Source organism: Prionailurus bengalensis, chromosome A2, assembly GCF_016509475.1.
Source record: "Prionailurus bengalensis isolate Pbe53 chromosome A2, Fcat_Pben_1.1_paternal_pri, whole genome shotgun sequence".
Taxonomy (NCBI): Eukaryota; Metazoa; Chordata; class Mammalia; order Carnivora; family Felidae; genus Prionailurus; species Prionailurus bengalensis.
In genome coordinates, this window is record NC_057348.1 from 268,806 (window position 1) to 329,753 (window position 60,948).

The 60,948-nt window shown below is 64.2% G+C and overlaps 5 protein-coding genes and 2 long non-coding RNA genes across 19 annotated transcripts in view; 4 read left to right on the forward strand and 3 right to left on the reverse strand.

Annotated features, from left to right (window-relative positions):
* The window catches only part of RNF126 (ring finger protein 126), an 11,250-nt gene extending 11,117 nt beyond the window's left edge, over nucleotides 1–133 (reverse strand). For 2 of the 4 annotated variants that reach the window (XM_043585976.1, XM_043585974.1), the window contains exon 1: nucleotides 1–133. This exon is cut by the window's left edge and continues 29 nt beyond it. In XM_043585976.1, the coding sequence (XP_043441911.1) occupies nucleotides 1–46 (46 nt within the window). In that variant the 5' untranslated portion in view covers nucleotides 47–133. The other 2 variants (XM_043585977.1, XM_043585975.1) reach the window with 2 other exon arrangements.
* A 3,590-nt stretch (nucleotides 134–3,723) lies between these two features.
* Nucleotides 3,724–7,880, forward strand: LOC122486612. The gene is made up of 3 exons (XR_006298192.1): nucleotides 3,724–4,961; nucleotides 6,373–6,499; nucleotides 7,518–7,880. It is a non-coding gene; the product is annotated as an uncharacterized LOC122486612 (long non-coding RNA).
* A 683-nt stretch (nucleotides 7,881–8,563) lies between these two features.
* Nucleotides 8,564–14,573, forward strand: FSTL3 (follistatin like 3). 5 transcript variants are annotated; one of them, XM_043585983.1, is made up of 6 exons: nucleotides 8,577–8,786; nucleotides 10,140–10,325; nucleotides 12,512–12,727; nucleotides 13,089–13,316; nucleotides 13,407–13,458; nucleotides 13,784–14,573. In XM_043585983.1, the coding sequence occupies exons 1-6, from the start codon at nucleotides 8,684–8,686 to the stop codon at nucleotides 13,833–13,835; spliced, it is 837 nt and encodes a 278-aa protein (XP_043441918.1). In that variant the 5' UTR covers nucleotides 8,577–8,683; the 3' UTR covers nucleotides 13,836–14,573. The 5 variants fall into 5 exon arrangements, with proteins under 5 accessions (XP_043441919.1, XP_043441918.1, XP_043441917.1 ...); XM_043585980.1 differs by having other exon boundaries at nucleotides 8,592–8,786; nucleotides 13,089–13,458; nucleotides 13,784–13,859; nucleotides 13,946–14,573; XM_043585984.1 differs by having other exon boundaries at nucleotides 8,564–8,786; nucleotides 13,407–14,573.
* Nucleotides 14,574–15,405: 832 nt separating this feature from the next.
* On the reverse strand, nucleotides 15,406–20,586 carry PRSS57 (serine protease 57). The gene is given in 6 exon segments (XM_043585985.1): nucleotides 15,406–15,659; nucleotides 15,661–15,810; nucleotides 16,875–17,138; nucleotides 18,759–18,903; nucleotides 19,324–19,477; nucleotides 19,708–20,586. Coding segments are annotated over 6 exon segments (879 nt in total). The 5' UTR covers nucleotides 19,787–20,586; the 3' UTR covers nucleotides 15,406–15,572.
* A 5,909-nt stretch (nucleotides 20,587–26,495) lies between these two features.
* Nucleotides 26,496–51,004, forward strand: PALM (paralemmin). Of its 5 annotated transcripts, none has more exons than XM_043585988.1 (10): nucleotides 26,496–26,756; nucleotides 37,276–37,327; nucleotides 37,732–37,812; nucleotides 38,399–38,526; nucleotides 39,811–39,934; nucleotides 41,318–41,339; nucleotides 41,863–41,925; nucleotides 42,455–42,514; nucleotides 44,962–45,093; nucleotides 49,012–51,004. In XM_043585988.1, the coding sequence occupies exons 1-10, from the start codon at nucleotides 26,752–26,754 to the stop codon at nucleotides 49,542–49,544; spliced, it is 1,200 nt and encodes a 399-aa protein (XP_043441923.1). In that variant the 5' UTR covers nucleotides 26,496–26,751; the 3' UTR covers nucleotides 49,545–51,004. The 5 variants fall into 5 exon arrangements, with proteins under 5 accessions (XP_043441923.1, XP_043441921.1, XP_043441924.1 ...); XM_043585986.1 differs by lacking the exon at nucleotides 26,496–26,756 and adding an exon at nucleotides 34,663–34,912; XM_043585989.1 differs by lacking the exons at nucleotides 26,496–26,756; nucleotides 44,962–45,093 and adding an exon at nucleotides 34,663–34,912.
* On the reverse strand, nucleotides 31,018–34,522 carry LOC122486616. Its single transcript, XR_006298193.1, has 2 exons — nucleotides 34,180–34,522; nucleotides 31,018–31,352 (listed from the first exon to the last, which is right to left on the reverse strand). It is a non-coding gene; the product is annotated as an uncharacterized LOC122486616 (long non-coding RNA).
* A 686-nt stretch (nucleotides 51,005–51,690) lies between the features above and the next one.
* LOC122486617 (mitotic spindle positioning) lies at nucleotides 51,691–59,557 on the forward strand. 2 transcript variants are annotated; one of them, XM_043585992.1, is made up of 5 exons: nucleotides 51,691–52,553; nucleotides 55,706–57,453; nucleotides 57,758–57,861; nucleotides 58,770–58,808; nucleotides 59,266–59,557. In XM_043585992.1, exons 2-5 carry the CDS (start codon nucleotides 55,758–55,760, stop codon nucleotides 59,353–59,355), a joined length of 1,929 nt encoding a protein of 642 aa, XP_043441927.1. In that variant the 5' UTR covers nucleotides 51,691–52,553; nucleotides 55,706–55,757; the 3' UTR covers nucleotides 59,356–59,557. The 2 variants fall into 2 exon arrangements, with proteins under 2 accessions (XP_043441927.1, XP_043441928.1); XM_043585993.1 differs by lacking the exon at nucleotides 51,691–52,553 and having other exon boundaries at nucleotides 55,009–57,453.
* The last annotated feature ends 1,391 nt before the right edge of the window (nucleotides 59,558–60,948 follow it).

Consider the following 60,948-nt stretch of genomic DNA (forward strand, 5'->3'; position numbering starts at 1 on the left):
AGCAGTGGCAGAAGTACCGTCCGGGCTGCGGCGACGCCTCGGCCATGGCCACTGCCGCCTCCTCCGCGCCGCCCGCCCCCAGCGCGGCGCCCGCCGCCCGCCGCCGGCCGTTTGCTGCTCCCTTGCCGGCCGACGCGCCCGCGCACGCTCACGCAAGGCACGCAAGGCACGCACGGCGTGGGGTGGAGGAGCGCGCGGGAGCGAGGCGGGCGGCGCGCGCGGCAGGCGCCTGCCCGGGCGACGGTGGTCGCGGAGGGACAAACTCAGTGCGGGCGCCTCTCTCGCAGGGCTCCGAGTAAGGGGACGGAGCCGGGCCTGGAAGCCCGAAGACGGGGCTGGGAGGGGCGGGGCCGAGTCTCCTTGGCAACCCGGAGCAGGGAGCGGGGGTGTGGCTGGGGGCGAGGCCCGGCTCCGAGGAGGCCGAGGGGAGCGGCCTGCGCGGGGTGGGGTCGAGCCGGTCCTCTTCTCCGAAAGAGGCCAGGCTTCCACTTCCCTCGTCGGGTCTTCTATCCCAAGTGCCGCCTTTCTGTCCCCCCCCCCCGCCGTCCTCACTGGTTCTGGGCACCGGGCGCACTCTCACCTCCGGGCCTTTGCACTTGCTGTGCCCCCGCCGGGTGCACCCCAGACACCTGCGTGGCTTGCTTTCTCATTTTCTCAAGCCTTTGCCCTTCTCAATGGCACTTATTCCCGCCTGACGAACCATAGAGTCGGCTCCACCGTGGAAGGGGTGTTTATATCTTGTTCCCAGCTGGACTCCTAATAGCGCCTGGTACACAGGTATTCCACGAACACTCGTTGAATAAATGCAGGGAGGCCCGTTCCTGGGTCGAAGAGGACTGCCCTCTGTGCCTCAGTGTGACCCACGGGATAAGACAGTGCAAGGCCTGCGGGGTGTGGCCTTGTTTTTGAGAGCAAAGAGAACCTAACCACTCCCCTCTCCAAAAAATTAATCAGCAAAAACTGCACTATCACCTGGCACAGGCCCGGAACATTTCTGAGGTTAATTCCAGCCCAGTCATGAACTTATTTCCCTCATCGACTCAACAGAACGTTCATGGGTCACCTGCCACATGCCACACTTTGTGATGGGTGGTACAAGGACACAACACAGAACGCAACGCAACAGGCACTGAAAGTGGCTCGGTGGCTCAGGGAGACAGAGCTGGACGCAGGCACCCCAGCCCCGTGAGGCTGAGCCAGAGGATGGGTCCCTAAGGTCGTACTGGCTCTGCCTGGGGAGACAGACAGGGTTTCCTAGGGGAGGGGGCATTTGAGCCAGGGCTTTGAGGAATGAATAGGAGTAGGTTGGAGTTGGGCCTCCCGCAAAAGGGGGCACAGGAACCAGACTGTCAAGGCATTAAAAATTGCAGCCTGTGTACAAAGGATCTTGAACGTCAGGGTAGGGACAGGGACTTCTCTGACAGTCAGTCTTGTCCCCCTCAAGGTTCAGGGGTGATTCCAAGCCATTCCTGGTCTGGCCACTAGAGAGTATGCGGGTCCCATCACTGGGAATCCAGGAAACCCCAGATCCAGGGAGGGCAGTTCATTTCAGGCCACTCGAGCCCAGCCCCTAGCTCATTTCATACCACCAACATTCATTCATTCATTCATTCATTCATTCATTCATCCATTCATTCATCCATCCATCCATCCTGTAGAAGTTTATGAAGTATTGAGAAAGAGGCCTTACAACCATCAGGCCTGTGTTCAAATCCCACCAAGTCATGCTGGCTGTGTGACCCTGGGTAGGTCACTTAACTCCTCTGTGCAAATGGCAGAACCCACCTCCCGGGTTTTGGGATTGGATGAGGCTGGGAGCGCACATGGGCACACACGGCACTTCCTTGGTCCTCGCTGGTCCCCTTGGGTGGGCCAAGCTGCATCCCACCTCGCGACCCCTGTCTGGTCATGCCCTCTGCTGGGCACGCCCTTCCCACTGTCCCTTCTGTTTCCTTGCTTCTGTTTCCAATCCCTTCCTGAGGGAGCCCCATCCCATACTGCACCCCGCTGCCTGGCACCCTCTTTCCTTCTCCTACAGCTATCCCCAAATCCAGGAGTTTTCAATGGCGTCTCCCAATACATGAGGCCAGTACTCAGCATATAGTAGATGCCCCATAGATTCTTGAATAAACGAATAATTAGTGAGTGCCTGCTGCGTGCCAGGCCCAGGCAGGGTTTGTGTACTATAAATCTAAGGGCTAAGTATGTGCTGGGCCTGAAGTTTAATCTTCATGCAAGCACCATGATGTGAGGAAAATGAAGACCCCCATTTTATAGTTGGGGAGACCGAGGGCTCAAACATGGTCATGCGGCAGGGCCAGGACTTAGGCACAGGCCATTGGGTCTCTGTGCCCTCTGCATGGGCTCTTGCCTGCTGGCTACCCTGGGACTGTGGCATTGGAATACAAGCACGCAGGCCGTGTCTGCAAATGACCCGGTGTCTCTGCAGTTCTGGGGCCCTCAGGTACCCACTTCCTGCCCTGTGGCTACCTTGCTGCTGTTGCTGCTGCTGGGACAGACCTGGGAGGGCACTCTGATTGCCAGGCACAGTGAAACACAACTTGAGGGTTGCCCAGCACTTCCCGAGAAAGGCTCCGAAAGTGGGTTGAGGAGGTAGGCGGCACCTGGGCCCTACACATACCCCCCAGGACAGGGCCATGCCTCCCTCCTCAGACTTCCCACAACACGGTTGTGCTTCCCCTAGACACTGCAAGACAAGGACCAACAGCCCCTCCAAGGCTCAGTCTTTCATCTGTAAAGTGGGTCTGCCTCCCACCTCCCGGGGAGGCTGCCTCTGCAAGAGGCGGCTGTGATTATAGTCTCCCAGCTCTCTCTAGTTGCTAGACCTTTCACGTGCCTTCCCCTTTGCCGGGAGCACCCTTTCCTTCCGCCGCGGCCGCCGCCACGCTGAGCCAGGGGCCTCAGGGGCAGAGGGGAAGTTGCCCTGACACCGTGCACCCTTGAGTCTCCGCCTCGGGCGGGTGACTTCTGCTCTTGCTAGGTTTCCTCGCCTGTCACCCAGGGACACAGTGGCTTTGTCCTCTGTGTGGGGAGATTTCAGGAGGTGGAGCCTGTACAAGGGCAGGGCCCCCCCCCTCTCCTAATCCTCTCCCAGGTTCACTCCGTTCCTTTTCTTGTGGCTTTGTAGTGTGTTTGGATCTTGATTTGGGGCAAGTGACCATGTTTGAACTTCTTTTCTTTCTCATTTATTTTTCCAGATGAGAGTTAGAACGGTCTTGGTTCGTTCTCAGGAGGGACCAAGCCATGGAGATTCCGATTGGAGCCACATTCAACCACCAGAGAGCTGGTGGCATTAAGTGGCTTGTCCTGGGCCAGGGGGCAGGTGTGCCCTCATGTATTCACCTGCTTAGTTCAAATCAAGCCTCAGGGAGGAGCCTTCGGGGACTTCGGGGATGGAGAAAGCGAGTTCCCATGTTGCAGGCAAGAGACCGAGGCACCAAGCAGGTAGGGCCACTGGCCCACCAGCCAGTATTCCTACAGGTGTGAATATGCCACCGTCTGAGTATGCAGTTTTTGTCTTTGAAAAATTTTATTTGTGTATTTTGAGTTATGTCTTTTCTCCCCCATTTTAAAATTTTTATTTGAGAGAGAAAGAGAGACAGAGAGACAATGAATCCCAAGCAGGCTCCACACTCAGCCTGACTCTGGGCTCCATCTCATGACCCTGGGATCACCACCTGAGCAGAAATCAACAGTCAGACACTCAACCGACTGAGCCACTCAGGCATCCCTTCCCTTTTTATTCGTGTTTGTTGGCTTGTACTTTTTATTTCTATTTTCATTTTATTCATACACACCCAGGTGTATCTCCAAAAGCAAGCTACTTGCTTACCTGAACCGAAGGCACATTTACCAAAGACACAAAGTCAGGGCTAATCCGCAGCCTCATCCAAGCTGGCTGCTCATCTCCATGGTTTTGTCTCGTTCCGCATCCTGTGGTTGTCAGTTCTCCCACATGGGACATTTTTGGCCGTGACCTTACACACGGCATAGGCTTGGATCAGGGCAAGCGAGTTCTGGTGCTTTCTCTTCCCGTTCACAGGCCCAACCCCAGAACACTGGACACCTGAGCAAACAGACGACGGGCCAAGGTGGATGACAGGACAAGGACGTGCCCAGGTCGCCCCTGTGCCGGGTGGTGAGGACGTGCCCTGGGGGCGAGAATGCTGCAGGATAGAGGACGCGCCCTGGGGGCGAGGACGCAGAGGCCACCGGCCGGACAGCGGCGAGCGCTGCGACCCCCGGACACATCTGATTTAATCTTGGCCGCTGAGACCCGCCTCAGACCCCTGACCCCCAGCACCGCGAGGCGTCGGGTTTGTGCAGCTAGAATCGCGGTCATCTGTTAGAGCAGCAGACGGGAACCGAATCCATCAAAGCTCTCACGGGTCACGTGCACACACGCTCGGCCGCGCCGTCTTCCAGTCCCCGCCCGGGCAGGTTGTCTCTCCTACCATTGGCCAGATCTGGGTCACATGGTCACGCCTAAACCAATGGCTAGCAAGAGGAGGGCGGGCCCTACCTTTGGTTACAAACCATACTGCCGGCTCCCTGCCCAAGATCTGGTCACTTTGCGGGGACGGGGGTGCGGTGGGGGCGCTTGGGGGTGGCGTGGAAGCGTTGCAGCGGGGATTGCATGGATTGAGCAGGAAGGGCCTGGAACCCAGGCTGAGAAGCCTGGACTTCGTCCGGGGGCCATGGGGAGCCACGGTGGCGTTTGAGAGGGGAGGGCACATCCGATGAAGGCGTCATGAAGCCCAGCTCTGACCAGAGTTCTCCCGTAGCATCCACCATGCCCGAGTCTTCAGGTGCTGCCTTGGTTATCAACATCACATACCCTATCGGAGAACCCACAGGCCTTGAAGTTTTCAGGTCCTAGTGCAAGGGCTGTGGACATTGAGTGTGGAGTCCATCACAAGCCTTCTTCCGGCTTGAGGAAGGTGGGAGCTGGGCGGGGGGGGGGGGGGGGGGGAGGGGGGGAGGGGAGGGGGGCGGGGGCGACCCTGACCGTTCTGGACCAAGCTAAGACCCATATCCTGGAGGCAAAGGTCTGCACTTCAGGGTGTGTGTGATTCCTATAGCCCCTGCAGACCCACTGCTCTGGGTCCTAAAGGCTCCACTTGAATAAAATGTAAATGGGCTTATTGAAAGCTGGTTTTGTCCACTACGAGCGACAGAAACTCAGCTTAAATGGACTTCGTCTTATTGGGGTGGAGGAGTTCAGGTGCAGCTGGATCCAGGACTCCCAATAGCGGCACAGGGAATTTCTGCTGCCCCCTCTTGGCTCAGCATCCCACTGGATTGGCCTCTCCCTGGCCATTGGTAGGAGCCACCTGCAGCTCTAGGCTCACACCCATCTAGCTCAGGCAGGAAGTTGGTGTCTCTGGATCCCAGAAAAAAATCTCAGAGCTTACTCCTCCCGGCTTGCTGAATGTCAGATGATTCTAATTGTTTGAGCCTGGGTTGGTGTCCATTCCTGGGGTCATTTGGACTGGAAGCACAGGAGGTGATTTCTCAAAGGAAAATCCAGTGCTGGAACCAGAACGGGATGCCAGCCACAACCTGGGGGCTGGCCCCCAATGTCCGATCCAGAATGGGGAGGGACCTGCCCCACAGTTCAGCACATGGGGCCTGGGATCTTGCTTCTCTGGTACTGTCCCGACACTGTGGGGCTTTGTGACTGCCGGAAAGTCACTTTCCTTCCTCCAGCTTCAGATACCCCCTCTGTAAAACGGATGCCTGTCTCACAGCATTGTGGTGAGTGGCAGAGAAGACTCGTCACGCATCTTCCCTGGGCAAACAGTTATCTGCTGGTTAATAAGAACCTGGGCACACATGTCGTGCCCCTACTGTGCACCAGGCACTGTCCCTCGCGTCCTTCCTAGAATCTGCAGGCCCATTTTACAGGTGAGAAAATGGGCACACACGTGGCCTAGCCAAGGCGGCACATCCTCCTTCCCCCAGAAGGCCCCTTCTCGCTCCAGGCCCCAGGGTCACCCTCCTGCTCCTGGGGGCGTCTATACCGCCACCTGCCTTCATACCTGTGATCACTCTCGTCTGTCTCCAGCCAAAGGGGACCCTCTCACTGTGGCACCAAACCCAGTCTGTAGCATTCGTTGCCCGTTGCTGCTCCAAGGAACTGCCACGAACGTGGTGGCTTGAAACAAGACACATTCTTCTCTTCCAGTTCTGGGGGTCAGAAGTCCACCCCTGAACCAAAATCGAGGTATTGGTAGAGCTGTGTTCCTTCTGGAGTCTCGGGGGGGGGGGGGGGGGGGAGGGTCTGTTCCTTGATTTTCCGACTTCTAGAGGCTATGCACTGGCTCAAGGCCCCTTCCTCTGCCTTCACAGACAGCAATGGCAGGTCACGTACGTCACTGTGACCACAGAGGGAAGTGGTCTCCGCTTTTGACGATCCTCTGATTCCACTGGGCCCACCTGCGAAGCCCGGACCGTTTCCCTGATCCAAACCTTTGAGGTGGGTTTTCTCTTACCTGTAGCACAAACATCCTATCACTTCTGTCCCCACACCCCCTTCCTCACCATTGTTCAGTCCAATGCGATTTAAATGTCCTCCTCCTCTGGGAAGTCTGCCTGGGCCTCCCCAGTCTGCACTGGGTATAACATCCTCCATCACAGTCCTGATCACTTTGGATTGTCACTGCCTGTTTTCTGTGGGGTCTGGAGGAGTGAAGCCTGGGGCCACGGGGAGTCATGGTGGATGTCTGAGCTGGGGGAGGAGCCTTATGGTAGACAGCCAAGGTAGGAAGCGGGCTGCAGGGGATGAGGCTGAGACCAGTTCAGGGTGGACAGGAGGGCATGAAACGGAGAGACCAAAAAGGGGGGGGGGAGGGCTCCCCAGAGAGGGCCAGTGTCTTGCTTAAGGTCACCCAGCACATGGCCTCTGGGTCGGAGAGATAGGCCAGGATGGGAGGCAGGAGGCTGCTGGCAACTGGTCTCAGTTTCGAACCCACGCCAGGCCAACAATGACCCTTTGGTTTGCACAAACCCAGGCTGGGGCGGCTGAGCCACAGCAGGGTCAGCCCTCGGCCAAGGCCACAATGTCCAGCTCTTGCACACCCCTGGTGAGGACATAGGGTCCCATCCCCGCCCCATCCCCAACCGGGGGAGAATCCCCTCACAAACTCAGAGGCCAAGGACAGGCCAAGAAGCTGGGTGTCCTCCCTCAGTGCCACTGGGCAGGGACGTGGCCCTTGGCCACGGGTGGGGGCACATGGGTCAGGCTGAGCAGCTGAGATGGGGCAGAGGTCTAGGCGTGGTGTATGCTGCTGACAGATCTCGTGTACACGGAAGGCGTCTGCTGTGTGGCTGCAGGGATCTTTGGCTTCCATACCTGGGGAAGGAGTGGGGGGAGATGCGGGAATGGGGGGGTGACGAGGCACCCCCCCCACGATACACCATACTGCTCGCAAGCGTTTTTATTTTCCCGAAAGCATTTCCCCTCTTCGAAGTCATATATTAATTTGTCCGTGTAGGTATTTCATTTCCACGGCCCCTGCAAGCCATGGGCTTGGTGATGACAAGACAGGGCGTTCCTTGGTCACTCGGGAACCCAGCACCCTGAACAAGCCCTGCCATGAGGAGATCGTCAAGAATTATTTCTTGGAAACTCAGAGAGGGGCTGTACAGGACCCCCGAGCCTTTGGAGGATGCCCTGACAATTTGGGGGGGGGGCTCCCAAACAGGAAGAGTGTCCACTGCACTAAGGCCCCAGTGGTCACTACTTTCCAGGGCCACGCTGATGTCTGAGGTCACTGTCACAAACTGGAAAGTCTGGGATTCCAGGTGGCCAGGGGCTGCAGACACAGCACTGAACCTGGGGAGAGGAGAAAACCCTAGCCAGTGAGTTCTCTTTGATGCGGCCTGGGAGGACCGTTTGCAGGGGTCTGGGGGGCGGGCGCGCCCGGCACACTGTGGCAGTCGTGCGGTAGGATCGCTGCTGTCCACGACGCCGGGAGGGACCGTTGGTGGCTCTGGGTCTCCCGCTGTCGCCCTTGCGCCCCTCCGCCTCTGCTGCCGCCCGGCCCTCACCCACCCGCACTTGCTCACGCCCAGCTGTGCCCACGGGCTCCAGCGGCCAGGTGGGGGCCCCGGGGTGCGAGTGGGCGTTGCCGGGACTCAGGTCTCCGGAAGTGTGTGGGCGCACCGGGGCGGGGATGAGTCTGGGGGCGCCACGTGAGCGAGCGACCGCAAGCAAGCCACGACGCGGCTGACACGGAACCGTAGGCCGGCTCCCCGTGGGTCCCCGGCGAGCTCAGCCACAGCCCTCCGGCCGAAGACCCCACCTCCCCAAACGCGCGGTGAGCCCCGGAGCTCACACCAGGGGCCAGGCTGGCCCTCTGGCCCCGGCCACGGGGACACCTTCCCGGGCGAGTTCTCGGGCTCCCGGGTCGCACTCCCCCCCCCCCCCCCCCCCCCCCGCGCAGCTGCCCTCGGGGTGGCCAGGCCCAGCCCCTGCACACACCGTGCGCGCCCCGGCCCCCGCGCCCCGCCCCGGCCCGGCCCCGCCCGCAGCCAGCGGGACCTTTATAGGGAGCGCCCGGCCGCGGCGCGCTGGGAAGTCGGTGCCGCCGCCCTCCCAGCCGCCCGCCCGCCCGCCCGCGCCTCCGACGCGGGGGCCGCCGCCGTCTCTGCGTCCGCCATGCGTCCCGGGACGCCGGGGCCACTGTGGCCACTGCCCTGGGGGGCCCTGGCTTGGGCCGTGGGCTTCGTGGGCTCCGTGGGCTCGGGGGACCCCGCGCCCGGTGAGTGGGGCGGCCGGAAGGGGCGGGCGGGGTGGGCCACCCACGTGGGCCTGCCCGGAATGCGGGCCTTGGGGGAGACGTTGGGGGCACGGCGGCCGTGCTAGCCGCTGATCGGGCGGCCTCCTCAGGTTCAGTCCGGGAGGGCTTGGGGCTCCCCTCCCCCAGCCCCAAAGGGCCTGAAGGAGGGTCACCAGGAGGTCAGCAGAGCAGACGTGACTCCCTTTCACAATTGTCAAGAGTGGTCGTCTCGATGACGGCTGACATTTATCGAGCGCTGAGTGTCTACCTCTCCCCTCCTTGAATTCATGTGATAGCCCATTAATGTGTGTACTCTCACGCCCATTTTCCGGATGGGGGAGCTGAGGCGCAGTCACACAGCCCGTCGGTGGCCAAGTCAGGATTCGAACCGGAACCATCTATGTCCTGAAGCCCCAGAGAGGCGGGAGTGGGTTGGGGGGGGGGGGGGTGGCAGGCCCCAGGACCTCCACCGGAAGTGTCAGATCCTCCCCAGCTTTGGCTTAGGCAGACGGGCCATTGGAGTCCCGTACCTGCCACTTGTTAGGGGATGCCAGGCAAGGAATATCCCCACTGCTGGCCTCAGTTTCTCCTTTTAGAAGACGGGTGCCAGAGTGCTGAGTTCCCAGAGCTGCCCCCCGAAAGGAACCAGCAAGCTCCCGGGGATGGGGGCCGGGGCCATTCCCGCCCCCATTTAAGGGTGAAGGGATTGAGGGCTATCTGCCTTCCGACCCCACCCGGCAGCCCCACCCCAGCCCCGCATGAAGGGGAGAGCTGAGCCCCCTCCCCGAAGGCCGTGTCCCCAGGGAGATGTGAGCTCATGCAAGGAGAATGTTCCCAAGTTGGAGTGAGTAAGAGGCGGGCCAGGCAAGGGGGGGCTGCTGGGCGAGGGGGGCTCTGCGTGCCCTCGGGCCCTGTCTAGACAGAGGGCAGAGGCGGAGAGGGGGCTCCGGGGCCCACTGACCCCGGCATGTCGAGCTCTGAGTGTTCGACTGGTTGGGCAGGACGCCAGGCCTGGGCCTGGGGGCCTGGGGGCCTGGAGCAAGGTCGGGGGTGGGGTAGGGAGAGCTTCCCACCAAGAGTGAGGGTTGTGTGTGGGGTGGGGCTCAGAGAGGAGGAAGAATCCCAGAGGGATCTAGAGCGGAGCGGGGATGGGAGCACCTGTGCAGGTCTCTGCCCCTCCTTCCCAAGTTGGGAGCAAAATCATCCCCTGTGTAATCACCGAGCACCAACTGTATGCGTCCCCCGTGGGTGGGGAGCTGGGTGGAAGGCCTGGGCGTTGGGAGCGGCACAGGAGGGCACCTCTGGTCCAGTGGTCGCTGTCCCCCTCGTCCACAGGCGGCGTCTGCTGGCTCCAGCAGGGCCGAGAGGCCACCTGCAGTCTGGTGCTGCAGACTGACGTGAGCCAAGCCGAGTGTTGTGCCACCAGCAACATTGACACCGCCTGGTCCAACTTCACTCACCCGGGGAACAAGATCAGCCTTCTGGGCTTCTTGGGCCTTGTCCACTGCCTCCCCTGCAAAGGTGAGCTCCTGGGCATCAGCCACGGGTCAGGGTCACCGCGCAGCAGGTGGGGCAGCTGCGAATGAGCTCCCCACCTTGGGGGTGTGGCTGTTAGGAAGGGTGTTTGTGGGGGGACCCGGGGCTCGGAGAGAGACAGGGGACCTGAGGGTCCAGGCCTCAGCCTCCCTCTGTTGAGGATTCAGGAAGAAGCTTGGAGGACTCCCCAGCTTGGTTTCTAGCCTCTAGGCCCTTGCCCGTGCTGAGCCCTCTGCCTGGATGGCCTTTCCCAGCTGCACCCCACCTGGTAGACCCGACTCACACCCAAGTCCTAGGAAGACGGATTTTCCTAACTGGCCACTTGGGTTTGTGACTCCACAGGCAGTGCTCCCAAACACTTGATCTTCCCATCACCCCAGATTCCAGCGATCTGTGGTGTGGCCACAGATGCATGTTTCATAAGCGTGTCCCTTCTGGATCGTGTTCTGAGAAACGCTGCCTCTTTCTTCAGCCTAGGAGCTCTTTGAAGGCAGAATGATTGAGTGAATAAGCCAAGACATATTCTCTGCTCTGGAGAAGGGGCTGGGGATCCTCCCAGGCCTCTCTGGCCGGGGCTGAACCTGCAAGGGCCCAGAGGTAGTGTGAGGCATGGCTTGAAGGAAGTGGGCATTAGGACCAGGGTGTTGGAGTGTGATTAGGAGTTTGCCAGATGGAGAAAGTATGGGATCAGGCCCTAGTGGGTGGGGTCAGGGCAGGGGAGCAGGGAGGAGGCTGGAGCTGAGGGCCAAGCCCAGAGCCCAGCTGGCCACTGGGATGTGATTAATCCCCGCTCGGCCTGGCTGGGTGGTCTTGGACTCACTGCCATGTGCCCTGGCTGGCTCCCTCCAGAACCTACTCTGGGTTCTGGCAGGGGGAGGACAGACTTCAAAAAGTGCCTGGCCGGGGCATGAGAAGGTCCAGATCACCCCCCCCACCACCACCACATCTCATCTGGCCTTGGGGAAGGGAACTCAGTTCTCCCACTTCCGTTCTGCTTGTGAAGCCACCCAGGGGGAGCGTTTCCAGATGTGTGTGTGGGCAGGCAGCGTGGGAGATGCCCAGGTGCGGCCCACATGCCCTGCCTCTGCCTGGTTGGGGGCACCAGTGCACCAGCTCATTTTATGCTCATGCTCCGCCTGTAAGGTGGGTACCCCAGTCAGCCTCACTTCCACACAGGGAAACTGAGGCTGAACTCAAGAGCTCAAGTCTGCCCTCCAGGTCCACAAGCAACAGAGGTGGGGGGTTCCATCTGGGGCCTGGCCTGGAATTCTCATGCTGAGGGGCCCCTGGCTCTCCTCCACTCACAGCTGTGACAGGGCCTCGATTTCCCCCTTCTGTAAAATGCTAATGAAGTGTCATCACCTCCTAGGGGTGGCTGAGAGACAGCGAGCAGCCTGGGAGGGCCTGTGAGAGGAGCAGCGCAGTAATAGGTCGGGGGGGGGGGGGGGGGGGGAGCGAAGACCCCAGGGAGAGACTTGCCCTGGCCAGACCTGTTTCCCTGCCTGAGAAATAGGGCTGGCGGGGGGAGGGGTATCCCCTGGGCTCACTGGGCTCGGGATGTGGGAAGCCCCCTCCCCAGAAAATGAGCCTCAGGCCAGGTGCCAACGCCCCACCCTCCCCGACGGCTCCTCTGGGTTGGTCCTGGCAGGCCCGGGGAACAGACGCGGCCGGTCCTCCCCAGGCCCGCTCCTGGACGGGGTGGGGCCCCCCTCTGATGACGCAGCCGGGCCCCGCGCCGGCCTTCCCATAACCGCGCGTAAATCAGGGAACGGACGCCAGCCCCAGCGGGTGGCCCAGCTGCGGAGCGACACCGGGACTGGGTACTGGAAGCTCGTTCCTGGACCCCCAGAACCGAGCGGAAACAACCCACTCCCGCCCGTTCCGAGCCCCAACTCCAGACAGAACCCCAAGCCCAGGCGCAGCCTCGACTCCCGGTCCACCGGGACCGTGGCTGATCTCGTCCCCAACGGATCCCGCACCCAGACTCTGAACCAGTCGTCCTCTCCGGGGTTCCCGGACTCCCGCCCGGCCTCCGGCGTCAGAGCAGGGACGGGGGTGCCGTGGGCTCCGAGGACGCCCGGCCTCGGCCACGCACCTCTCCACCACCACCACCACCGCCACCGTCACCGCCACCACCACCACCACCACGCGCGCGTGCCCTGTGTCCGCAGATTCGTGCGAGGGCGTGGAGTGCGGCCCCGGCAAGACGTGCCGCATGCAGGGGGGCCGCCCGCGCTGCGAGTGCGCGCCCGACTGCGCTGGGCTCCCGGCGCGCCTGCAGGTCTGCGGCTCCGACGGCGCCACCTACCGCGACGAGTGCGAGCTGCGCGCCGCGCGCTGCCGCGGCCACCCGGACCTGCGCGTCATGTACCCAGGACGCTGCCGCAGTACGTGAGGGCGGGGTGGGGGCGGGGCCTGCGGGGGGCGGGGCCTGGCGGCGCTCTGAGGGAGGGGCCTAGCGAAGGGACAGCGCCGCCGGATTGGGTCTTCTGCCGGGGTCGGTCGGAATGAGGAAAAGCGGGGTGGGGTTTCGGGAAGGGAGGCTCACACGGGGTGCGAGATTGGGGTGCGTGACTCAGGGAGGGGCTTGCGGGTGCAACCAGAGGGGCGGGGCCCGGGTGTGGAACGAGAGTGGGCGGGGCGCGCGGAAGGGGTGTGGCTTCCGGCGCGGCCGGGGGCGGGGCCTGCGGGTGGAGCCTGCGGCGGGCTGGCCCCCGCCCCTGACCGGTCCTGGCTCCCCGCTCGCAGAGTCGTGCGCGCACGTGATGTGCCCGCGCCCGCAGTCGTGCGTGGTGGACCAGACCGGCAGCGCCCACTGCGTGGTGTGTCGCGCGGCGCCCTGTCCCGCGCCCTCCAGCCCCGGCCAGGAGCTCTGCGGCAACAACAACGTCACCTACATGTCCTCGTGTCACCTCCGCCAGGCCACCTGCTTCCTGGGCCGCTCCATCGGCGTGCGCCACCCGGGCAGCTGTGCAGGTGTGGCGCGGAGCGGGGAGCAGCGGTGGGGCCCAACCTCCCGCCCCTCTCCGCGCCCCCACTTTTCTTTTCGTCCCTCCCGCTCTTCAGGCACCCCTGAGCCGTCGGATGCGGAGTCGGAGTCGGAGGAGGAGAACTTCGTGTGAGCCCGTGGGGCCGGCTTGGGCCTGGCGTTCAAGGCCTCCCCGTTTTATTTATTGCCACAGCCGAGTCTAATTTATGTCCCATGGACACTCCCCAGAGCCTGGGCCGGGACCACTTAGGAGGAGCCCTGGAGCCCCCTGACAATATACCTTGGAAGGATTGGGGGAAGGGGGCCTGGGAGTGGGGCTGGTAGGTGGGGCTCCCCACTCCAGGCAGGAGGACCCCATGCTTCTGCTCTAGGGGTTAGCTTAAATTATGGTCACCACGGAGAGGGCTGGGGATTGCCTGCCAGCAATTAATGAAGAGGCACCCCCACCTTCTAGACCGCAGACTGGGAGTAACGAAGGGGTCCACAGCCCGGATGTGTATACATGAGCCGCAGAACCTCCCAGGCCCCAGATAGGCCAAGGAAGCAGCCACTGTCCACAAGCCGCTCAAGGACTCCAGGCCCTACCTTCTCGGTGCCTCCATTTCCATTCCCCCAGGACGTCCTGTGGTGGCTCCTGAGAAGAGCCCAGTGTGCCTCCTGGGGTGGGAGAGGCCGGAAGAGAGCACTACGTGTTGTGGTGCCCAGTGCACTTTGGGCGGGACCCAGTGGGGCCCACAAAGAGCCCCTGCTCACCCACTGTGGGGTTTGTGTGCCAAGGCCGACTGCACACCCTGCCTCCTAGAGCTGTATGTCTTAGCGGCACCCCCTCGTCCCTGCTGCTCCATCCGAAGGGAAGGTCCAGACCAGGACCCCTCGGTCCCATGAGACTTGCCTTGGCCAAGCCTCTAAGCCCAGTTTCCAGGTGGACCCACCTCAACCACCAGCCGGCCGGGAGTTTTGACACCTGCCAGATGCTGGCTCTGGGCAGGGTCGCTGCCTTCTGTTTGCTCAGTGTCACCTCCCCGTGTCTGCATGTGGCAGAGGCTCAGACCGGACATGGGGGGCCCAACAGGCAGGAGCCCACCTCCCCGAGTTTGCAGTGAGCCGTGCAGGGGCCAGTTGTTTTCGTCCTCTCCTGGCCCCTCGGAAGTGCCTTACCTGTGACACCCAGAAAAGTGCCCTTGAGGCCACCTCCGCACCCTGGGGTCCTGCCTCACCAAAGAAATAAAGACTATAAAAAGCCACTTTGGAGTGTCCGAGCCTCTGTGCAGTCTCCTTTTGCCAGTGCCTCCACCCAGTCGGAAGCCTAGGGGGCTGTGAGGGTGGTGAGTGGGGGGCTCTGGGAGCATCTGGGGGAGATGCCTTCTGTCTCTGGGCCTGAGTGTCCACCTCTGGGCAGTGGGCGGCAGCCAGGGAGAGGGCTGAGGTAGGTGAGGTGCAGGGTGAGGCCGGGGGGAGAAAGGAAGCCTTCGTAGGGCAGGGGACAGAAGAGGCCGTCAAGATGGCTTAGGGCACTCCGGAGAAGCCAGCGGGTTTAGGCTCCAGAAACAGAGCCCTGGCCTGGAAGGGCTGGGGGTGTGATGGTCGCCATAACACCGTTAAAAACAATACGACGACCCTAACACCAGCTGGGACTTACCCAGACGTGGCCATGTGCCAGCACTTTCTTCAGTGAATAACAGACTTCACGTGGGGCCAGGCCAGCCTGAGACTCTACACAGAGGACCAGGAGACCCCCCCCCCATCCCCATTGGTTTCCCCATCTATGCCTGGGTGTGGTTAGCTGGAGGCCGAGGGGGAGATGCGCTAGGCTGGGCCACTGCTTGGGCAAAGGCCAAGAGGCTGTCCTGAGTGCAGGCTGTCGGGTGGGGGTCGGTAAATCCAGAAGGGCCGGTGGTGAGGAGGGCGGGGAGGGGCCTGGGTCCCGAAGCCAGAGGACCAGATGAGGCCTCTGAGCCAGCAGCTCACGGTGTCAGGGAGGCTGTGGCCGGGCCAGACCCTTGGCCTCGCTGAGACAGAAACTCGAAGGATCGTGGATGGGCCCTGGAGGTGAACCATCGTGTCTGGTTATTCAGTTAACATTTTATTTGGTCATTTTGGCCCTTTGCATTTGGAACCGATGCCCTCTCTACCCCAGCCTCCACCCCACGGATACACCAGGCTTCCTGGAGTTTGGGGGCCCACGGATGCCCTGCCCCAGCCATGGAATTTCCAGGCAGGAGCTATCTGAATCATTTACCACCTCATTTGTGTACGCCGTGCTGTTGTGGTTCAGGCAACTCCTGCAGGAACCCAGCGGTCCCGGGCAGGGGACTGGGCTGGGGCCCGTTTGGGCCTTCGAACCACATCCTGTATCCAGCTTACGAAGGCAGACACCTGCGTGTACACATCGGGGGTCTTAGGGTCGCCGCACCAGAGTCCAGAGAAGGAGACCAGACCATGTGCCCGGTTCCTGCACACCAGGGGTCCCCCAGAGTCCGCCTGGGGGTGGAGGGAAAGGCAAGGTCAGGGGTCCATCTCTGGGCCTCTTTCCCTGGCCTCCCTGCCTCGAAACCCTTCCAAGGCTTCCTAGCGCTCCTCCAGCAAAAACTAAACTTACAGCCTTCAAAGGACTTGAGCATCTAGCCCCCACCCATCTGTCTGCACGCCTTTCCCTAGGGTCCTGCCCCACCAGCCTTCTGGGCTGTTCCTGAAGCAAACCAAGCTTGGTCTGGCCTCTGGGCTTTCCCATATCCCTGAGACCTGTTACTGCCCCCATTGGACACTGCTGGTATAAATATACAAGTCTGCAGTACTTTGTGCAGTACACAACTTGCACAGCTGTACATGGCAGCCCTGTGATGGGTGTCTCTGCCTGGCATGCCTTCCCTCAGATCTCCTCAAGCCTCCTTCCAGTCTCAGCTCAAAAGGTGCTCTCCTCTGAGAAGCCTTCCTGAATACTCACCCTAAAATTCCCGCTTCCTCCCCTCCTCTCCCCTTCCCAGTCGTATCAGCCTAACTGTAATCTGAAATCACCTCTGACCCTAGGAAGTAGGTACTATTAGTGTGGCAGTTTTACAGGTAAAGAAAGGTCCAGAAAACTGAGGTGACTTTTCCAAGGCCACACACCTGGGAAGTGTCACGGTCTGGATTTGGACCCATGCGGTTGGACTCCAGAATCTGTTTTGAATCACTCTCTTGCCAGGAACAAAAAAAACCCTCCAGGTTGTTTCTCCCTCGGCACCAGGGCCAGGGTTGCCCAGAGTCCACGCAGGGTCTCCGGAGCAGGAACTCCTTGACGGAGATCTGTTACTGCCCCCTACTGAACACTGCTTATAAATACACAAATCTGTAGCCCTTTGTGCGATGCGCGATCCGCACAGCTGTACGTGACAAGCCCTGTGACCTCGGAAAAGTCTTTGTCCTTCCAGGGCCTCAGTGAGGCTTCATCTGGTCAAAGGTGAGCTTAAGGACTTAGTTCCCAAGCCTCTGCCTTCTCTAACCCTGTCTGTGGGCCTCGGTTTGCCCATATTGCAGGAAGGTAGGGTGGGGACCCAGTGTCTCACCGAGCAGAAGCCACGCCTCCGGCGGTCCCCACTGTGGGTGCAGAGCATGGCAGGGCTCAGCTGGCCCTTCCAGGAGCTGTTGCAGACGTCCAGGCCCAGCACGCGGACTTCGGCCTCCATCAGCCCGGGTGGCAGGTCCTCGAAATCGGATACAGAGCCCCAGCCAGCCACCCGGCAGCGTGCCCCCGCCCTGAGTGGCGTGGCGCCTCTCCGTGGCAGCCTCAGCAGCCCCACCGCAGGACCCAGGATGGCAGAGCCGTTGAGCTGCAGAGAGACCGCTGAGTTTGGGTTTACCCCCAACCACCCATCAGTGCTCCTGCCTCAGTTTACCCATCATGACACCTTGGCTCTTTGTGGCCTCTTGCTGCCACGCGGGCCTGCCCATCAGGCCTCACCCGTTCAGACCAGGACGCTGGCCTCCCCAGCTGCCAGCGGTGTCCTTCCAACCAGCATCTCCCCTACTCGCAAGCTCTCCCCTGACTCCCCATTGTTCCTGGGACAATGCGTCCTGGCTCACCATTCAGCCCTCCCCTCTACCCAGAATGAATTTACTGTCATTCCCTGGTCCCCACCACCCCCCCACTCCCCACCCCCCGCCCCCCGCCGGAACACCCTCCCTATCCAGCCTTCAGGTCTCAGCTTAGATGCCACCTCCTCCAGGGAGCCTTCCTAGACTCCCAGGATAGGACAGGAGCCTCCTCCGGGTTCCATGTGCCCCTGCCAAGGCCGATTTACCCAGTTGCCACCGAGTTGGACCGGAAGCTCTAAGGGGACCGGCCCTGGGGTGTCCAGGCCCCAAAACAGCTGGTGGGCGCTCAGTCAGCGTTTATGGGATGAATGACTCAGGTCCCTGGTTTTGGTACTCACTCCCTGACCGTACCCCAGCCTCAGTTTCCCCAGCTGCATAACGGGACGGGTGACCAGAGCTGTGGGCTCCAGGTTTTGGGGTTTCACAGATGAGCAAAACCCACATGCCAGCTTTGGCCGCGGATACTCGCTGCCCCCTTTTCATTTTGCTTGGAGAACAGCCCCCGCCCCCAACCCTCTCGTTCCCAGGGACCTATTTCTGTTACGCTGAGCATCTCTGTTTTGACTTTTTACCACATTTGGACAGCAGGCCTGAGGTGTTTTCCCTTGAAAACGGACGCCCTGGGGGCCCCTGGAATTGAATTTGGGGCACCTGAGCGTCCTGCGGGGGGCGACTCCCAGGCAGGCAGGGGTGGGGGGGTGGGGGGCGCTCAGAAAGGACGCACCTGTGTGGGCAGGGAGGGAAGGAGCCACTTCCTGCTCGGAAACCCCACAAAGGGCCTGGGGGGCAGCGACTAGAGTATCTGGTGTCCTAGAGTCTCACGCATTTCCCCTTTCAGCGTGAACATCGGGGCCTGGCGTGCGCTACAAACGGCCACAAGGAGATAAAAATCCCTGCGCTCCAAGTCTGGAGGAGGAAGCAGTGAACGTTGGTGAAGAAGCAAATGGTTTCAGCTGTGGGGGACACAAGGAAGTTGGGACAGAGGGACGGGATGGGGAGATGGGGGGGCCGGGGGAGGGCAGGTGACAGGGGCTTCTCGAGGGAGGTCCCAGAGGAGGGGACATTTGAGGGAAGACTGGGAAGGGTTGAGGGACAAAGCCATGCGGTGTCTGGGGGAACGGCGCCCTGGAGGGGACGCAGCCAGGGCAAAGGCCCGGGCGTAGGGGGCACGGGGGCAACACTGATGGCTCAGTCTGCCCCCAGGGGGCACCGAGGGGACCATGTGGGAGGCACAGAGGGCAGAGGCGGGACATAATCTGACTCGGGTGCTCACAGGACCTTACAGCTGTTTTTAAAACATGTGGGGGTGGCCAGGGACGGGCCAGACCCGCGTCCGGTGCCCCCCCCAGGCTCACCTGCAGTAGACAGATGTCGTTGGCGTGGGTGGTGGGCTGGTAGTCCGGGTGCCTGACGACGGTGGAGATGCCCAGCACCTGTCGTGTGGGCTCCGAGCTGTGCAGGACGTGAGCCCCCAGCACCACCAGGCCCATTCGGGAGTCCCTGCAGGGGGAGGGGCAACTGAGAGCGAGCCTGGGGTCTCGGCGTCCCCGTCTGCAGAACGGGGTGCGGCCCCACGGCCATAATTACGTTTATTTCCGTTCCCACCTCAATTACAGCCTTCACCTAGATAGGCGCGCTATTAACGTTAATACATATTATCACGCGGTACTTAGAACACGGGCGATACTGCCTACGTTTCTTACAGCACCCCCCTCAGTTACAACATCACCCCCAATATTTTCCGTGGCAACGCCGTGGTTATTCAACAGGAAACCCGGAGCGGACCCAGGGCTGCAACCCCGGCTGTGGCCACGACGTCGCTCTCACACACTCTTCTCGCCGAGCCCCCCCTTGCCGTCCGGAGCCGGGGGCCTGGGGCCCGAGTGGCGGCGGCGGGGGCGGCCCCCGGGGTGGGCTCACCTGTGGCTGAAGCAATGGGCCGCGGAGACCACCCAGCGGGAGCGGAGCAGGAAGCCTCCGCAGTGGTGCTGGCCGTCGAAGGCCACAGACACCATGTAGGGCCGGGAGTGGGGCTTCACCTCATGGCCCCCGATGATCCGGGCTCCCCGGGAGCCTGCAGGAGGGGCGGGACAGAGGGCTGACGCGAGCGGCTCCGGCACCTGCCGGGGTGGGGGTCGGGTGGGGGCGAGGCGCCCGGACGAGGTCCTCGAGCGTGCCGGGAGGGAGCCTGGACTCCAGAAAACCCTGGGCCTGGGCCTCCACCCCGGCCCCCAGTCCCAGCTGAGGCCGAGAGGGGCAGCGACCCAGAGGGCTGAGTAGCTGCACGGGGTCGGGGGCTCTTACCTGGGGGCCCCGTAGGCAGCGTGAGGGCCACAGACACTGCCAGCAGCAGGCGGCCCAGCTCGTTCGCCTGGGGCCCCATGGCTGTCACCGGCTGGTGGCTCCCTCAGAGCTCTGCGGGACACGGCCCGGAAAGGGGGAACCTGGCTGTGGCCTGCGGTGGGAGGTCGGCCAGGCCACACCAGCAACGCCCAGTTCGGCGCTGGCGCCTCTGGGAGGCCTCGGGCCGTTGACGGTCCCAGCCGTCCAGGAGGCCAGGACGCAGGGCGGCGAGGGGACGAGTGCGTGGCTCTAGGAACTGCCCGCCTGGGGCGAAGCCTGGCTCTGCAGGGCCCGGAGGTGACCCCAGAGGCCACTTACCGCCCCGTGCCTCGGTTTACCCAGCATCTGCCCACGGAGCACGTGCAGGGAGCTTCCTGCAGCGGCCAGGACCCGGCCGACAGGCATCGTGCCCCCAGCTGCCCCCTGGGCGTGTGGGGCCGCCTCTCCAGCCGGACGGGGTCTGGCCCCATTGCCACCTGCTCCCCCTCTGCAACTCCGGCACCGACCTCAGGGCTGCGAGTTCCCCGGAAAGCCCTGAGGTGGTTGCTGCCTCTGTTGCACTTACCGAGTGCCTACTGTATACAGCCTCTGGCAGGAGCTGGAGATAGGAGTGTGGCAGTGACCGAGCCCCCCCCCCCCCGAGGTGCCCCTCCCACTCTGCCGGCCAGGCCACCTCGCGGACCCGGGGTGGTGGCCGTCCGGCTGGCCATCACAGGGCAGGAGGGTGAGGCCATGTGATGCTGGAGGCCGGCGGGCAGGTTCCGGTGTCATGGGCTGTGGGCCCACACCGAGGGGGCTGAGGTTTCTGTTTTGGGGGGTGTGGGGACAGGGCGCTAAGGCTGGAGCCCCCAGACCCGCAGCCCATCCCCACCCCTCCCGTAGGCCCCGGCCTCTCACCCAGCCTCCCCATGGTGCGCGGCCGCAGCAGCGCGGCTGGGAAGTGTCCTCACCCAGCTCCCGGGACGCCACGAAGAGGTCTCAGTGGGGCACCGTCTTGCGCCCCCTATGGTACCACCTCTCAGGGTCCCTGCAAGTCGGGAGCCTGTGACCGCACCCCCAGATGCTGCCCAGACTCGAACTTGCCTGGCATGTCTGTGTGACCTCCCGGGGCCGCTGGGACCCGTCACCACACGCCGGTTCTGACAGCTCTGGGCTCAGAAGTCCTGACACCCAGGCGTGGGCAGGGCTGCTCCCCCCAGGGCCCCAGGGAACCCTGTCTCCCCCTTTCCCAGCTTCCAGAGCAGCACGGGGTCTGCCCGGCTCTCTGCCTCCCTCTCGTGAGGACCTCGTGAGGACGCCGGGCCCCCCGAGCCCCCAGGTCACCCCCGCCTGGTGATATGACAGGTGCCTGGTCCCGGGACCAGGACAGGGACGTCTTTGGGGCCGCACTTAGCGCCCCCCGGTCCACGTGTGTCATCACCCCATTTCACAGACAAGGTCCAGAGCCGTGAAAGCTAGCGGGGTGAGGGGGAACCAGCTGGCCTGGAGGAGGCCCCCGGCCCGTCTGGGTTTGAGCCCCGTGAGGCCCACTGATCAGGTACTAAGTGCATGTCTCGCTAAGCCACCATGTCCGTGGTGACCCGTCAGACCAGCCAGCGGGAACCAGCACGGCCGGGAGAACCCACGGGAAGAAACCACAAGGTCAGCGTCACGGTTGTTTCTGCCAGCGTCAGACCCCATGTGGCCACCCAGAGCCCTGCGGTGGCCGTTTCCGTGAGGGGCCACGTGGGGCCCTGTCTGCTCTGGGGCTGCCCCAGACCTCAGTCAGTCCCCCTGGCCACACTCCTCCTGAGGCGCTGCGGGGGGGGGGGGGGGGGCATGGCCCAAAGCTGCAGGGGTCCCGTTCGGTCCTACAACCTGAGGTGGTCGGCATTGTTTGTACCCCCGTGACCGATGGAGAAACCGATACGCAGAGAGGGCGAGTGCCTTGGCCAAGGTCACCCAGCGAGGGAAGTAGGGGGTCAGGGCTGCGGCCTCAGGCCGGCCCCTGTTGCCTCTGCCCACAGCCAGGCCTGTTTCCTTCCCATCCGGTGAAAGATTATGAAACAAATAACCGTCCTTCCTGGCCAAACAAGCGAGCTTCCCAAAGCCCCGAGGAGCGGGTCAGGGGTCAGTGTTTCCGTTTCCCAAACTGAGGCCCAGAGAGGGGAGCCTGACTTGTCTGGGCTGCCCGGCACAGGGTCCGACACCACAGCTCTGGACTTCAGTCCTTGAAGGGTCCTCCCGCAGAAAATTTGGGTGGCTTTCCTGGTCAGAGCAGGCTCAGCCGTGACGAGGGTGACAATGACGGCGATGATAACGACGGCTCCCTTTACTGAACGCTTACTTTCGTCACGGGTCTGTTGGAGCTCTTTCTACGTCGAGGAGATTAACTCACGGTCAGATGGATTTCTTCTCCTGAGCGAGCTTGGATCGGGTGCCGAGAACCCAGCCTCCCCGGGGGTGCACGTGGATTCTGATGACGTGCAGAGGGGACCCAGGGCCCACGCGGCCAGAGCCGGTGGCTCCGTCAGACCTCGAATCTCCCGTCTCCCTTACCTTCGGAAGCTGGAGCTCCCAGGGCCGTCCCACGAGCAGGCCCAGTCTACCCAGTCCGGCGGCCCCAGCCCTGAGGGTGCCCAGCCCTGAGGGTGCACCCTGAGGGTGCGTTCACCCCTCAGGCCGGGCCAGGGTGCGGAGGCCGGCTCAGGAGGCGCACAGCCCCTTTCGGCGGCAGCAGGGTGGTAGGAGAGGTTCTCGCGGCGAGGAGAGGGGGCGGGGGTGTGTCTGGAGCCACGGGAAACGGGAGAAAAGCTCACAATCTTCCCAGAAGACGGCGGGCGCGGCGTCGGGGCCCGGGGAGCCCAGCTGGCCCGCCTGCGCCGGGGCCTCGGCGGTCAGCGGGACGGTAGCAGCGCTTAGAAGGGCCCAGGCCGGCAGGCGTCCCTCGACGACGCTTTTGCTTCTCCCACTCAAGTGAACGCGCATTCCAAGGAAGCCGCGTCTGATTTCTTGACACGGATGGTGCGCCCGCCGCCAGGCCCAACGACACCCCGCGTCCCCGCAGCGCCTCTCGGGACTCGGCCCTGGCGAGCGTGGGGCTGCGACGCACGTGCCTGCCTCGCGCGGACCCTCCCTGGCCCCGCGCCTAAAGGCCTGGCAGAGAAGGGGTGCGGGGTGGGCGTCTCGTACGGGGGGATCCTTGAGCGAGCCCTGCCTCCAGTGGGTAAACTGAGGCTTGAGGGCCCAAGCCCCACCACCTCTGCCCGCCTCGTCTGCCTTCATGGCTCCAGATTTCCATCTAGGGAGGGCACTGGGGAAAGCAGCCTGGCCAGAGCCGCCCCCCGCCCCCCCACGCCTGGGGCACAGGTGACCCTGGGGCATCTCGAGATGCCCAGTGAAGGGTCAGCGAGGGGCTGGGTGCCCACCGGCCGGCTGCAGTAGTGCCTGCCATCCTCCCCACGGGGCGGGGCGGGGGGGTGGTCACAGTGCCCGGCGGGAGGCAGGAAGCCACTCATCCCATGGCTGTTGACTGAGCACCGGGGACACAGCAGCAGGGAAGACAGGCCAGTGTGTGCCCGGTGGACCGAGCAGGTGATGCCGTCTGCCAGAAACACTAGGTGGTAAGACAGTGGCCAGAGAAGGACGGGGAAGGGGGTAGGGCTTTAAAACAGGGAAGCCTGGAGACCCAGTAACAGTGGACAAGTGGGGAAGGTCCTCCTGGAGGTGGGCACAGAGGGTGCAAACGCGGGATGTTGGGATGCGGGTGGGGGAGGTGAAGGGAGGGCCGGGCTTGGCAGGGCTCAGCTGGACCCGGGATTAGGCTGCCGGGTCCTGGGGAGCCACAGCAGGCGTCTGATGGGGACAGTGGCATCCACAGAGGAAGCAGGGAGACCTGGGAGGCTGCGGGGCTGGGAGGCGGGGGGGGGGGGGGGCGGTGGTGTGACAGGACACAAGACCCAAGCTAGGGTCATGGCTGGGGAAGGAGAGGGCGTCTCTGACTCAGTGACAGGGGACGGGTGGGCTCTGGGGGCCGGCACAGAGCCCGGCATGAGAGAGTCCTGAAGTCCCAGGGCCTCAGAGGACGTCCGGGGGTGGGGGTGGGGCAGGGGCGGGCAGGAGCTCAGGACAGGGGCTGCTGGGCAGAGCCCTGCTGGGGGGGGGGGGGCACGCCCAGGACAAGCAGGGGGAAGGAGTGCCATCAGGGACACGGTGGGTGCAAGTGGCCGGGGGAGGTGTGGGCCGAGGGTCCAGTAACCATGCCCCCGGACTGGGATGGGGGCTGCAGGGTGCCAAGCGGAGGGGAGGGGAGCGGGTGATGCGGCCGCCTCTTGGGGAGAACGCGCAGCTCTGGCCCATGGCACACCCTGCCCTGCCCACCTCGCGGCCATCACCTGCCACACGTGCCACCGGGGATGCCCACCCACCGTCTCTGCCTCATCTCCCTGTCTCCTGTGGCACCACCTCCGGGCTGGCCCCCTGGAAGCGGTCTGGGGATGTCGGGGTCTCTGTTGGGGACCCCGAGAGCCTCAGGGAGGACTTTGCTTTCGATCTGAGGTAGGCGGGCACCCTGGGACGTTTAGGGCTGGCGAGGGACAGGAATGGCTTGTCACCTGCCCCTCTCCATCCGTACGCTCTCCTTTTCCTCCGGTCCCTGAACAAAACGCGAACCTCAAAGCTTGCATCATTTACGTAGTAGACAAAAAGCGCCCCCTCTCCGAGGACAAGGCTTCTGCACCTCTGGCACCTAACAGCGTCAGGGGCTCAAGAAATGTTTGAGGGCGTGGCGGACACAGAGGCAGAGGGGTAGCGGTGAACGCACGCACGGCCCGCTTTTGCCGAGCCCCTAGCGCAGGGTCAGACCGGCCGAGCACCTGTTACATAAGCAAAGTTTTATTGGCACACGGCCCCACGGGTGCATCTGCGTGCTGCCCTTGGCCGCTCTCCCGCTGCAATGGCAGAGTCCAGTCCTTGAGACACAGATCGGCCTGCAATGCTGGAAAGTGCTTACCACCTGGGCCTTTACGGAAAAAGTGCCAAGCCCTGAGTGGGCATGTGCCTGAGCGGGAACAATGCTGTTCCAAGGCATCGTGTATATTCGCTCCATCAACCCTCCCAGCGGTCCTAGGACGGGGGAAATAAGGCCCAGGGAGGTTAAGAAACGGACCCAAGGGCACACAGGATACGCGGAGCTGAGCTGGCACTCAACCCCAGGGCTCCCGGGCTTCTCGGGACTGTTTTGTTTGCTCTAGGCTTGCTATTTTATCCCACTGGTTTAATGCTAAGCGGATGCACATCCGTTGTAAAGAGAGAGGGGCAAAGACCCACAAAAGGAAAGGTGTCATGTCCCTCCCCATTCAGAGCTCATTCAAGGTTGTTTCTTTCTACACGCACACACCCACCCCTTCCTTGAGCGCCTGCTGAGTGGAGGGAAGAACCGACTTCCCCCCACTCCAGACCCCAGTACGTGTTCAGGGTCAGGGGCTAGTGTTCTCGTGAGAGCCTGGTAAGTCGGGGCCATGGTCTGCACGTTGGTGGGCACAGGTCCTGCCTCACCCCCAGTCTGTGGGGCCCACCTGGTGACACTGGCATCATGAAGGACTCAAGACAAACTACGGGGGACCAAGGAGACAGTGGGGCATCTAGCTGCGTCTTTGGGCCACCTGCACCTGCTCCCCACATCCTCCTGTCCAGGCCTCCCCACCACTAGCCCAGGCCGGGCCTCACACCGAACCCCACCCGATGTCACCCTTGTCATCTCTCCAACCCTGTGTCATCGTGTCCTTCCAGGGGGTCCCCAGAAGACAGGGGGACCCCAGTACTTGTCATCCCACGTCCCGTCTGGTGGCTCCCCTTTCGGAATCCGTCCAGCCTCCAAGCCCCCTCTCTTTGCTGTCCTTAATCCCCTCCTGGCAGCAGGAAAGGGCTTCACAAAAATAAGTAAAACAGGCTGAATCCTCTCCTGCTCTAAACTCTGCTATGGCTCCCCAGTGCCCCCAGGACAAAGCCTGCACTCTGTGTGGTCTCTGACCGGCCCCTTCCTTCACTCTGGCCGCCTGGGCCTGCAGTGTGGCTAAGGAGGGGGGCGGGGGGGGGGCGGTGCGGGGCTGATTAAACGTACCGACTGTCCTCCAGCCACAGGACCAGGCCCAGCGCTGGGGAAGCGCGCAGCTGTTACCCTCCTCGGCCAGGTCTGGCTGCCTTTGCGCCAGTACTCGCGCTCTCACGTGCCCTACACCTGGCGGCTCTTCTTTAAGACGTCCCACAACCGGCCTCTCGCGGCCCTTCGGGTTGCGGCAGAGACGTCAGCTCCTCGTAGCAGCCTCCAGGACACCCCCTCCCCGGGTCCCACTCCTCCTTCTCTCGGGTTGCGTGTCCCCATCCACGTCTCCGCCCTCCAGACCGGGCTCGGGCAGGGGCGACCCTGTCTGTGCAGGCCCAGAGAGGCGGCCGCCCGGGGACACGGAATGCAGGGCGCGGGGTGGGGGTGGGGGGCGGCTGGGGGCCCAGGGCGCGGAGGAGGGGACGGAGACCGCGGCGGGGGGGACCGCCCCCCCCCTCCGCCAGGCTGGGGGCGGGTGGGGGGGGCACGGCGGGGTCCCAGGGCGCCAGGCTGGGGGCGGGGACCGCGGCGGGGGGCCCAGCGCGCCGGGCCACGGGGGGCGCGGCGGCTGCGGGCGGCGGCCGGCAGGGGGCGCGGCGCCGGGAGCCGGGAGGGAGCGCGCGGGGAGCGAGCGCAAGACGCGCGGCGGCGGCAGCGGCGGCGGCGACGCGCGCGCCCAGCCCACCCCCCGCGCCCGCCGCCGCCGCCGCCCGGACAATAAACAGCCGCGCGCGGGGCGATGCCCGAGCCGGTGCCGCCGCCCCCGCGCCGCGCAGCCCCGGCCGCCAGGCCTTAGCCCGCCAGGCCTCCCCCCACCGCTGCCCGGCCCGCCGCCGCCCCCCACCCCGAGCCCCCCGCCCCCGCGCCCGCCCGGCGCCCGCCCCCGCCCAGCATCGCGGACCCACCCGGACCTCGGCGTGGAGATGGAGTGAGTAGGCGCGCTCGGGCCGGGGGTGGAAGGCTCGGGGGCCCGGGGGAGGGGGGCGAGGGAGGGGCGAGGCCTCCCCCCCCATCTCCCGTCCCTCCGTGGGGCGCGTCGCGGCCCCCGCGCGGAGAGGAAGGCGGCGGCGAGGGGCTCCCGGGCCTCCCGGGCCTCCCAGCTCTGCCGGAGAAGCACTTGGGCCGCGTCCGCCCTGAGGCCTCCCCCATCCCCGACCCCCCGGCGGCGACCCACGGGCTCATGTGGGGACTGGGGCGGCAGCGGCCGGTGGGGGCGCAGCCTGGGGCGCTGGGGAGGGGGAGGCCCGCGTCTCTTCCCGAGCCCCGCCCGCGTCCCCGGGCTAGCCTCGACCCTCGGCCACCTGTGGGCTCCAGAGCGGGAGCCGTGGGGTGATGGACGGACCCCTCCCCTTTGCATTGCACTGGCCTTCAGCCTCCCACCAACCCCCCCCCCCCCCCCCCCCCCCCCCCCGCCTCCAACCTGAGCACTCGCTCCCTGTGCCCTGGACGCATCAGTCCTCCCTCTGTCTGGCTGCCCTCCCCAAGGGCCACAGCACTGTCAGGAGCGCCTGCTGGGGCGGGGGTCCAGCCAGCAGATACTGTCCTGACTACCGCGGGAGGGAGGGAGGGGGCCTCTCTGCAGCCTTCCTGGTCTGGGACGTGTGTGAGCCTGGAGGTCCAGGTGCTTTCCAGCAGGCGAGCTTGGGTCTGATCCCTTCCCAGGGAAGGCGTCCCCAAGATGGGACCCCAAATGGTGTAGCCAAGGAAGAGCCTGGCCACTTGCACCATAGGCTAAAGGTGCAAGCGGGACAGGCAGCCTGGGTCCCCCCCGGGGGGGGGTGGGCAGCCTCTGTCCCCGGGGGGGGGGGGGGGCAGCCTGGGTCCCCGGGGGCTGGGCGAGGAACTGCCCACAGCAGCGGAGGGTTCTCGCACAAGGTGCTGGATGAGCGTGCACAGTCGTTTCAGACAGAGTCCCCTCTCTCCTGGCGTCAGGGTAACCCCCAGGCCCCACTCCCACAGGTGGGCACTGAGGTTGTGGGGTGTGCTGACATGGTCGGGAGATGAGAAGCGGTGTCCGGGTCCTGGCAGCCCCCGCACTGTGTGCCAAGGCCAGCAGCAGCTGTCTTGCTTGGGGCCAGGCCCCCCCCCCCACCTCTGGGCAGAGGCCCGGACAGGGAGGCCCCCCCAGCCCGCGCCCCCCGCCCGCCCCCCCCCCCCCCCCCCCCCCCCCCCCCCCCCCCGTCGCCCAGCCGCCCCTGCCCTTCCCACTGGGTGTGTTTTCTGAGCCGACAACTCTCCTCCAGGGATTCACCCGTGACCTGCCACACCCCCGGCTGGGTGGGGGCCGCTGCAGCCCGCCCTCCCCAGGAAGGGACACCCGATGTCCTCTGCTTTGGAAAACCCAGACAAAGGCCCGGCCTGCTCCCCCACCCGGCCCGCGGGAGCCCAGCCAGGGGCTCAGGGGAGCCAGGGCCCGGATGTGTCTGCCCGCATTAGGTTCCCCGACTTGTTTATCTGCTCTGCTCCCCAGGCCCGAGGGGAGCCTCTGGGCCTCCAGACGGCAGACCCTGAGCAGAGTGTGGCTGTGGGGAGGGGGCTGCCTCGGGGGATGAGGGGTGAAAACCAAGGAAAAGGCCCGCCCAGGATGGAGGCTTGAGCGGATATTCTGGTTGGACCCTGTTTCATTTCCTGCTGCCCCTTTCGTTCCCCGCTGAGGTGCTACTGAGGCCCAGAGAGGGGCAGCCGCTGCCTCAGAGTCACACAGCAGGAGGAGGGCCCCTAGTGCTTGCGGCCCTGCCCCAGTGCCTTTTGCCCATGGATCAGACATGCTGCCTCGGGCCCCACGTTGGGTAGATCGCTGGGTTTTCTGGGGGCAGACGTGGGACCGGCTTGGCGTTCACGGGCCTGAGTGGCCGTGAGAGAAAGCGCGTGTGCCCCCGGCTTGGGTGGCCGGGCGGGTGGGGAGCGGCCCCATCCTGCCCTGTCCTGCTGGAGCGCCCGGCCCTGGTGGCCCAGCTTGAGGTCCCATTCCAGGGGCCCGAGGCAGCTGCCCTTTCCTCCTCCACGGGCTTTGCCGTCCGAGTCAGGAGAGATGGTCGTGGCTCACGGCGCTGCTGGAGAGGTGAAATATGAATTGAAGGATTTATCACAGTTTTGTTAATTTAAGGATTAAATTAAAGGTTAAGTTAGTTTGTGTCAACTTAACAACTTAAGGGTTTAACCAAAATCCTTGAGTAACTACCTCCAGGGAGGCCGGGAGCAGGATGGGGGCCCCGCTGACGGGTGGGGCACAGGAGGAGCGACGGAGCTGGGTGGGATACCTGTCCTTGGGGGTGGGGGGGGCGCTGGCCGCGTGGCCCCTGGCCCAGGGCACCCGGCTATGCAGCTCTGAGCAGCCTAAGTGCGGTGAATGGGCTCAGACGGGGCCGCAGCAGATTCCTTCCCCGGCCTCAGGCTCGGGCCTTTTTCCCAGGAGAAGGTCTCAACCGGGTGCAAAATGGGTCCTTAACGCCTCTCTTGCACTTGCTAATCTCCCCGTTTAACGAGAGCCGGACCAGTTAAAAGGCAGCAGCGTCCAGTGATAATTGAACGTAATCACCGGCTTTTATTCTCGTCGTATCTATTTTTTCGTGTTTTTACTCTGATGTTTGCGTGAGCGGTGTCTGGTTTTCGGTCTTGGCCACGGGGTGACGTTTCCTTCTGAAAGCAGGGGGGTTCCTTGAAACAGTGAGTGTCCCCTTGAAGGGACGGTACCAGCGGTGGTGGCAGGAACTTGGGAAGGCGGGTAACGTTTAGTAAGTCCTTGCTGTGCACGGGGCTTTTTGTCCGTGTGGATGTGCTTGATGCTTACGAAGCCCTGCAAGGTGGGGAAACTGAGGCTCAGAGAGGTGACCTGATATATCTGAGGCCACATCGCCGGGATTTGCTCCTGGGTCCTTTCAGCTGCCAGGGTTGGGGGGGGGTGGTGGTGGGGTCTTTGTACCTTCCTGTGTCCCATGGACTGGGGGGGGGGGGGCTAGGTATCCTGACATTAGCTTCTCACCCCTGCGTCTAGGACCACCTGCCCTGTGCCTCCCCGCCCCCTCCCAGGAGGGGTGTGGCTAGAGGCGGGGGCGATGCTGTAAGTATTTCTGGGGGGAGTTCTGCCTCAGGTGCTGAGCTCCATCTTCAAGGGTCTCAGATTTTCATGCTGGGAAGCGGGTTGACGTTCTTTAAAAAAATCCTGCCCCCTTTTTCCAAGTCTGGGAACCCGTTTCTTTCCATCCACCTATGATCTGTTGATTTAGGTAACACTCCCTGCCCACCCGCGGAGCCTTGTGTAGGGATAGGGCCCCGCTCCATCCCATCACGGACCTTCTCTAGGAGGGAGATTTAGAGGTGTACCTAGGTGGGCGGAGGGCCTGCCTGCTGGGGGGCTGGCCTGTGCAAAGGCCCGGAGGTGGGAAAAGAAAGCCTCAGCAGAAAGCAGTGCTGTTTGCTTTGTGCTCTCGGGGCTAGGTCCTGCCAGGCTTGGGGCAGCCAGCAGGGGAGCCACGGGCAGCCACGGACCGACGGGGTCCAAGCAGGAGAGGAGTGAGGTTTTGACCTAGGCATAGAAAGAGGATCTGGAGGCTGAGGACCAGGTCAGGGCTCAGTGTGGACAGTCACCTTGGGGGGGGGGAAGGGGGGGGACCCGGTGTCTGGGCGGCAGAGCTGGGGGGAGGGGGGACCCCGTGACTGGGTGCCAGAGACCTGACTTCAGACCCCTGGATGGGCAGGGCGGGCGCCTTGGCCACACTGCACAGGGTCTCCATGTGGCGCCGATGGCTGAGGGCGGGTCTCGGTGTCTACGGCGTGTGGAGTTGGCCTGGGGGTCTGTCTTGTTTTCAAACAACTTTTTACACTTATTTATTTATTTTGAGAGAGAGTGCGCGCGCGTGCGCACAAGCAGGGGAGGGGCAGAGAGAAGGAGAGACAGAATCCCAAGCAGGCTCCGCACTGTCAGCACAAGCCCGACGCGGGGCTCGTCCCGCAAACCATGAGATCATGACCTGAGCCGAGATCAAGAGTCGGGCGCTTAACCGACTGAGCCGCCCAGGCGCCCCTGGGGCGTCTGTCTGCTCTCAAGGGTGTAAAGCAGGAATTCAGGGACCCCCTGAGCCTATCACTGGGACAGTCCGGATCAGGCTGGGAATTTGGAGGGGAGCCCAGCCCAGGCCGAGTGGGAAAGACAGGTGAGAATCAGAGTAGGGACACTCTGCAAGTGTTACCACTGCAAGGACAAAAGGGTGGGGGCGGGCTCGGGCCGGGCCTGGGAGCCCAGCCCGGTGAGCAGACCGTGGGTGTTGGGGGCAGCAGTGTTGGGCTCTGAAGGCCAAGTGACGGGCAGGGTCCCCTCTGGTAACTTCCGTCACGGTGAGAAGGCGCTGCCGGTCGGTTTGTAGTCAGACGCTCCTGACCCCGAGAGTCCCGGGCAGGGCCCGCGGGATCCGCCGCCGCCCATGGGGCGGGTGGGGCCCTGGCACCAGCCCAGCTGTTTCCACTCCACACGTGTGTGTTTTCTACCGGCTTCCTTGAGATGCAACCCACACACCACAGAATCCACCTGTCAGGAGGATACAATTCAGTGGTTTTCAGTATGTCCACGTAGTTGTTCGATCATCACCTCTTTCTAGTTCCAGAACATTCCATCAGCCCAAAAGCAACCCCATCCCCATCCCCAGTCACACCCCAGCCCCCGGCCCCCACGAGCCCCCTTCCCGTCCGTGGATGAGCCCGTTCTGGACGTTTCACCCACGCGGACTCAGACCTTGCGTGGCCTCTCGTGTCGGGTTCCCTCCCTGAGCGTCGTGTGTCTGGGGTCCGTCCGCGGGGCGGCGGGGGTGGGCGCCTCGCTCCTGCTCGCGGCCGAGGGACCTTCCTGAGTGTGGTGGACGTGTTCTGTTTATCCATAAATGGACACTGGGTTGGTTTTTAAATTTATTTTTTATTAAAATTTTTTTTTCATGTTTGTTTATTATTTTTGAGAGAGAGAAAGAGAGCGCGAGCCGTGGAGGGGCAGAGAGGGAGACACTGAGCTGTCAGCACAGAGCCTGACGCGGGGCTCGAACCCACAAACCATGAGATCATGACCTGAGCGGAAGTTGGATGCTCAACCGACTGAGCCCTCCAGGCGCCCAACACTGGGTTGTTTTACGCATTAATTTGTATAGTCACTTCTGAGGTGGTTGGGCGACCTTGGGCCTATCGTCCTCTGTTGGAGGCGGGGAGCCTGTTTTAGATAAATGTCTGATGTGACACTGAGTTTCTTCCAAGAGAGATGGTCACAGGACAGTGGTCCTCAGGGTGGTGGGAATGTGACAGGGGAGGGACCCTTGGGTGGGAGCCACCTCTGAAAAGGTGAAGACTCTAACTGATTCGCTGGCCCGGTGAACGTTCATTGAACCCTGCCGTTCACTGGGGGCTGGGGACATGTTATGGACAGAAAGAGACCCTGTCCTTGTGGGGAAATAAACAAATGATGAGGGTGCTGCTTGGTGGCGAGCTGGTGAGGGGTTGGGGGTACAGGGGAGGCCTACGTGAGGAGGTGACGTTGAGGGAGCCAGTGAGTCCTGGGAGAGAGCTCGGCAGATAGAGGACACGGCCAGTGCAAAGGTCCTGAGGTGGGAGCATGCCCGGAATGTTTGGGGGTTGTGGCTGGATCCGAGGGAGGGGTGGGGAGGGACCACAGCTCTTTGGGGCTGGTCTCTGCCTCTGGATTGAGGCCCAGCTTGCCCTAAGCTGGAGAAGGCCTCTGGGTGCCATTCATGCCCCACTGCCCTTCCCCCGTGGGGGCCCAGGGCAGGGTCCACCCCCCCTCCCCTCCCCCCAGGTTAATAGGCAACAACTGTGCCTCTGGATCTGTGGCCTGCTCTGATCCCAGTTTCCACTGTGGGGGTGATGCCTCTCTGCCTTGAGCTTTCCAGAAAACCCAGCCATGCCTCACGGGCTGTTCACCTCACCAAAGACTGTAGTTGTCCCCTGTGCCGACGGTCTCAGAGGAAGAGAATTCCTTCCTGATGAAGGGACAAGATCAGGAAGGCTTCCTGGAAGAGGCAGCTGCATGTGCTCTGAGCTTGGAGCAAGGAAAGGGGGAGGCAGGGAGCTGGTGAAGGGTGGGGGCTTGAACACCAGCTAAGAGGCTGAGCCTTGTGACCAGGCTGTGCAGGGCCTCACAGGGAGGAAGGTTCTGGGGGCTGGAGGGGGACAAAGGCCCCACAAGGGAGTTGGGAACCAGCAGTGAGATTAGGACTCCCCCCATTCCAGCCACCCCAGTGGGGGGACGGGCCACAGGGCTCCCTTCCTCAGCCAGACTCTGCTCTCCTTCCCTGCACCCGTGGCCACGGCCACGGCCACGGCCACGGCTGTTTCCTTTTAGTTAGCACAGGAATGTTGCCGGTGTTGGGCTCCGTGCCTGCCTGGGCCAGGACCCCTCATTCCACTGGAGCTGCCTGGCATGGGCCTGGAAGGACCGGTGTGTGACCCCCCCCCCCACTCCCGCCTCAGACCCAGCTCATCCTGCCCGCTGGGTGACCTTGGGCAGGTTGCGTAACCTCTCTGGTGCCTTTAAAATATAAACGCCTCCCAAAGCCGAGGCCTCTGCAGGGCCCGGCTCGTTTGGGTTTGGGCCTCATTAGCTCATCTCCTGAAGCCAGGATTATCTCATTCGCTCTCAGCCCACACCCTCTCGAGTCCTGAGCCGCCCACATCGGGGCTCGAGCCCAGAATTTGCTCCAAGCACTGTAAAAATAATCAGGCGAGGACAGGAGTCTGCCTGTGCTGAGGGTGGGCCTCCAGGAGGAGGGTCTGTCCCTCCACCAGCAGCTGCTGTGGCCCATTGCCCAGCAGAGCCAGTGGAGGCCCAGAGACGGGAGTGACCAGCCCTGGGCCACACGGCCGGCGGGGACAGCTCTCACCTGTCCAAACCCCACCGTGTGTTTTGGCCCAAGCTCGATTCTCTGCCCAGCATCTCCTGACATCTGGCCTCTGTGTCCCTCGCTGGGTCCTGAGGAGCGTCCCCGCCGTCCCATTGTCCCCCCACCCCCACCCCCACCCCCACCCCCACCTGTGCGGCCTGGCCAGGCCTCAGGGAGGCCCTGTGCTCGGGGAGCACTCAGGAGCCCGCCTGTCTGGATCGAGCGTCAGTTGGCCCACTGAGGAAACGGGCCGAATCACTCCACCTGCCTCTCAGCGTCGTCAGGAGGGTGCTTCCCAAATGCCCTGTACATGCTCACCTGCTCCCGAGCCTCAGTTTCCCATTCTGGGAAATGGGGCTGAGCCCTGCGGGGGGAAGATGGGGAGCCCTGGGACCGGTGTCCCTACTTCGTGGCCGTTTGATTAGGATTCTGCGGTCAGACTTTGTCCTTCGGATTGTGATGCGTTGTCTGGCTTACCTCGGTCTCCCTGGCTCCAGGGGCAGGTCCAGAGCCTTCGGGGTACAATCCCGTTCCCTGGGCTGCGGCCCCTGACACCAGAGGGGGGGCACCCCCAGCAGCGGGGCAGGGCGGACCCCTTACCTCCCCTCATCGCACCCTCCCCGGCGGCCCCTGAGGCCCAGGGCGGGAAACCCCTTAGCCCCCCAGGCCCGGCTTGGGGGCGGGAGATGCTCCGCGCCGGCCCAGCCCCCGCGTGCCGGCCTCCGCGTTGCCATGGGGACGGCGCGGTTGCCAGGGCGACCGCCTCCCGCGGGGCCCCACCGGAGGGGGGGGCGGCGCCCGGGGCGGGGCGGCTTTGGCGCCCTGAGGCGTGGGGAGGGGCGCCGAGGGGGGCACGCAAGGCTGTGCCCTCTAGGCTGCGACCGGGACGACAGGGACGTTGAAGGGAGGGATGGATATTGTCTCCCCGGGGCCTGTGTGCCTCTCCACAGTGGGCCCGCCTGACCTTCCCCTGACCTGGTTCGGCCGGCAGGGACATGCCGCCCAGCGAGGACACTGCCTGCCTTGTTGTCTCCAGCCTGGCAGGCTGGCCACAGAGCGTCCCCGTGTCCCTGTGTCCGGCCTGAATGGCCGCCTGCCTGCTGGGGTGCGGACCCAGCATTAGGCCGCTGCTGCCTCTGCCCTGCGGGGCCCTGTGCGCGCTGGGGTCTCGGTGGCTATATGCCCCTCGCCCAGCTGCACCGTCTTCCTGGTGGGTCCCTGGAGGCCGCGTGGCAGCTGGGAAAGGGTAGGCCTGTGGGGTGGCCCGGAGCTCTGTGCTTCCCGGCTGTGTGACTGTGGGCAAGTGACTTGCCCTCTCTGGGCTTCACTTGCCAGCGGTGGGAGGAGTGCACCAGGTGGAGTGAACAGCAGGCAGGATCAGGAGCTTGGAGCGCTTGAGGTGGACCGGAAGGGTCTGGGGCTCGGAGTAAGCAGGAGGCAGAGCCAGGGAGGTGAGGGCGGAGAGGTGGACAGGGCTGGGCTACACTGGGACTTCCTTCACAGGGTGATGGGAGCCAGGGACATATAAGGGCAGGAGAATGAGTGGCTCTGATTTTTGTTCTGCCTCTGTTGCGGGTGGAGCGGGGACCTTCAGGGGGCAGGCAGGTGACAGGCTGTGGTCGAGGCCGCAGATGGGAAATGTGAGCTTTGCGAGAAGTGGAGGGCGGGCCTCCGTGGGGCACACAGAGCAGTGTGGCAGACCCAGAAACGTAGCTGATCAGGCCCTTCAGGGAGGGCCTCCAAGCTAGGTTGCTGGATCGAGCCTTTCCTGAACTTCACCCAGCTGAACCCAGCCTCCCTGAGGAAGGAGAGGGGGAAGCCACAGAGGGTGCGGCTGGTGTTGTCGGGTCCCTGGGAGGCACAAAGGGGCCAGGTGCCACCCGCCAGGAAGGGAAGAGCTGGGTGGGGTCACCTGGCCGAGGCGTGAGAACCAGATGACTTCACAGGTCTCGGCAAGGCCAGGAACCCGAGCCTGAGTGGGGTGTGTGGTGGGGCATTGCAGTTCAGGATGGATCTCCCCGGGAGCAGCCGCCTGGGTGTGGGTGAAGCCTTGGTCCCAGGGGTGGGCCTCACCCAACACACCGTGTGACTGTGCCTCTGTCTCTTTTCTGGATGGCAGTGGGCGGGGCGAGGGGCACCCAACAGGAGCTCGGGCGTCTGTACCCACTGTTTGTGCAGATGGGGAGCCAAGGCCCAGAGGGGTTGGAGGGTCTGTGGAGGGTCTTTGGAGGCCCCGGGGTGGCTCCTGGCCCACGGCTGAGGGCTGGCCGGGGCAAAAGCAGACCTGGAGGACGGTCTGTGTCTTCGTCCCTGTGCAGATGAGGTCTTGTAAGAGGATCCGGGTCCCACTGCCCAGAACCACCCCCCCCATGCCCGCCGGCCCTGCCCCGTGAGACTGGTGAGGCCAGAGCGGCCCTGGGATCGCTGGGGATTTGGGCAGAGAACCGGGAGGCGGGGGGTCCACGCTGGAGCCCAAGACCCTGTCTCCTCTCCCTGCCTCGCCTTGTCACAGAGGCCCTGGAGGCCAGACTTTATCCTCAGGCCCGTCATGGACGACAGCTCAGGTGCAGACATTTCATTGAGCACCTGCTGTGTGCAACTACTGAGCACCTACTATGTGCAGCCATTTCACTGAGCACCTACTGTATACAACTACTGACCCTCTATTATGTGCAGCCATTTCACTGAGCACCTACTGTGTGCAGGCATCTTACTGAGCACCTACTGTATACAACTACTGAGACCCTATTATGTGCAGACATTTCACTGAGCACCTACTGTGTGCAGCTTCTAGGGGCCCTGCGAGAGGCCATAGAAAGGAGAGGCCAGGTTCTGCTGTTTCCCACCATGTGTGGAGGGTTTGGGGGAGCAGTGGGGAGGGAAGGGCAAGAACCAGGCCCCCATCTAGTCCTAGGCCTCTTGCCTCCCCCCACGGAAGCAGGAAGCCTGTCCCTTCAGCTGCACCTGGCCACACGGACGTTTATCCAGCGCCCGCTACGTGCCAGTTCTGGGTGGCTTCCCGAAAACATCCCGTGGATGAGAAAGGGCATCTGGGGCTGAAATCTGGGTTTGCTGCTTCTTGGCCTCCTGTTCCCCAGGGGGCTGAGAGCCCTTTCTGAGCACTGGGGCTCCCGGGAGACTCCGGGGGAACCCCAGGATAGCAAGTCCAAGGGTTGGGAGGGGGGCCGGGGGTCCTTCACCCTCCGTGTGTCCCTCCCGGCGCTGGATGACAGGTGCTTGCTGGGTAGGAGGGCGAGGGGAGGGCTGTCCTGACCAGTCTCCGAGTCTGGGCGAGGGGCTGCACGCCTTTTCCTGCACATCCTTCACGACCCAGCTCCTCCCCAAGCCCTTCCCCAGTCTCTAGGCAGAGCCCCGCCCTCCTGTCCCTGGGCCCTGCTCTGAGGGGGGCAGGAAGCTTTGCGGGATGAGGTTCAGGACAGGACAGAGCTGCCTCTGAGGGGGGCAGGGAAGGGTCCCACGAAGCTGGAAGGCACAGGGCTGGGTTCTGACCAGATCTGTTGAAAGCAGGCTGGGGTGGGCCCCACCTTGACCTTGCGCATTCTCTTCCCCCAGGGTCCTGGCGGCAGAAACCACATCCCAGCAGGAGCGGCTCCAGGCCATTGCAGTGAGTCCCCTGCCCCTCGGACGGTGTGGATGGGGGTCGGGGTCTCCACACCCAGCCCGGGGCCCTTGGGACTCAGAACCAGGGCGTCCTGCGGGAACCCTGAGTGCCTCCCCGCAAAATGGACATGAAGGGATCCCCTCAGTTCTCAGAACATGGCCTCCTAGTGGAGCCTTCTACTGGAGATGGGGGGACAGGTGGGGGGGTCAGGCTGGGGGCTCAGACTGGGGGGGTCAGGTTGGGGGGTCAGACCGGGGCATAGGCTGGGGAGGACTGGCGGGATCCGATCGGCCAAGTAGGTGCCATTCACAGTAAAGCAGGATCTGTGTGGGCAAAGCGTCCAGTGGGTTTGGTGGGGTCTGTGTGGCCCCCGCCTAGTCCTGACCCGTCGTGTGCATCCCCGTCAGGAGAAGCGGAGGTGGCAGGCGGAGATGGAGAGCAAGCGTCGGCAGCTGGAGGACGACCGTCGGCAGCTACAGCACCTGAAGGTCCTGAGCGGGTGGCCCGGCCAGGGACCTGGGCCGCGTCTGGGGGGAGGCAGAGCCTCTGGGACCTGGGACCCCTCGGCTGGTGGGGGGGCAGGGCCTCAGGACCTGGGCCTTGTCTGGTGGGGGTGGCTGGGCCCCAGGACCTGGGCCTCGGCTGGTGGGGGGGGGCGGGCCCCAGGACCTGGGCCTTGTCTGGTGGGGGTGGCCGGGCCCCAGGACCTGGGCCTCGGCTGGTGGGGGAGGGGCCAGGCCCCAGGCCCCGGGCCTCGGCTGGTGGGGGAGGGGCCAGGCCCCAGGCCCCAGGCCTTGGCGGGTGAGGGGGGGGGGGGCGGGCCCCAGGACCTGGGCCTCGGCTGGTGGGGGTGGCTGAGCCCCAGGACCAGGGCCTCGGCTGGTGGGGGTGGCCAGGCCCCAGGACCCGGGCCTTGGCTGGTGGGGGAGGGGCCAGGCCCCAGGACCCGGGCCTCGGCTGGTGGGGGAGGGGCCAGGCCCCAGGACCCGGGCCTTGCCCCTGACAGGGGCTGGGGGAGTGGGAAGGCAGAGCTGACCGGACCCTGACTCTGACCCGGGTCCCTATCAACCCCAGTCCAAGGCGTTGCGGGAGCGCTGGCTGCTGGGGGAGACGTCCTCAGCATCACAGGGGGACGAGGACATGCGGAGACAGATGCGGGAGGACGAGCAGAGGGCGCGGCTGCTGGAGGGCTCCATCTCCAGGTGGGTGGGGTGCGGTCCAGGCGCGGCTTCGGTGGATGGCGTGCGGGCCTCTGAGCTGGGCCTGAGGGGGCAGGGGGCTGCCTGGCGCGACCCCCTGCTCCTTTCAGCGCCCGGCGGTGCAGGTGTGTGAGGGTGACCGTCGGGGCGGATCCTGGAGGATGGGAGTTGCCCGCAGCGGCCTCCCTGGGGGTTTCCTGGCGCCAGCCCCGCCGGTGAGCCGTCCCTGGCTTGGTGCTGGTGCCGGCCACAGACGCCCAGGCAGCTGGGCCCGCAGGAAGCCTGGGGGGGGGGGCGGGCCCAGGGAAAGTGACCCCCTCCCCGCCACCCCCCCTCCCCCGCCCCGGGCCGGGACAAAAGGCCTGGGGTTTCCGGGCAGGCAGAGGCTCAGCTCCAGGGCGGCAGGGTCACGGTGGAGGGAAGTGACGGCCAAAATTCCAAGCGTCCACTTGGCCAGAGAAGGTCCAAGAGGCGTGGGGCCTGCCCGGGCCCCACAGCTCGGCCCGCCCACCACGAAGACCTGGGATCCTGGCCTGCCTTCCAAGCCTATTCCCCGGGGCCAGAGCAGGGGGCTCGAATGGAGGCGGGACTCAGGCGGGACAGGACTGCCGGGCAGAGGGCAGAAACTTGCCGGGGATTGTTGGCCACTGGGGGCTGGACGAGGTGGGCTTCTACATCCCACCCTGCTGGGTGCAGCCCTGGGCGGGGCGGGGCACACGGGACAGTTCAGGAGACTTCACGGGGGAAGGGGCCTCGCTTGAGCCCTGCCGTGTGTCCCGCACGAGTCAAGTGCTTTGGGGGCCCTTGGCTTTCTTCCCCCTCCTCAGGTGGCTCTGCCTGGACGCCTCCCTCAGGAAGCCCTCCAGGCTGACCCTAACTGTGGCCAGCCTGTCCACCTAGGGCTAGGCTCGCTTCATCAGGGGTCACGGCCCCAAGCCCCGGCCTGCGCTGTTTCGTTCTCACGGGGCCGTGTGCTTGTTAGTGTGCAGTATTTGGAAGGTGATGTGGGTTTTCCAGTTCCCCCAGAGAGAGAAAGCTTCCTGTAAACATAAATGCGTGTGAACGGAAAACAGGAGACTTGGTTACAAACCAACAGACAAGTACCCGGAGGCAGTGAAGTTGGTTACAAACCAACAGACAAGTACCCCGAGGCAGGCCCGGCTGCCTGCCTCGGTTTCCCCGGTTGCCAGAGGGAAGGATGCAAATGGGTCCCAGCGGGTGGGGGGGCATCGGGTCAGGGAGCCCATGGTGGCGCTGGCGCTCACCACCCCCCCCCGCCCTCCCCAGGCTCCAGAAGGAGATTGAGGTGCTGGAGAACGCGGGCCCGCTCACCACCGCTGCTGGAGAGGGCACCGCAGCCCCGAGCCCGGCCAAGGACGAGAAGACGGAGGTGGCGCTCGATTCTCGGCAGGTGAGGAGGTGATGATGCGCCTGGGGCGCCCACCAGGGCCAGCCCCAGGGCGAGACACCGCCCCTTCTCAGACTTCAGAGCCGCTTCCCGCTGTGCGCCTCAGTTTCCCCCACCCCCCCTTAAGCGCCCCCCACGTGCTGGGGTGTCAGAAGGGACCGCGGGCACTTTGCACGAGACTTGGCGCGTGGGCAGCTCTCGACGAAACCCCCACTTGTCACCCCTGCTTTTGCTGAGTCCGCCACCGCCGTCGCCTGTCCGTGGGCCCATTCCGGTGGGAACAGCGCCCGCCTCGGGTGGAAGACAAGCTCCGGGACCCGGACAGGTCGAGGCCACACTGCTAGGAGCTGGTCTTTACCGGACTTGGCCGTGTTTCTGGGGTCTGACGAAACCAGACCCTGGACGCCGTGTGTTAGCACAGATTCAAGATCTCCCAGGCACCTTTGCTGCTGTAGGATTCAGGAGCCCTGGGACACGTGTTCTCCCCTCGTGTCCTAGCTGTGATGGCACCTTGCCTTGGGGCAGGGGCCCTGGGGGCGTCTTGAAGGCCGGCATCCCTGCCGTGTGTGTCCGGGCCCTTCTCCACATGCTCCTCTGTCAGCTGTCCCCTGTTCTCACTGCTTTCCGGGGCCTGGCTTGGGGCAGACCAGGGGGATGTGGCCTGGGGCCTGGCCTCGCCGAATCACGCCAGGAGAGCGGGAGGAGGGTGGTCAGGCCGCGATGGGTCAGCCCAGGGTCCTGCGGAGTCCCTGAGGAGGCATTTGATGCATGGGAACCCTAGACAGACTTCCTGGAGGAGGTGGGTTTTGAAATGGAACGGGAGTTCTTCGGGCTTGGGCTCGAGACGAGAGGGACCTTGCACCAAGGTTGACTGTGGATAGACCTTGTTGTCGTGATGCCCGCGTCCTGGAGACTGAGACACTGGTTGGGTACATGACACGGTACCTCGAGGGACAGTGACATGATGTGGTCGGGGTGCAGAGTGAGAAACCAGCCAGGCAGAAATATAGAGTGCAGAGACGTCACATACAAAGGCCCTGGGACAGGAATGTGTTCAAGGAACAGGGAGGCTGGCCAGACATGGGGGGTGGGGGAGGAGAGGCCTGCGGGCAGGGAATCTGTGGACCCGGGACCCTGGGGGTCGTCGAGGAGGGTTTCGTCTTCGTTTGGGGAGCAACAGAGAGCCACCGGTGGCTTCTGAGCAGGGCGGGACATTATCTGGCTGTCACAGGCTAGGGGAGGGGTGGGGGGGTCCCTTCCAGAGGAGACCGCACCTGTGATGGGGTCACCAGCTGCGAAGCCGAGCCCTCTGCGGGGTCCCCCCCCCCACTGCTCCCAGCGGGAAGGCGCGCCCCAGCCCTGACCTCTGTCCCTTCTTTCTTGCAGGCCCCGGTGGGCACGCCCAAAGGTAGGCTCCGGGGAGGGGCGGGGCCCGAGCTCCCTCTGGTGGCCGGAGGCGGGTGGTGGGCTTGGGGAGGGTGCCTGGAAAGTGGCGGCTGGTGGCTGGCGTTGCCGACGGAGGCCGGTTATTGTCGCTTCTGTGGAGCCCCGCCTCTGGCCACGTCCACTTGCTCCTGTGCCGGCGGGCGGGCGGGCCTTGGTTTTCACATCTATACAATGGGATCTGTGGGGGCAAGAAATCAGCGTCTCAGCAAGTCCGGGGGTCGGGGCGCTGTTTTAAAGGACAAGGTTCCCTGCCCACAGGTGAAAGTCTGCCATTCAGGAAACAAAGACAAAAAGCCAAAAGTTTGAGATGTGCGATCTATCTTACTCCCTTCCTCAAAAAGGATCACAGATAAATAATATACATCTGCCAATATTTCACAAATATGTATGGTGCTTAAATGTAGATTTAATTGCAAATATGATTGTTAAATATAATAAAGTATTAACCATATTAAAACTATTTAATATAAATTATATTTTTAAAGCACATATTGAACTAGTATCCGCATGTGGGAGCGTGGAAGGAGGGCCACCAGCCGGGACTGGAGGTGGTGGCCAGTGTCTTCGGCCTGATTTGTTGCATGTTAATTATTCAGGGGAGTGTCTTACTGTGGAATTAAAAATGAATAAGTAAAAAAAAAAAATCCACCCAGGGCTCTCAGGGATTTTGTGAAAATCATCTGAGCTGAGAGATGGAACCAGACTGGGGGCTGGTGTGTGTTTAGGGGGTTCTGGACGTGCACACGTGTGGAGGGGAGTGTCTGGGTGTCTGGGCAGTGTCTACATGTCTGGGGGTTATCTGGCTGCCTGGGTGGGGTGCCCAGGCGTCTGGGGGTGTCCAGGGGTGTCTGGGGGTGTCCAGGTATGTCTGGGTATCTGGGGGGTGGCCGAGTGTCTGGGGGCATCTGCAGGGGGTTGTCTGGGGGGGTGTCTGGGTGTCTGAGGGTATGTGAGCATGTGGAGAGGTGTCGAGACAGCTGGAGGTGTCTGGGTGTATCTGGAGGGGTGTCCGGGGGTCTGTGCGACCGTCCCTCCTCTGACCCCCATCTCTGTCTCTACCCTTCACTCCCTGAACAGAGAAAGGAGTCTCCAACACGCCTGTGAGGACGGTCGAAGGCTCCACCATGATGAAAGCAGGTGGGTCGGCCCCCTGCCTCGCCCCCTGCACCCAGCTGTGTCCCTGGGCTGAGCGCCGGGCCCAGGGGGCCTGGAGAGGCAGGGGCCGGGGCAGACGCAGACGCGCCCTCAGCAGGAGCTGTGGTTATGGGGGTGGCAGCCGGACCGAGGCCCAGCCCTGAGCCTGGGGGGTGGGGCCCGGCCGCCCCCCTGCTTTGGCACCCTGGTCACGCGCTGGCCCAGCTTCCCTGAGAAGGTGGGGCCCCTCGCATGGCCGCTCTCTAACCCAGTGCTCCCCACGGCGTCCTCCCTAACCTTGCTGCCCCCTCCCTGCCTGTGGGGCGGCGCACAGCCCCCCCCCCCCCCCCGCACACGCCCGCACGTGCTCACTGCAGAGCCTCCCTCCTCTGCTGTCCTCAGGCTGCCTCAGGACAGGGAGCGAGCGCACCGTTCCCGGAGGTGACCAAGCTGGGACTCAGGCATTTCTGCGCTTCTGGGAAGCCGAGAGAGACAGGGTTAGCGCTAAGCATCACACAGGGTTGGGGTTCAGGTTCTCGCTCTGCCACAAGGTGACTCCCCGTCTCCGCCTGTTGGGGCAGCAGGATTATACTGACTGCAGGCCCAGGGTCAGGGACCCAACCCGGGAGCAGTGACGGGTGGTCACAGCTGGCAAAGCCTTATTGCTGCTGCTGGTATTGGGGTGAGTTGTGGATGCAGGAAACCACAGAGGGAGGTGAAGACCATATTGGGGGCAGGGTGGCCAGGACACCTTGGACGGTGACAGGGGAGGCCCGGGGTCTCGTGCAGGGTCAGGCAGTTTTGCCCCAGGAGGCAGGGGACAGAGGGTAGCATTTGCCAGGGAGGAGGTGTCTTCAGGACCTCTGTGCCAGTCAGACCAGCTCCACCCTGTCCCTTAACCAATGACCTTGTGTAGTGCACAACCCACGCAACTGTGTGTCTGGAGATGAGGGTGTTAGGTGGTGCAGGGGTGTGGATTAAATGGCATTCGTTCAGTCATTTGGCAAGTGCTTATTGAGCACCTGCTGTGTGCAAGGTGTGAGGGGCACAACCCGGGGCGGGGGGTGGGGCTGACATTCTCATAAGGGCAATGTCTACGCAGTTAACTTATGGAGAAAATAAGGCAGCGGGTGGAGCTGGAGGGGGCACATTTCATCAGAGGGCTCAGCGGAGGCCAAACTTAGTAGGTGACATTTGAGCAAGGACCCAAAAGAAGTGAAGGAGCAAGGCACAGGGAGATAGGTGTTTCAGGTGGAGGTCACAGCACATGCAAAGGCCCGGGGGCTGGATTTGTACCTGCCCCGGGGAAGGAATAACCAGGAGGCCTGAGTTGATTGGAGCAGAATGAGCTAGGGGGGAGAGAGGAAGGAGGTGAGCGCAGGCCAAGTCATGCTGGGTCCCGTGGGTGTGGGAGGACTCAGGCCTTAACCCTGGGACAGCACAGGGGAGCCCTGGAGGGCTGTGGGGGGAGGAGGGACCTGTACCACCCAGTGCGCACTGGCGCCCTCTGGTGGCAGTGGGGAGAACAGACCGTGGGCGGCGCCTGGAGGCCAGTGAGAGGGCAGGAGAGGCCTTCAGTGGGTCCCAGAGCGGTGGGGGGGAGATGGGGAGCTGACCTGGTCGGGGCACACGGAGAGGTTGAGATGTGGGTTGAGATTCCAACTGTTCCCAAGGCAGCACCCACTAGATTTGCAAATGGACAGATGTGGGGGGTGAGAGAGGCAGAGGAGGAGGGAATTGCAGCTTATGGGGGCAGATTGGAGCGAGTCTTGGACATGGCGATTTGGGGGCTCCTCGGGGACCCTGAGGGGAAGGTGGGATACTGGGATTCAGGGCGAGGTCCTGGGGGCCATGGTCAGCACCCGGGGGTCACTGCTAGGACCCAGGCTCCCCATGTGGTCTTTGTGGTGGTGATTTCTGTACAGTGGGGGCGGGATTTTGGCTGTTGAATTATGGCTCTGACGGGTAGTGACGCTCATTTACTTCAAGAGGGCATTTTCCATTCTTCATAGTGAAAGAGCTGACGATCAGTTCGATAGTTGACCGAAGTACGGACGCACAGACATGCTGACCACCGAGGCGGGGGTGGGGGGTCCAGGACGGGGCGGAGATCCAGCTGGGAACGCAGGCCTGCCAACCCAAGTTCAGACCTTGGCTGTGACCGTGGTCAAGGCATGGCCTCCCGCGGGCTCTGAGGAAGCAGAAGCAGCGTAAGGCTTTCCACGTGGGGTGGGATGCGAGTTTGGGCTTCGAATGCCGAGCCAAGGACCTCAGGCTGGCGCCCGTGTGGCGCTGGGAGGCTGTGGGCAGACGAGGAGCTGGGGGGTGCTGCGTGGAGGGCGTCCCCACTGCTTGGCTCTGCGCTGCCGGCTCCCCTCCCTGGCTTGGCTGCAGCCGGCGGGGGGGCACGTGGGCAGGTGGCCTTGGGTAACCCGTGCCTCCCGTGCCAGCCATGTACTCGGTCGAGATCACGGTGGAGAAGGACAAGGTGACGGGGGAGACCCGGGTGCTGTCCAGCACCACCTTGCTCCCTCGGGAGCCGCTCCCTCAGGGCATCAAGGTTTACGAAGACGAGACCAGAGGTATGCGGCCCCCGCCCCCCACCCCCACCCCCCCGCCCCCAGGCCCCCACCCCAGGCCCCCAGCCCAGGCCCCCGCCCCCCTGCCCCCCGGCCCCCCGGCCCCCCGGCCCCCAGCCCAGGCCCCCACCCCGCCCCCCGGCCCCCAGCCCAGGCCCCCACCCCCGCCCCCCACCCCAGGCCCCCGCCCCCGGCCCCCCCGCCCAGCCCCGGCCCCCGCCCCCCCGGCCCCAGGCCCCCGCCCCCCCGGCCCCCCGGCCCCCCGCCCCTCGGCCCCAGGCCCCCACCCCAGGCCCCCGCCCCCCAGCCCCGCCCCCCACCCCAGGCCCCCGCCCCCCAGCCCCTGCCCGCAGCCCACCTGACCTGACGTGGGTGCTGCTCGGGGAATGGTCTCACCCCCCACAGCCCACTGCCGACCTAGAGGCCGTTCAGTACTGGGCCTGCAGCCCTGTCTTTGTTCACTCCGGGAACCTGACCGGAAGCTTGGCTGAGGGCTGGGTCCTAGGCTGGGCTCGGGGAATCGAATCACAGAGGGACGCGGCTCTGTCCTAGCAGAGCCCCTCGGCCCGTGGGCCCAGCCCTTCAGTCTGGAGCTCACGAATAAATTTAGATGATTATTGTTGAGATAAAGATGACGAGACCCCCTGAGGTGCAGCGTCTAGCGGGGGCGGGGAGGGGCCAGGGGAGGCTCCTCAGAGGAAGTGAGCAGGGCCTCCGGACGCACAGCACCGGACGCACAGCAGGTGCACAAGGAAACAGTGTGCCTCACGGAGGCCACAGCATGTGCAAAGGCCCTGTGGCGGGATGGAGTTTGCTGAGCTGGAGGACCTGAAAGGAGCCTGTGGGGCTGGTGCAGAGTGGAGGGAGGCGTCAGGTGAAGCGTTGGCGGGAGGGGCGAGCAGGGGCCAAGGTGCCGAGATCTGGTTTGGTTTTGGGAGTTCCCTCTGGCGGCCGGGAGGGAAACAGGGTGTGAGAGACTCCTGCAGGAAGCCTGATGAGCAGCAGCCTTGGTCAAAAGTCCCAACACGCCTGTCTGTCTCTCCCTCTCTCTCTCTGTAAGTCATAAGCCATAAAATTCACTCTTTTTGTTTTTAGGTAAAAAAAAAAAACCCACTTTATTTATTAAAATGTTTATGTTTCAGAGAGAGAGAGCACACGTGCGCACACGCGTGAGCGGGGCGGGGGTGGGGGGGCAGAGAGAGAGACACAGAACCCAAAGCAGGCTCCAGGCACAGAGCCCGACGCGGGGCTCGAACTCACAAACTGTGAGATCATGACGTGAGCTGAGGTTGGCGCTCAACTGACTGAGCCAGCCAGGCGGCCCAAGAAAAAACTTTCTTTTAAACTGTGTTATCCGTCCGTGTTTAGACAGCAATTTCATAAATATTTTGGCATTTAAACTTTTGCTCATTTTTGGCATGGCCTGTGGGGGATAGTATATAAATAACCCCAGGGAGGGGAAATTTCGGGCAGTATTTACTACAGTGGTAGGAAAAAGGAGAAAATGCGCGTTGAGAAGACATTAAAAAGTTGTATGCAAAATTAAGGCAAACCATTTGCTTTCCTCGTGCCGTGGAGTTCACGGAGCTGGCCGCCTGAGTCGGGGATAAAATTCTACCGCCCGGCCCAGAGTCCGTCAGTAAGTCCACAGTGGGGTCTGTGCCCAGACGTGGTATGTGGAGTGGAAGGGTCCAGGACACCCACACAATTCAGCACATAGTTCAGTGGGTTTTGGTTCGTTCGCCATGTTATGTGCTCTAATTCCAGAACATTTTCGTTCTCCAAAGCAGAAGCCCCATCACCCCCCATGCCCACCGTGGCATCCACGTAACCCCCTTCCTGTCTGTGGATGAGCCTGTTCTGGACGTTTCGCACACGTGGAATCACACACAAGTGGCCGTTTGTGTCTGGTTCCCTCCCTGAGCGCCGTGTGTTCAGGGTCCGTCCGCGTTCATATTTTATGGGCTGAATAATATTCCATTGTTTGGAAGGACCACATTTTGTTTATCCAGTCGTCGTTGATGGCTGTCTGGGATGTTTCCTTCTTTTGGGTTTTAGAACGCTATGCAAGTTTTTGTAGGGGCACGTGTTTTCATTTCTCTTGGGTGATACCAAGGCATGGAATTTCTGGGTCACATGGGGACTCTGTGTTTTACCTTTGGAGGAACTGCTGGGTGTTTTCTTTCTTTTCTGTTTATTTATTTTTGAGGGAGAGAGACAGAGAGAGACAGAGCATGAGCCAGGGAGGGGCAGAGAGAGAGAGAGGGAGACCCAGAATCCGAAGCAGGCTCCAGTCTCTGAGCCATCAGCACAGAGCCTGATGCGGGGCTCAAACCCACGAACCGTGAGATCGTGACCCGAGTTGAAGTCAGACGCTCAACCGACAGAGCCCCCAGGCGCCCCATCTCCCCCTCCCACTAGCCATGCACAAGGGTCCCCAGCTCCCCACGTCTTCGGCAACACTTGTTATTGTCCCTCTTCAAGTCACTGTCATTATTTCTGGAGCCATCGTGTCGGTGGTGAGATGATGTCTCGCTGTGTTGATTCCCAGAGCCTCATGATCTTAGAGGCTGTCCGGTCTCTGTGGCTGTGAAAGGGGCCCACTCGCACCCCAGCTCTGTCGTGGTTTGGAACGTAGACCTGGGTGGGCAGAGTCCCCGTTCCAGCCCTCCCCGGCTGTGTGGCCCTGGGCACGTCCCAGCTGCCTCGGCTCCTGGACAAGAGTGACCTCGCAGGGCTGAGGGCAGAGGCAGTGCCTGATGCCTGGGCTCCCAGAGGGTCCTCCCTGAGCACAGCCTGGCCCAGCCTGGGGGACTCTGGACCCGCCAGACTGGACTCTGGTTGCTTAGCAATGGGAAGGTGATCCATTTCCATGGCGGCCAAGGGCTCGGATTCCTGTCTCGGGGGCAGTGGCCAGTGGGAGATACTCGGCTGGATCCCGTGCAACCAGGGCACACCCCACCCTCCGGGCCTCCAGCCCAGAGTCGCTGCAAGGCCTTGAGGTGTGGACACCCGTCCCCCGGATTTGGAAACCGAAAGTAGAGAGCGCTTTCCTTCTGGCCAGAAACTGGGAACTGGAGCCCTGACCCTCGACCCCAGAGGAGGCAAGTCCCTAGGGTGTGTCCCCCCGCCACACACACACACACTGACGAAGGGCAGCTGTGTTTCCAGGAGTCTGCTGGGCTGGCGCCATGGTGTGGCGGGACCCCTCCCTGCCCTCGGGGACTGCCCCCTGACCTTGGGGACTCCAGCCCAGATCAGAGACACCAGTGTGGAGCTGGGGAGATCTGGAGAACGCCTTTAGGGAGATTGTATGCACTCAGGTGTCTTCCTTTCAGACATGGGGGGTGGGGGGTACACACGAGGCTGGGGGTATCTAGAGGGGCCAGTCTTCTTCCTCAGCGAGCGACGGAGTCCAGGGTGGTCAGGAGAGGGAGTGACCAGACTAAACTTTAACTCAGGGTCAACCACAGGGACCCAAGGAAGGAAGTCACGGTCCCCGAAACTCCTCACGGGAGGGAAACACACTTAGACCACTTAGACCGGTCGGGTCCAGCCCCGGCCGGCTGTGTGACCAAGGGCTGGCCACGTCCATGGTCTGAAGCGGCGGGGGACCCAGTCGCCGGGAGACACCGCAGGATGCAAGCAGACAGAGGCCCCGTCCGCTGGATTCCAGTCTTTCCTGGTCTCCAACAGGTGCTTCTGCGCCTGTACATTTTCGTCTGTGCGCCAGTTTGGAGGGGGGGGGGGGCACGGACGCCCACAGGGAGCTTTCGATGCCCGTTGGTTTTAAATGCGTGGTCTGGTTTCGAATTCCTTTTTACCCTGGGGGGCAGCCCACAGCCCTGCCAGGCCGCCCCTCCTCCCAGAGAGAGCCAGCTTACTCTCGGTCTGTGTGTCTGTCTCTCCCACCCCTGCCAGTGGTCCACGCTGTGGACGGCACCGCGGAGAACGGGATCCACCCACTGACCTCCTCCGAGGTAGACGAGCTCATCCACAAGGCCGACGAGGTCACGCTGAGCGAGGCGGGGTCCGCGGCGGGGGCGGCGGAGGCCCGGGGGGCGCCCAAGGAGGCGGCGCAGAGCACCCCATCCAGGCGGGAGATCACCGGCGTGCGGGCCCAGCCGGGAGAGGCCACGTCGGGCCCGCCGGGCATCCAGCCCGGCCAGGAGCCCCCGGTCACCATGATCTTCATGGGCTACCAGAACGTGGAGGACGAGGCCGAGAGCCAGAAGGTGCTGGGGCTGCAGGGCACCATCACGGCCGAGCTGGTGGTCATCGAGGACGCCGCGGAGCTCAAGGAGCCCGCCCCGCCCAACGGCAGCGCGGCCGAGCCCCCCGCGGCCGCCGCCTCCCGGGAGGAGAACCAGGTGGGGCCCGAGGCCCCCCCCGCCAGCGACCCCCAGGACCTGGACACGAAGAAGCAGCGTTGTAAATGCTGCTCTATCATGTGAGCCCCCCGGCCCCCGCCCCCGCCCCGCCCTCCACCCACAGTCACCCACCGCCCGGCCCGGCGCCTGCCCGCCCTCCACCCACAGTCACGGGCCCCGGACACGCGGCTGTCACATGGTCCCGCCGAGGGTTCTTTCAATGGAAAGAGAGGGTCGGGGGTCCCCCACCCCATCGCCACCCCCGACACCCCATCGCCACTGAGCCGTGCACCTGCGCCTGGTGGGAGAGCGACACGGACGGACCCACGTTTCCCGACGCCAAGGGCACCCCCTCTCCCCCCCCACCCCACCCCCCACGACACGGCCGGGGTTTCGGTGCAGCCGCGGCCGGCGGCCAGCCGCCCTCTGGGCCTCCTGCCTGTGCCTTCCTGCCGCCTCCAATGAGGTCCCCGAGGGGACGTCCTGCCGGGTTAGGGCTCCTGGGGGCCCGCTCTGTCCCCGCTTAGCCCCTGGAAATGGGGTTTCCCGGCCGAAGCTGTGGCGTCCGTACCCAGGCCATTGGGGTGAGGCCATGCTTCTTTGGGGAGTCTGGGTCGGAGGTCAGGTTCAGGGTCCTGGAAAGAAGCCAGGCCCCGCTCTCTGGATACCCCCAGCCCGGTGTGCCCCTCCCCCCAGGCTCTCTCTGGGGTGGCCGGGGGTGAGGGGGGCGGCATGCTGGAGCCTGGGAAGGGAGAGCCCCAGGGACACGCCCCCGTGGGGGATGGGTCCGGGACCCCTGCGCTGTCCCCCTGCCACGGGGCCCAGGGCCACGCGAGCCGCTTCTTGTCCTGAGCTCCCACTCCCACTGGGCCCTTCTTCCTCCTGGTGCTAATTTGGGGACCCTGGGGGGCTGCCCGGGACCTGCTTGGACCAGGGTGCTGGGCCCCTCCAACCATACCCCAGAGATCAGGCCACTGCCACTCCAGCGGGCTTGGCACATTTCCGGCAGTGGTGGGGAGCACGCAGCCTGGGGCGGGGGGGGGGGGGGGGGGGCTTCCTCCGCAGGAGACCCCCATCTGCCGCCCCGCCCGATGCGAGCCTGTCCCCTTCCCGCCGGGAGGGGGGCGGGGACAGGTTGCGCTCCTGGGGGCAGCCGACACCTGGATGTGCACACACATCTCCCCGGTTGCAGCCACGCTCGCCCCAGAGGCGCGTTCGTGCACACGCTCGCAGACCCTCCCGTGTGGGCTGTGGTCGGTGAGGCCCCGTCTCAGCCCCTCCCCTAGGGGCCTCCCACCCGGTGCCCGGGGCGGGCGCAGGGGTCGCCTCTGGTCGCAGCCCGGACCCCGACTCAGCTCTGCCCCTTGGTGGCAGGGGGAGAGGCCCCCTGCGAGGTGACCCTGGGCAGTGGCCGTGGGACCCCCTCTTCCTCCTTGAGTCCTCGAGCTGTGAGCCTCCGCTGAAGTGCCCCTCTGCTTTTGATGTGTGACAAGGCCTTGTTGTTCTTGACTTTCCCAGAGAAGCAAATAAACAGTGTGAACAGCCCCAGGCCCTGGCGTCCTTGGCTTTGGGGGGGGAGGGGGGGGAGGGTGTGGCCAGGTGGGCGTGGCCCCACCAGGGCGGCCGGGCCATAAAAGGAGGCCGGAAGGAGGGAGCAGGCTTCTGCACCGCAGCCCCGGGCTCCCTTGGACTCACCCCGGTGCCCAGTGCCCACCGCACCTGCACCCACGTGAGCGGCACCTGGGCAGGTAAGGCCTGGAGGTAAGGGGGCAGCCGGTGGTGGCGGGACTTGCTTCCTGCTAACTGTGGAGTCCTCTGGTTCTAAGGCCCGTGCTGGGCCCCCAAGCTCTGCAGAGAAACCGGTCCCCGGGAGCGGGGCGGGGGGACGGTGGGACGCGTTTACAGAGGCTGCCACCCCGCACTTCTGTCCCACTAGGCGATCTTGGAAGTTGCTGCCTCCCCTGGGCCTCAGTTTGCCTATCTATACAATGGGCTTTATGAACCCTGAGTGGGAGGCCTCCTCAGTCTGGGAGCAGGACAGTTGGGTCCTTGTCTCCAGCGTCCCAACATGCTGGGTGATCCAGTCTCTGCCCTTTTTGGGCCTCACTTGCCCAGTATGAGCAGCATACGATGGGGGGGGTGGGGGTGGCGGCGGTGGGAAACTCAGGTTCGAGTCCCACACTGATCCTCCTCCCTTAGGCAGGATCGGAAGAACCTGGTGGTCCCTACAGCCAGGCGAGAGGCAGTCAGGACAGAACCCCCAGAGCAGGGGATTAAAGCCCCGTCCACTGTGTCCCCGCCCTGTAGACCGACCGCCAGGCCGATAGGTCCAGGCCCACAGAGATGCCGGGGTCCCGCGGCCCCGGCAAGTTCCTTGCACCTTGGCCAAGAATCAGGCTGGATGGCTGAGTGCCCGGCAGGCCCCGCTGCCCATGCTGAGCCTTGGGGCCCCCATCCGTCAGGGGGGCCTGGGCCTTGCCCACCCTGCCAATGTTTTCCGGCACTCTGGGTCCTTTATGTAGAAGTGGCCGGGCATCCTCCCTGCTCCGTGACGTATGCCCATTTCAGAGGAGGGGACAGGCTCAGAGAGGCTAAGTGGAATCTGAACCCCGACCCAGCGAAACCCCCCGCAGAGGCTAGCAGGCTGGGCGAGCCCCAGAAAGGGGCTCTCTGGGGTAGGAGCCCCAAAGGGTGTTCTGAGCCTGGAGCACAGGGTGGGGGGCTGGTTCAGGACCTACTGCGTGACTCTGGGCGTGATGCCCCCTCTCTGGGGTGCCGGAGGGCCTGAGAGCAGCTGGAAGGAGCTTTCCAGTGAGTCCCGGCTCTGTGGGGCTGGAGGCCTGGGGGCCGGGGGGCCGGCAGGCAGTGGGCATGGCGCCTGCCGTCCTCCCTGCCTGGGTATCGTCTTTCTCCCTCCTCCTCTGGACTTTGTTTCCCGGGCCCGGGTGGGGCCGGGGGGAGGGGGTGCCCCTGCTTCCCTAGGCGGGGCCCTGTCCCCTGGCAACCCGTGGGCAGGGCATCGGGATTCCGGTCTCTGTCCTGTCGACGGCACCAGAGCCAGGCCCAGAGGCTGCGGGGGCCCAGGGGCAGCATGTGAGTCGGGACCCGGCGTGGGGGCAGGGTGGGGGTCCCGTGTGGACTGGGCTTTGTGTCTGGGACGAGCGTTCACGCGTCAGTCGGTAGCCTGTGCTCATCTGTGGGATCCGCGGGGCGCAGGGAGGGAGGTGCCTCAGTCCCCCTCCCCCGCCCCGCCCCGGGCCCAGCTGGGGTGCAGGGTCTGGTGGGGGCATGTGAGGGTATGGGGGGTGGCCCTGTGAGGGGGCTGGCTGGGAACCCGTGCGGCTGGGGCAGAGTCTGGGTGTCTCAAGGTGTTGGGGCGTCTGCCCAGCCAGGGCCCCGGGAGGACCCTCCTTGCTGTGTGACCTTGCTCGGAGCCTTAGCCCTTCCAACGGGCCTTTGCCCGAGGGCAGGAGGCCAGTGCCGAGGAAGCAGATGTGTGGCACCAGGGGCCATAAACCCAGTTTCAGTCTGGTATCCACGTGATACGGGGTGGGGCTGGGAGGGGCAATGGGGGAGGGGGGCTTCCTGGGAGAGGAGGCGGCTGCCTGGGAACGCAGGCTCCGGCCTCGGGACCTGCTGCTCTGCGGCCGGCTGTGCGGTCTCGGGTGAACAGCCTGCCCTCTCTGGGCCTCGGTTCCCTCTGCTGTTGACTGGGGACAAGAACGGCCCCCTCGCCGCGGGCTCTTACGAGGAGCAAATGAGACGCTGCTGTGGGGCGCTGTGTGCGAGGGGCCACGGGAGACACGGGAGGCTCTGTGATCGCTACCACCCCTCATTCGTGCGGAGCCTCCGAGGCCCCGAAAAGGCTGACCCCCTGGGCTCTACCCCTTCGGGCCCCATGTGGGGGCCTCATCGGCCCGGCTTGCAGACGGGGACACTGGGGTGCCGCAAGAGAGGACGCCTGCCCCGGGGTCACCCCGAGAGCAGTGGTGGGTCCAGCCAGCATTTAAAGACCATTAGCAGCCACCGTGAGAGCATGTATCTGGTGCCTACTGTATACTGGCTACATGGCAGACTTCCGGGGTGGACCCAAGTCCCGCGGACTCTACCTCTGGTCCGGGTGTGGACACTGAGGCCGGAGGTACCAGCCGGCGGGGCCCCGGGGCCTTGAGCCCAAGACCCAGCCTGAGCCCCGCCCACTGGCCTCCGTGACTCACCCAAGAGGAATGGGCCAAGGAGGAGGCAGGGCCCCCACCCAGGCCCACTGACAGCCTCTGGGCAGGTCCCCCCACCGCCTCCCCGGAGTTAATGTCCTAAGTGGCCTGTAAATCCTGCTGGGTGTACGTCCACCTGCCCACTCGGCAAACACTCCTTCATCGCCGTTCGCACACCTGCCTCCCCCCCCCCTTCCCGGGGAGCTCCAGGGCGTGGGGACAGGCCCGCCCAGCCCTCAGGGTCAGCACCGGGCTGGCGCCGGAGGGGAGGCCTGGAGGCACAGCCAGGTCTGTGGCAGAAATGACCCTGACCTCCAGGTCCTGGGCACGAGCAGGAAACTTGCCAGTCTTTATCACCTCCCTGCTGTATACTGGGCTCTGGCTGCAGGAGGGGGTGCTCATCTGGGCCCTCCGGGAAGAGAGGGTCCTGGGCTGAGGGCTTCCAGGGGCAGAAGACGAGACTCAAGGACGTAGCCACCCCGTGACTTCCGGGAGGGCATCTCCCTGGGGGCTGTGTGGTCCCGGGCAGTGGCGTGGCCCGCGGGCTGAGATTTACTACCCAGGCTTGCTTGTCTTTACCTGTTGCCTTTCTAATTATAGTCTCAGTATTGGATACATACGGACGCCTGCTTAGTACACGTTAGTTAGAACATGGTTCCCATGGTCGATTTTATGTTGCCTGACCCCACCTCTCCAGCTCAGGGCGGGGCTGCGTTTTCCTCTTTAGAACGGCAGCTTTCACAAGCAAGGTGGCCCCAACGCGGCAGGTTCTGATAGAACTGGGAGATGGGAAAAGGACAAGGGCTGCTTGAAGACCTGGGAACGGCCAGTTCCTTTCCTCAGCCGTAAAAAGGCGAAGCCTAAACTGGGTGCTGGGCCAAGCAGCGGGAGATGCCCGGACAACAGGCTCCAAGAGCAGGGGCAATCGGGGGGGGGGGGGGCTCCCTGGAGGAGGTGTCTTGTGGGCTGCAGCTAGGAAGGCTGTGGAGCAGCACAAATGCAGAGGAAGCTGCGGGAGGAGGAGGAAGAGGGTCGGGTTTGGGGTAGGGACCCCTGTGAAGTCTGGGTTTTGTGCTGAGGTCAGACGGAGGCCCTGGAGAGCAGGTGCGTGCCTTCATAGGAAGGGGTTCCCAGAGCTGTGCTCAGCAGAACCGCGAGGCTTGGAGAGGTGCCAGGGCCCCCTGGGGCACTGGATCAGGGTGTGGCCGGAGGCTCCGTGGCCTCACCTAGCCCCGCAGGACAAGGTCCAAGGCGTTCCCTAGCCCGTCCTGGCTTTATGGCACCGAGGCGGGGGACTGTCCGGGATGGGACCAGGTGTCTCTCTAGGCAGGTGTAGGGGAGGGAACCAGAAGACCGGAGTCTCTGCCAGCCATCCTCCCTCTCTGAGCCTTAGTTTCCCCACTTGACATCCTTAGTGAGGGGCGGGCCCGCTGATGAAAGAAATCTTACACGAGGAACCTCAGAGTGTGTTGCACCCTGGGAGACAGGCAGGTGCGCTTGTGCACACGGGGGCCCAGGGAGGCTGCCTGGGGATGGCCTTGGGTCTGGCCACGTGAGCTGGGTGGGAGGGGGCAGTAGCAGGAGTCCGGGACACGAACGGGCAGGGGCACCAGAACATGTCAGACGCTCACGGGGCAAGCTGTTGAGAGAGTCAGTACGGGAGTGAGCTACAGGTGCGGCTGGATCCAGGAGTTCACACAGCATTTTTTAGGGGCGCCTGTTGGCGTCAGTGCTGCCCTCAAGCAGGCTGTGTCCGTGAGGGCACACGTGCGGCCCCCAGCCGTTTGCTGGGTAACAAGCCCGGGGGGCGGAGGGCTCCGATTTTCCAGGGTAATCGCAAAGTCTCAGGACCAGAATTTCACGCCATTGGCAGGCTGGGTCACGCGTCCATCCCCGAAGTGATCATAGAGGCCCTCTGGCCAGGACTTTGGCCTTCGAGGGAAAGGAAATCGCACCTGTCCCCAAGAGAGCGGCTGGGGGCTGTGTCCCGGTCCCTGACGTGTCGGCTGTTGTTCCCTTCTCCCCCCCCAGTGAGCCCGGAGCACCTGCGCCCGGAGCCGTGGGCAGCTGAGTCCCCCAGGCCATGGACCGAGTGACCAGATACCCCATCTTCGGCATCCCTCACTCGCCCCGTGTGGGTGGCCTGGGCCCGGAGGAGGGCACCGGCCACACGTTTGAGCTGGTGGACGTGGGGCCTGCGGCCAGCGGCTGGGACCAGAACAAGCCACGGGCCCTGCCTGCTGACCGAGAGGCCGGGCCGAACGCGGCCGGGCCGAAGGCGTCCCGGAGCCCACGTGCCTTCCTGGACCGGCCAGCCCCGTGGAGGCTCGGCCGGGAGGGTGACGAGAAAGAGGAGGCGAAGGCCTGCCGTCGGCACCCAAGGGACGCCCAGCCCACGCGGCCACGGAGCCTGGAACGGGAGCACCAGGCACTCGGGAAGGGCAGCACGGCGGCCACGCTCCAGGGCAGGCCAGCCCACGGGGACCCCGGGAGCCCCGGCCAGGCTCAGTCTGGGCCCCCGGAGGAGCACGTGGTCGACAGGGAGCAGATCAACTTCCTGGCGGCCAGACGGCAGTTCTTGAGTCTGGAGCAGGCCGGTGCAGCGGCCGCCCAGAACCTTCCAGCGAGGGCGGCCCCTGCGTGCGCCCCGCCTGCCGTGGGTCAGGCCTCCACGGCCTCGGGCGGGCTGTCCCCGGCCGGCGGGTGTGCCGTCCCCCCGAAGCCCCAGGGGAGGGACGCGGTCTCGGGAGAGAAGGGGGGCGCCGGCGGCCTCCCCGCTGCCCCTGGTGCCCGGGCTGTGGGCGGCCGTGGCTCCCGGTCCCGAGTGGGGTCCCCGGAGCCCCCCGGGGAGACGCCCATCGAGCGGGAGATCCGGCGGGCCCAGGAGCGGGAGGCAGACCTGCGAGAGCAGAGAGGGCTACGGCAGGCGGCCAGCCAGCAGGAGATGGTAGAGATACCCACCAGGCCACTGCTGACCAAGGTCGGCCTGGCCTCGGCCCCGCGGCGGGACAGGGGGCGCCCGTCACTCTACGTGCGGCGGGATTTGGTGCAGGAGACCCAGCGGGAGGAGGACCACCGGCGGGAGGGCCTGAAGCTGGGCGAGCCGTCCACGCCTGCCGGGGCGGCCCTGGGTCCCCAGCCGGGACTCAGGAAAGCCCTCAGCTCAGACTCCGTCCTCGGCCCGGCCCGGGAAGACGGGCCGGCCTGCCCTGCTCCCGCGGTGAGGAAGGTGGACCGCGGCATCCCGGCCGACGCCCTCCAGCCGCACCCGCGCCCCGGGAGCCCCCGGCTGGCGTGCCCAGCCCTCCACGCGTCCGGCAGGCCTGGGGGTCTCTCTGCGGCCGAGGCCGAGGCCGTGGGCTCTCCACAGGCCACAGGCTCTCCGTGGCACCTCTTGGAACCCTCTGGAAAACCGGCAGGCGCAAAGCCGCAGTGCTCCAAGCCCCGCGAGGGGCCCCCGCCGGCCAAGAGAGGGGTCATCCGACAGGAGCATTTCTGCCTGCGGCCCCTGCGGTTCAGGGTCCCAGACGGGCCCCTGCAGGCCGCGGCCCCCCGCGGCCCAGGCTGGGAGGGCGGGGGGATCCTGGCGTCGACGCTGCAGAGGTCCCAGTCGTCCGAGCTGCTGGAGAAGGAGGTGGAGAGCGTCCTGCAGCGCGAGCGGGAGGTGGCCGAGGAGCGGAGGCAGGCCCTCTTTCCTGAGGTCTTCTCCCCGCCGCCCAATGACGACGACGACGACGACGACGAGCCGGACGGCTCCAGGAGCTCCTCCGCGGCTTCCGGTGAGGGGTGGGGGGGGGCAGAGGGGCTGGGAACACCTGGGGGGCTCCGGCGGCCGGTCTCTGTACCTGAGCTGCGGATTCTGGAGGCGGACGTCAACTCTGCCTTGTCAGGGGTGCGAAGGTTTGAGGGTGTCGTGTCCCCCGCCGTCCGCTGCTGCCCAGTTCGTCCCCCCGACGGCCTGGGCTTTGCCCGTCTGTCTGTCCGTTCTCCCGTTTCCTCTTGGGCAGAGACTCGGAGCCTCCCGGGCTGGGGTCTGGTCGAGGGTCCCTGGGACCCTCCTGACACCCCCCTCTCCCCGCGCAGGCGTCACGGGCAGCTACTCCGTGTCTGAGTCCCACTTCTTCACCCCCATCCACCTGTCAGGCGTGGCGGGTGCTCCCAAGCAGAAGAAAAGGAAGGAGCCGCGGGTGAGTCCGGAGCCCGTTGGGGCCACAGGAGGGCAGAGCGAGACCCTGGTAGGACCTGGGTTGAAGCCCGACGCCCTCACTGCCTGTGGGTGGCCGTGCCTCTGCCTCTTCCCCCCGGGAGTGCACAGCGCGTGTCCCTTTGTCTGTCGGAGGCCCCCGAGCAGGGTCCCCACCGTGAGGGCGTCCCCCTGAGTCAGTCTGACGGACGGGCTCTGCTTCGAGGACGACAGTGACAGTTGATGAGCACCGTCATACCGTCACCACTGCGCAGCATGTGCGGGTGACGTGCACGGGGCTCTGCGGGCCACGCCTATACCGTCTCAGAGCCACGTCCGTCTTGCCACACGCTCTTCAGAGAAAGCTCGAGTCGCCATGGCCAGCGTCAGGCGGTGCTGCTCCCACACGGGGACTCAGCCCAGACCCGACTCCGCCCCCCGCAGTGGTCCCCCTGAGGCCGTCTCTTCCCTGGAGGGGGGGGGGGGCTCCGGGCCACCGGGGGGAACCACGCCGCGTCTAGCCTCACCGCCTGCTCTGGCGGCTCGGGGCACCGCGTGGGAGCCCAGTGACCCGGCTCAAGTTCGGTCCTGCCACTTGCTGGCCCGTCATGCTGGGCAAATCCTCTCTGACCCTCAGTCCCCTCCTCTGTAAAATGCGCCCCCTCTGAGCCCTGGGACGAGGCCGGGCTGCAGGAGCTCAGTAAACGTTGGCCGTCTCCTTTGTGACGAGTTTGCAGAGAGAGCCTCGAGGCTTCACGGAGGGGGCAGCGCAGGGGAGGCAGGCTGCGCACAGCTTTGAGTCTGGGGGGCCGCGGTGGCCAAGGAGCTCCCTCCCCTCCACCCCAAGGGGGGGCCCAGGGGCCGGGCGTGGAGTCCCAGGCCCCGGGGCTCACGAGCCTTCGTTTCCCACAGTATGCCAGCCTCAGCGCCTCCGACCACATCAACTCAGAGGTGAGTGTGCCCCTGGGCCCTCCGCCGCGGCCTCAGAGCCGTCAGGTGCCTTTCTCGTGGCGGTGCGGCCCGAGCCTGCCTGAGTGGGTTCTGCTGGGAGCCGCTCGGGGGGGTTTGCCGTGGGTACAGACCGTGGGAGGGGTCCGCAGCCGGGGAGCGAGGGTCTGGGCCAGACACAGAAGGAGGCTCACGGGACAGTGCGTGAGAGCGGCCGCTTTACTGCCCTTGTGGATTCGTTTATGAACGGGGTGCAAAATGCCAGAGCTGGCGGTGGACCTGCCGTGGGTCTCAGGGTGACCTACCACGCTCCTTGACACTGTTACCAGGGGTAGGGGGTCTAAATCGGAGGAGGGGATGGCCTGCTTCCCTCCTGTTCTAGATCTCTGCTACGAGCTGGCCGTGGGGGACGGCGTCCAGGGCTCGGGACCCTGACGGGGACTCTGTGCCTCTCCTGCAGGTCCTTGAGGCCACACGGGTCACCCGCCACACCAATGCCAAGGCCAGGTGCTGGGAAGCCCGTATCTACGCCAACGAGGGCAAAGGCTGAGCCGGGCGCCCCGGTCCTGCCCTGGGGGGGTCTGCTGGCCCATCCGAGCCCCACTTCCCTTAGGAAACAGGTGCCTGTTTAAACTCCCCACCCACCCCCTCCCAACCCCTCCCCCCCAGAACCACAGATCAGGGCCGACAGCCCCGAGGCCGGATGCATTTTCAGCCCTGATGGTTCTCTTTCCTGTTCTTATCTTCCTGGAGACGTTGTTGTGTTTTCTGTGTGTAATGCTGGGGACGGAACGGGAGGTCTCTCGATTCTGCTTCTAAGACTTTGCCAAACGCTTTGGGCCCCAAATGGGAGGAGACCAGCCGCCCCCCACCCCCAGGTCCAGATGTGATTGTCCCTGCTAGTCTGAGGGCGGTGGGGCTGGTCCCTGGGGGAGCCGCAGGTCTGAGGGAGGAGCACCCAGTCTGAGGGCCTCTGTGTTGTCCCCCAACCCCACCCCCGCGTGGCACACCCAGCAAATCTCTGAATTACAGCCCTGTGGGGTTAGCCCCCCCGCCCCCGGCAGAGAAGAGGGCTGAAGGGGACCCACGTGCTCTGTGCCCGCCCCCCGCCGCGGCCCAGCAGGGACAGCGTCAGTGCCTGTCCAGTGGGCGAGGCCAGTGGGTCCCCCGTGTGGCCCTGCAACAGCGTCCCTGGTGTCCGGGGAGGTTGGAGGGGTCACTGGTTGGGCCCTGTGTGCATCCTATCCTCCCACCTGAGAGACGAGATCATTCTGGGCAAGGTGTGGACGCTGGACCCAAACCCTAGTTCTGCAGCCATCCTCGGGGTGGCCTTGGGGGTCCCCAGAGCTCCTGTGCCTCGGTTTCCCCTCCACGCACAGGGATGGCCGGCCTCAGCCTCCAGGCCCCTCCGCTCCCCCTCTTCTTGGCCGCTGCAGGGAAAACCGAGGCGGCCAGCCCAGGAGGCAAAAGCCTGAAATAGCTGGGCGGGGGTGGGGCCGTGGGGGCCCGGGGTGGGCTGGGAGGGGCTCCTCAGGGTAGAGCAGAGACAGGCCGAGGGAGGAGGCAGGGCCCCAGTCCGAGGGAGGAGGCGAGGTCTGTGTCCACAAGCAGGGCCTGGGCCGGGATTCCTACAGTCTGTCCTGCGTCAGAGTGCGGGCCCCACCCACCCTTCGGGGAGGCACCTCAGGGGCTCGCCGTCTCCTGCCGGGTCAGCCACCTGGTGCCAACGGGCCTGCCACCACCCTCCCCGAGTCGGGACCTCCAGGGTGGGGGCGCTGCCCGAATGACTGGTTCGATGGCTCTGGGCTCAGAAGTCCTAACACCTGGGAATGGGCAGGGCCGGTTCCCCCGGGACCCCGGGGACCCGTCTCCCCACTTTTCCAGCTTCCAGAGGCACCGCATCCTGGGCCCGCGGCCCCTCCTCATCCTCGTAGCACAGGGTCGCCAGGCTCCCTGCCTCCCTCTCGTGAGGATGCTGGGTCCCCAGGGCACCCAGAGTCACCCCCTTCTCGGGGGCCTTGACAAAGGTCCTCTCTGCCACGTGAGGCGACAGGTCTGCAGGTCTGAGGACCAGGAATGGGGACGTCTTTGGGGACCTTATGCTGCCCACCACAGAGTCTCCTTGTCCCCTGTCCCGGTTAAC

What these genes read in the sequence shown, in the direction of transcription:
- FSTL3 (XM_043585980.1), top strand. Translation starts at nt 8,684, where the DNA reads ATGCGTCCCGGGACGCCGGGGCCACTGTGGCCACTGCCCTGGGGGGCC. An exon ending in CTCGGGGGACCCCGCGCCCG is followed by an intron (nt 8,787 to 10,139) that starts GTGAGTGGGGCG and finishes CCTCGTCCACAG; the next exon opens with GCGGCGTCTGCTGGCTCCAG. An exon ending in TCGGAGGAGGAGAACTTCGT is followed by an intron (nt 13,459 to 13,783) that starts GTGAGCCCGTGG and finishes CCCACCTTCTAG; the next exon opens with ACCGCAGACTGGGAGTAACG.
- PALM (XM_043585986.1), top strand. Translation starts at nt 34,788, where the DNA reads ATGGCCGCCTGCCTGCTGGGGTGCGGACCCAGCATTAGGCCGCTGCTG. An exon ending in AGCGGCTCCAGGCCATTGCA is followed by an intron (nt 37,328 to 37,731) that starts GTGAGTCCCCTG and finishes CATCCCCGTCAG; the next exon opens with GAGAAGCGGAGGTGGCAGGC. An exon ending in GCCACCAGCCGGGACTGGAG is followed by an intron (nt 41,926 to 42,454) that starts GTGGTGGCCAGT and finishes CTCCCTGAACAG; the next exon opens with AGAAAGGAGTCTCCAACACG.
- LOC122486617 (XM_043585992.1), top strand. Translation starts at nt 55,758, where the DNA reads ATGGACCGAGTGACCAGATACCCCATCTTCGGCATCCCTCACTCGCCC. An exon ending in GAGCTCCTCCGCGGCTTCCG is followed by an intron (nt 57,454 to 57,757) that starts GTGAGGGGTGGG and finishes CTCCCCGCGCAG; the next exon opens with GCGTCACGGGCAGCTACTCC. An exon ending in CCGACCACATCAACTCAGAG is followed by an intron (nt 58,809 to 59,265) that starts GTGAGTGTGCCC and finishes CCTCTCCTGCAG; the next exon opens with GTCCTTGAGGCCACACGGGT.